The sequence below is a fragment of the Camellia sinensis genome, chromosome 11 (genome assembly GCF_055761805.1).
Source record: "Camellia sinensis isolate YWXY chromosome 11, ASM5576180v1, whole genome shotgun sequence".
Lineage (NCBI taxonomy): Eukaryota > Viridiplantae > Streptophyta > Magnoliopsida > Ericales > Theaceae > Camellia > Camellia sinensis.
Window position 1 is genome coordinate 13,281,638 of NC_138971.1, and position 72,089 is coordinate 13,353,726.

The 72,089-nt window shown below is 33.1% G+C and overlaps 2 protein-coding genes across 7 annotated transcripts; both read right to left on the reverse strand.

Moving 5' to 3' along the window:
- Positions 1-1,235: 1,235 nt before the first annotated feature.
- On the reverse strand, positions 1,236-19,403 carry LOC114316151 (ENHANCER OF AG-4 protein 2). Of its 3 annotated transcripts, none has more exons than XM_028262808.2 (4): positions 18,844-19,403; positions 8,355-8,399; positions 7,043-7,119; positions 1,236-1,800 (listed from the first exon to the last, which is right to left on the reverse strand). In XM_028262808.2, the coding sequence occupies exons 1-4, from the start codon at positions 18,952-18,954 to the stop codon at positions 1,683-1,685; spliced, it is 351 nt and encodes a 116-aa protein (XP_028118609.2). In that variant the 5' UTR covers positions 18,955-19,403; the 3' UTR covers positions 1,236-1,682. The 3 variants fall into 3 exon arrangements, with proteins under 3 accessions (XP_028118609.2, XP_028118610.2, XP_082749736.1); XM_082893610.1 differs by lacking the exon at positions 1,236-1,800 and adding an exon at positions 2,026-2,346 and having other exon boundaries at positions 18,844-19,373; XM_028262809.2 differs by lacking the exon at positions 8,355-8,399 and having other exon boundaries at positions 18,844-19,313.
- Positions 19,404-49,345: 29,942 nt separating this feature from the next.
- Positions 49,346-65,965, reverse strand: NCLPP7 (nuclear-encoded CLP protease P7). Of its 4 annotated transcripts, XR_014343583.1 has the most exons (5): positions 65,497-65,912; positions 62,315-62,747; positions 53,177-53,427; positions 51,462-51,637; positions 49,346-49,958 (listed from the first exon to the last, which is right to left on the reverse strand). XR_014343583.1 is itself a non-coding variant. In XM_028262804.2 (3 exons), the coding sequence occupies exons 1-2, from the start codon at positions 65,804-65,806 to the stop codon at positions 62,329-62,331; spliced, it is 729 nt and encodes a 242-aa protein (XP_028118605.1). In that variant the 5' UTR covers positions 65,807-65,965; the 3' UTR covers positions 51,235-51,637; positions 62,315-62,328. The 4 variants fall into 4 exon arrangements, 1 of the variants encoding a protein (XP_028118605.1); XR_014343582.1 differs by lacking the exon at positions 53,177-53,427 and having other exon boundaries at positions 65,497-65,915; XR_003648088.2 differs by lacking the exon at positions 49,346-49,958 and having other exon boundaries at positions 51,235-51,637.
- Positions 65,966-72,089: the final 6,124 nt, after the last annotated feature.

A 72,089-nucleotide genomic window follows, 5' to 3' on the forward strand; every position in this document is an offset into this window, starting at 1 on the left:
TTTTTGTGCAAGCCTTGGGCTTTATATGTATTGAGTTTAACTCACTTTTGTTGTACCCAAGCATTGACTTGGAAAGATGAAGCCATTAGGGCATAAACTTATATGTACTTCTTTTTGTTTCAATTCATTTACATATGTCACATGCTATAGATTTAGGATCTAAGATTTATGAATGTATATAGGCATATGTCATTTTTTGTACGGTAAGAGAATATTGATGAAAGGTTAAATATATATAATTTGCTGCTTTTCCATTGAATATAGTGAGGTGGTTTTGTTGTTATTATTTTGGAGCGTTACAAGAGTGACTGTCAAAACCAAGGGCATACAAGTGTCTCTTTAAATTTGATGGAGTAGGTAGTCATTGCTAGATTTCATGCTTGCTCTATGTAGCGTTTGAACTTGTTGGTATGTTTAAAATGAAAACTTTAATTAGTTTTGGAGCTTTCAAAAATAATTTTCTAACTTTCAATATGTATTTTTTGGTTTTTAGTGAATTTTTAAAATATTTAAAGTATTTTTTTTAGATACACTTAAAAGTACAAATTTTATGAAAAAAAACCCTTTAAAAATCGCTAAATAAAAAATATAGAAAATTAGTATATTTTGTATTTATTGAATTCTTTTTAGATTTTTTACAAATAATTTACTTTTTAATTATATTTAGTTTTGAAAATTCAAAACTTCTTTGATTATGAGTTTTCAAATTAGTTTTTGAGTTGTATATTTACAAAATAATTTTTTAGAAAATTGAATTTAAACTTGTTTAGTTATGAGTTTCAAAATTTCAATTTTGAGTTTTTTTGAGTCTTGTAGTAAAAAACTTTTTTGCAATATTATAGTCAAATTTGTTTACTTTTTTCATATATATAATCTAATTATGCTTTTTAGATACATTTAATTTAATCTATACGGTAAAATTCCACTCTGTATCTGATCTAACTATCAGATCTAACTGTACTCAAGCCACATGCATTTAAAGCGTTTCAAATTTATGAATTTTTTTTTTTATAAAATTACTGAATAATAAGAAATATACAAAAAAATATAAAATAAAATTCAACAAGTTTAAAAACTAATACAAGTTTAATGTTTTAAATGATTTATCTTAAAAAGGTGTTTCAAAACTAGGGTTTTGGGTGTCAAAACTTATTCGTGAAAACCCAAAACAAATAAGTTTTGGATTTTGGTTTTGGGTTTAGGAAAATAGATATGAAATATATGTTATGAAAACCAAATTGAACCAAACAGGCTCCTATATTCATTCATGTTAAGTATGATATTTCATCTATAAGATAGAGGTTTATAATACATCTTATAAGACAACAACGATAAATTTAGTGAGTGTATCTAGAAGTCCATTAAGCCTCTACATAAGAGTTAAATTTACAAAATTACCACTGTATATCATTAGCTTTGCCTGGCACACTTGGTTTTGTATCTTGGCAATCCATCACACTCTATCTCTGTGAGCAACGCTCCAACCCACTACTGTGATCACCCAGACCCCTAATCTCCGTTTCTCCATTTGCTCCATCTCTTCCATTTCCATCTTGTAAGTCAACTTCTACTGCATCATCTTCCACTCCATCAACAGATAGAGCCTCATCACTAAGAGCTGATCTATCAGTATCATCTCTTAAACCACTAGAATTTTTTTGTTGCAAGTCTTCGAATGCTTCTCAGATTTCCTTCACAGCTTGAGCGGAGTGTTTAACTGTTTTACCTTGGCATCGAGCTGACAATTTATTTTTCGCCTCACTAGTAAATGCCTGAATATCCACAGGGGCAACAAAAGCTCTGTAAAAGGCAAACCAAATTAAAATCTACAATCAGTAGAAATTTATAAGCAACAAAATACAAAGGGCAATGGGTAAATTTAAAAATAAAAATAAAAAGAAAAAGAAAAAGAAAAAAAACTGCAAACACACAAACTTGTTTCATGTAAATCTAACAAATTTTGAACTTACCATTAATATCCCAAAACACTGAAACAAATACATGACAGTTGTTTCAGATTCAGCAAAAATAAATAAATCGTCAATTTTATATAAAATGACCACAAGGAAATAAACTTCAGTTTCTCATATTTCAACTGAAACACGGAAATATATGCATTTGACCACAAATAATATGCCCACATTAACAATTAGGTCACGTTATCAAGTGCACACAGACGCAGTTGCTACTTTATCAGGGCAACTAGACAAGCATCAGCTGAAATTTAGATATCATCAAATAATCTTACAACCAGAAGTGAAAAGTTCCACAAAAATAATGCCATTATGCAGCTGTTTGAAAGCACAAGCATATCAATTAGCCAATCTCTTCAGTTGTGATACATGCCTGTTGACAAAGAATATATCCATTTAACTAATTAGAATAAAAAATAGCTAATCAAAGATATAGATCAACCTTCCTAATAACACAAAAGTTTACAAAGAACTTCAACATGGCACATTAAATGCTTGTAAATTTAGCAACAAAAAATAATAATAATGACAAAATCCATTTTACACTATGGACCCGGAGCACTTACAGCCCCACCACATTTAAGAATAGCCAATTTGCCCTAACACGGTTTTGGACTAAAGTGCTACCTTAACTCTATTAACATAAATATAAAAAGATGTTAATAGCCTTGTCGTCGTCATCGTCTTCTTTTTCTAATTCTTCATTGCCAAAAAAAAAAAAACAACAACATAGATTTGAATGCTGCATAGCCACCAGCAGGTGTGGCTTTAGAAAACCAGATTCTTCTTTTTGGACATTAAAACAAAGGAGAACATATTCATTACCCAAAATCCATAGCCTCTATCTCTTTCTAGAATTAACTCTTTGAACTAAAAATGAGATACATTAGTGGCAGCAGCCGATGGAGAATGCCCACAACAGAATGTACCACCAAGGACAAAGAAAGTGATGTCAAACAGCCAGCACAAGAAAATAAAAGTACAAGCAAATAAAGGTCACACCAAAAGAAAATGAAAGAAATCATAAAATTCTTTGATCTCAGTATCAAAACTCAACTCAATTTAATATCATGGTCAGAATAATTCTGTTACACAATGACCTATAATAAACATCCAAGAAAACCTTAATTAAAAGTTACCAAAAATAAAACAACACAACTTCTAATTCCTGATTAATATGATAATATTGGGCATATCCAAAAAATCCAACTTTCCAGATTTCTTCAATTCTCTCCTCATCCAAAACCGTTTCTTGTCCTCATCAGAAAGTATATGGAAAGTCCAAACTTTTGAGCTCTGAAGTTCTAGTCTTTACAAGTTCATGATTCCCAAACCCCCCAAAAATAGTAATTTTGGAAACAAACAGAAGTAGTGAATGGCTTCCCAAATAGGCTCCAATAAATCCAAAATTCCCAACAAAACTGCAATAAATGCAACTTGCAACATTTTATCAACAACAGAAAATCTGGGGAACTTTGTTAAGATGACCCCAATGTTTCACAACCTTCCTACACTAGTTACAGATGAACAACAAAAAGCAAATAGCCACCAACATTGGACAAAAGTATAATTAGGAGCGCCACCCATCTAGAGAGACAAACTCCTTCAAAGGACATGGACTATTTAGAAATAACATTCACCAATTTCATATATATGTGTGTTTAGTTACAAATTCGCTTTCAAATAAATCAAATATCGTCATAAGATTGACTGCAACAGTTAATAGAGAACTTTGATCTTATATTCACAAGGCAATATCCATGCATAGGCGTATCTGGTACATTTTAAGCTATGTTGCATGGTCTCGGAGGCAAGTGCATCCAAATGTCAAACCTTCATAAACCTAAAACTTAGGATATTAGGATATGTAGCCTAAAGTTGGATTATGGGTACAGGGACACATCATAAATACTTATAAACATTACATATTGTACAATATTCTTAGATAAGATGTTATTAACTAAGTAGAGATGTACTTGAAAAAATTTAGGGAAAATACAAGGTCTTCATCTCTCATCTATGTGAAGTGCTAGAAATGTTTCTTCACTAGCAAATGTGAGTTTCTTCTTCATCAAACATCATAACAAATTAGAGGATCCAAGTATCTAAATTGTGAACAAGTGTCAGATAGATACACCACACCCTTACCCTTGTCATATCCCATGGATACTAGTCCTTTGGGGTAAATAGAAGAGTCCATCCACGTAACACAAATTTAATATATGTTGTCCACTTTTTTTGCAAACTACCAGGTATTGAACATTAGGAGGACTCTGTATCAATCATAATTAGGTTACCAAACCTAGTTGACCCATCGACAGCATTTGAGCGGGACCTTTCTCATTCAAAGAGTTTATTATTACTATCTCAAGGAAAAGTGGATTTCATTCATCTTTTTACAGTGTGCTTCTGGAGACCAGGGCTAATTGAATGCAAGTTTTTCAGGAAACTCAAACTGCCATTAGAGGTGGCCAAAATAAAAGAAACGAATGAGATTATCCTACTAGGATTTCATTTCCAAAGTAAATAAATCAGTTACAAATTTTGATCAACTTGCTAAGCTAAACTTGACAATGAAAATTTTGTTTAGATTGTCATTTTACAGCTACTATGTAATAGCTATAAAAACCTTGAGAAGATTAAGTGGATTGCAAGGGAAGGTGATTAGCAAAGTAGTTTTTTTTTTTTATAAAAAAAATAGCTGATAAAATGAGAGAGAGAAAGAAAAGGGAGTGCTTCAAGCAGGAGTAGCGAGATAAGAGCCAAAGAAAGAAAGGAGGCCCGAAGGAGAGAGAAACCTAGTTACTGATTCTCAGGTAGTATAAAAATAAGCTAACACACCTAAACTAAAATTATTTATATTTACTATTACAATAAAAACCAAATACATGGATACATAAATATATAAGAATATCGCATATAGCTGGACCAGACAGCATAGAAGATACATTTTTAATTCTTCAAAAAAATGTACAATCTAAGACTGCCCCTCCACAGTCCCAAACCTAAATTACAAGAATACCATTAACTGTTTAACAAAGAAAAAATACCTAGCGTAGCCAGAAATTTGATTTAGTGGGGTCATTTAATAAGTCATTATCAATATCAATATCAATTTTTTAGTTTTACAAAACTTATTAATGTCAACCATGCTTCTCATGATACACTTTAATTTCATATATATTCCCAATAACATATTGTATTAGTATAATTATATTTTGTAATCACATACCAAAAGAGGAAAATGAAGCCTCGAGTATGAACTAAATTTTTTTTTTAAGACGTGTTTGAATCTTAGATTTGGGGAAAGATTTATGAAAAAAGAGGAGATATGAAAAAAAAAAAAAAAAATTGCTTATATCATTCATAGTTCCATTCTCTTTTATTTCCACGGCACTCCATAAATGCCTCTTTAAATTCAAAATTTAAACCGAAACTAAAAAAAATATCACAATTTTTTGTTTGTTTGGTTTGATTTTTCAAAAACTGTTTTTAGAGGAGTTTTCATTTATTTCTAGTGCATGTTTTTATGATTTAATCAATTTTTTGTACTTTTAAATGTACCTAATCAATATGCATCTAAAAAGTACAATAAATTAGCTAAAATATTAAAAAATATCAATAAAACTAACGAAAATTCAAACGAAAATTTGTGTGCAATTTTGTTCGGGATTTAGTTTGTTTTTAGTGAATTTTTTTTCATATTTTAGTTAAACTTTTTAACTTTTTAGATGCATCTAAAAAGTCCTTAAAAAAAATGACTAAAATATTTTTAAAAAAAAGTTCAGTAAAGACAAACGAAAATCCGTTTAAATATAGTTTCTGAAAATGTAAACATGAAATAAAACTTATGTAAAGTTCTTTTTTTTTCCAGTGGGCTCAATTGAACCCACTGACTTACATGCAGCCCCACCCCTGATTACAGTACTAGCAGCAGAACCGTCCAACACAAACACTGACCTACATTAGTCATTATCTTCATTAGGAAAAAGTCCAAATCAAACTATATACATAATCCTTAGGTTGCTTTGTTAACATGCTCCAGGTCATATCAATTGTGTTGGTGACATTCAAATACATAATCACTAAGTAGAACTAACTATTTTTCAAAACATATTGAAGGTATTTTTTAGAATTCTTACAAAAAACATTAAAATGAAATAAATTAAAAACTTGAAGAAGATCCCGTTGGGAAACCATTTCTCGTGGTTTTTCTCTTTTCTCAAAACATGTTCATGTCATTGTGCATAATGGGGAGAAACACTTTTGAGAGGATGTTTGGAGGGGTGATGTTCTTTTGCTCATTTATTCTGATTTTAAATCGATGGCATACATAACGCCTCCACTTTTGTGTCAAACCCACTAACAGCAACTCAAGGTCACAATCATGGCTCTCTACCGGTCCAGCAAAACTTGTTGCTCATGAACCAGCATATATTATTTTTTTTACCATGCTTACAACTTTGCAAAATCTTGTGCAATGTATTACAATTTATAGGCCTTAACATGGAACCCAAGAGAACTCTACCTCCATATTAGCCATAAATTACTGGAGCCACAGCTTAAAGTCCAACGCCTTGACAATTGCCTATTTCTCTAACTAAATCATAAGAAATAAAGAAATCATCTTGTGCATAAATTGGAAATATGTTAGCAATCCATTTTAATTTGAATTCAAGTTCCATCCACTATAAAATCTTAAGACTTCTTCACATAAAAAACAAAATGTCAATAACCTTTCCAATAAGTATGGCACTGTGAGAAACCAATTCATTTAATACCTTCATAATGCAACCCAAACTAATTTCCCATTTGTTCTTCTTCCCGTAAGTTTTGTTGTTTCTTGTTACCAAATACAAAAATACCAAAGTACTCTACCATAAGTTTTTCAATGAATGATGCGAGTAATACTCCCTTGCACCAATTTGTATTTTCTTCAATAAGAACTTAGATTCCAAGCTAGTCTACACTAAAATTTTATGTTACAACACAAGGATGCATATAGCAATTTAAATAGCTTACTCCACATGATCACATATGGAAAATTGGGGGGCAAAACAAACACTTACATTTCTGCTGTTCCAAAGAATTGAACAAAATACTTCTTGGGGTCAGGAACTCGCTTCCAATCTTCCGGCCTGCTAATCTGAAGAAAAAAAATTGATACCCAAAAAAAACGCCTCATAAACAAAACACTTAACTAAGCATCATAACCTATATTCCACATTACAAAATAGCAAATACATCAAATAAGGTAAATCCAAATGTGCGCAAAAACAACAAAGATGACACCAAATTCCAGCACACAAACAAATCAAAATTTTCATCATTACCTCATCCAACAAAAAGAACTTCCAAATCTACATCATCACATCAATCATTGACCAAACATGTTGCCACAACGAGTATCAAGAAACCAACTACCTCGCATATCTATGGAGCACTAAATATTCCCATTCCCACAAAATAAATATAGATGTTTGAAACTTCATCAACAATTTACAGGAACCTTTTTCTTGAAGAAGTGTAATTAATTTCATCCATTAAGACAGAAGCACATAGTTGAACAAAACTTCAAGCCTCCTTCCCCCAATGTCCCCCACCCAAAAGAAATAATAAAATAATCCCATGCCAACCCCCATCCAATTTCAAAAAATTTTTGGGCAACTGAGCAACTCTCAAGCTTAAAAAACAATGTTTCTCAGAGGGCCAACCTTTATTGGTAATTTCAATGTGTTTGTTTCAGGAAAACAAAAAGTCTTTTAAGACTTATTCTGCGTCAAAATTTAAATAAATTCAACAACCTAAGTACCTGAAAACAATGCAAATACTGTAGGAGCCAATCATGTTCTAAGCAAAAGCCAATGCTCATCACCAAACACCAAACCAAACCCCATCTTAATTCATCCAACAAGTTTGAAAAAAGTCAGAATAGACATACAAAAGAACATTCTCAAACCAAGTCCAGATATCAGTGACAAACAAAATCAAGCACAAGTAAATGATACCTTGGAAACTAACTAAATTGCGATAGAACCTGACCATGTTCAACATTATGAAGCAAGGTAGCAAGACTTTAATATTTAGATTGATAAAGAATCACAACAAAAACAAACAATCAGTAAATCATATTAAATTCAATTATTCAACATCCATAAAAAGCAACTCAATAACAAATTGAGTGAATTACTAATTTAACCATGCTACAAACAGCCAAGCAACATACGGCAGAAAGCACGTTGAATTACTAAAATCAAACAAAGACAGCATGAACTCCTCACAATGGTTCACCCAACAAGCCAATACGAATGTATTAAGGAGATAAACATAGAAATTCCTATAGGACCTAATCTATTCTATTAGATAAAGCATACAACTCACTTTGGAGTGAACAACTTTTTGAAGCTTTGTCGTGTTACACAAACTCTGCAAAATAAATCAAATATCCGTGTCGGACATCCGACACTTAGATAAGGGTGAGATGTGTCAGATACTTTTTCACTGGACACTTCTTATATATTTTATCTGTAACACTTTTATTATATATATACATATTGTCATATAATTATTATAAATGTCTTTTTGGCACTATGTTTTACATATAACAAACCAAACCAAGCCTTAAGTCCCATCAAATGGGGTCGGCTACCATCACAGAGAAAAAAGAGAAAGAAGATAACTGTCTCTCCTGCTGATTTGGTCGAAGACCCCACTCATGAGGTAACTGCCAAAGCAGTAGAGGAGGAACATTCCAAAGAAATAATTATTTTTCAAAGAGCTGAGAAAAGGCGACAGCAACAATTACTAAGAGATGAAGCAGCTGCCACTGATGCAACCCAAAGAGAAACAATGAGAAGGTAACACACTGCCGAGCATTATTCCCTCCATAATTCTCCTGTCATTGCCACCACCTCTGAAACCAGTAATTTCCTTTCATGTCTCCACTTTCTTTTCCCAAATTGTTGATATTGAGACTTAAAATTGTTTTGTATTTCTTCTTTTGCAGCAACAACTATTATGCCTATTCTCTCAATAAGGACTCCCTCTGGTTCGGTTGAAGTTAATCAATTGCAGCATGTGAAGTCTATTCAAATAATACTCCCACTTCCTAGGCCTATATTCTCCGTACCCTCCTTGAGGCCAAGTATTCCTGCTCCTTTCCCTTCTAGCTTAACTCCATATTTCCCTCATTTGTCTTTTGATCTTTCTCAATTTAATTCTCTTTCGAGCCTTGCTTTTCCTCACCTTTCCAAGGAAATTCCATCTAACACTTCATCTTTGATGGTAACTGGTTCCTGTAGAGAAGGTATTGGTCAGTGTGAAGAGACGCGAGCCAGAGACAAATAACGAATCAAGAGATTTGGATTGACTACAGGCAAGACGGAAAGGGCTGGAGATCAAAGGAAGACGGGAAGGGCTGGAGATGAAAAGTCTCCTACCTGTAATGTATAGGAAAGTATCTTACATTACTGGTAAGAGACTTTTCATCTCCAGCCCTTCCCGTCTTCCTTTGATCTCCAGCCCTTTCCGTCTTGCCTGTAGTCAATCCAAATCTCTTGATCCGTTATTTGTCTCTGGCTCGCGTCTCTTCACACTGACCAATCTAATGTATAGGAAATATCTTACCGGTAAGATAATTCTCTTATCGGTAAGATAATTTGCATTAAATACCCCCCCAAACCAAAACTACCGTTCAACCACCTCAGCCATGCAACCCCACTGAAAATCATGCCTAATGGGACAGAAGTATTTTGGTTTGTTTTTTCCATTGAATTTATTTGGGGAGTTATTTTATATTTGTTCTGTTTACTTATGTACATAATTGTTAATGAAATTTATTTTAACAATTCTACATCTCTTGTTGATGTTGAACTTAGCAGATCTCCACCACCAGTGGTTCAATCTTCCGTTCTTGGTTCATATTGCAGTTCTCAACCACCAGTGGCTCATTCTTCATCTTTTATTTCATATAATTTCGATGTTGAAGGCAGAATACTTGATCCTTGACTTGTTTTAGGTTTTTTTAGTTTATTTTTTGTAATTATTTTTTTTTTGAAAGGCTTGAATTTCAATTAAAATTAATGAACCTTATACTAACTGTTAAAATAAAAACAGTTTGTAAAATGTTCATTAATTATATGTATGAAAACCTTATTTTGTAAAAGATGATGTTCCAATTAAATTTCAACATCAACAAAAGATGTAGAATTGTTAAAATAAATTTCATTACCAATTATGTACATAAGTAAACAAAACAAACATAAAATAACTCCCCAAATAAATCCAATGAAAAAAACAAACCAAAATACTTCTCTCCCATTAGGCATGATTTTCAGCGGGCTTGCACGGCTGAGGTGGTTGAATGATAGTTTTGGTTTGGGGGGGTATTTAATGCAAATTATCTTGCCGGTAAGAGAATTATCTTACCGGTAATTAGCAACTCTATCTTCTATGATAGACATCCCTTTTAGAGTCCGGATGCGTTCGATCATTATCGAACAGAAATTTGTGCCGGCCTACGAGCTAATCGCTGCCATAGATGAAGAACAAGATGAGAATCCTTGGTATTACGACGTCTGGAACTTCTTGGAGAAGGAAGAGTATCCACCAGGGGCAAATGCCAAAGATAAGAGGGCAATTAGAAGAATGGTTGCTCAGTTCATCGTCTGCGGAGGTAAACTGTACAAGAGAGGTCATCTCGGGATGCATAAGCTGTGTGTTGATGCTGGAGAATCCAAGCGCCTCATGGAGGCCACCTAATGGGACAGAAGTATTTTGGTTTGTTTTTTTCATTGGATTATTTGAGGAGTTATTTTATGTTTGTTCTGTTTACTTATGTACATAATTGTTAATGAAATTTATTTTAACAATTCTACATCTTTTGTTGAGGTTGAACTTAGCAGATCTCCACCACCAGTGGTTCAATCATCCGTTCTTGGTTCATATTGCAGTTCTCCACCACCAGTCGCTCATTCTTCATCTTTTATTTCATATAATTTCGATGTTGAAGGCGGAATACTTGATCCTTAACTTGTTTTAGGTTTTTTTAGTTTATTTTTTGTAATTATTTTTTTGTGAAAGGCTTGAATTTCAATTAAAATTAATGAACCTTACACTAACTGTTAAAATAAAAACAATTTGTAAAATGTTCATTAATTATATGTATGAAAGCCTTAATTTGTAAAAGATGATGTTCCAATTAAAGTTCAACCTCAACAAGAGATGTATAATTGTTAAAATAAATTTCATTAACAATTATGTACACAAGTAAACAGAACAAACATAAAATAACTCCCCAAATAAATCCAATGGAAAAAACAAACCAAAATACTTCTGTCCCATTAGGCATGATTTTCAGCGGGGTTGCACGGCTGAGTTGGTTGAACGGTAGTTTTGGTTTGGGGGGTATTTAATGCAAATTATCTTACCGGTAAGAGAATTATCTTACCGATAATTAGCAACTCTATCTTCTATGATAGACATCTCTTTCAGAGTCCGGATGCGTCCGATCATCATCGAACAGAAATTTGTGCCGGCCTACGAGCTGATCGCTGCCATAGATGAAGAACAGGATGAGAATCCTTAGTATTACGACGTCTGGAACTTCTTGGAGAAGGAAGAGTATCCATCAGGGGCAAATGCCAAAGATAAAAGAGCAATTAAAAGAATAGTTGCTCAATTCATCGTCTGCGAAGGTAAACTGTACAAGAGAGGTCATCTCGGGATGCATAAGCTGTGTGTTGATGCTGGAGAATCCAAGCGCCTGATAGAGGCCACCTAATGGGACAGAAGTGTTTTGGTTTGTTTTTTCCATTGGATTTATTTGGAGAGTTATTTTATGTTTGTTCTGTTTACTTATGTACATAATTGTTAATGAAATTTATTTTAACAATTCTACATCTCTTGTTGAGGTTGAACTTAGCAGATCTCCACCACCGGTGGTTCAATCTTTCGTTCTTGGTTCATATTGCAGTTCTCCACCACCAGTGGCTCATTCTTCATCTTTTATTTCATATAATTTCGATGTTGAAGGCGGAATACTTGATCCTTGACTTGTTTTAGGGTTTTTTAGTTTACTTTTTGTAATTATTTTTTTTTGAAAGGCTTGAGTTTCAATTAAAATTAATGAACCTTATACTAACTGTTAAAATAAAAACAGTTTGTAAAATGTTCATTAATTATATGTATGAAAGCCTTATTTTGTAAAAGATGATGTTCCAATTAAAGTTCAACCTCAACAAGAGATGTAGAATTGTTAAAATAAATTTCATTAACAATTATGTACATAAGTAAACAGAACAAACATAAAATAACTCTCCAAATAAATCCAATGAAAAAAACAAACCAAAATACTTCTGTCCCATTAGGCATGATTTTCAGCGGGGTTGCACGGCTGAGGTGGTTGAATGGTAGTTTTGGTTTGGGGGGGTATTTAATGCAAATTATCTTACCGGTAAGAGAATTATCTTACCGATAATTAGCAACTCTATCTTCTATGATAGACATCCCTTTCAGAGTCCGGATGCGTCCGATCATCATCGAACAGAAATTTGTGCCGGCCTACGAGCTAATCGCTGCCATAGATGAAGAACAAGATGAGAATCCTTGGTATTACGACGTCTGGAACTTCTTGGAGAAGGAAGAGTATCCATCAGGGGCAAATGCCAAAGATAAGAGGGCAATTAGAAGAATGGTTGCTCAGTTCATCGTCTGCGGAGGTAAAATGTACAAAAGAGGTCATCTCGGGATGCATAAGCTGTGTGTTGATGCTGGAGAATCCAAGCGCCTGATGAAGGCCACCTAATGGGACAGAAGTATTTTGGTTTGTTTTTTCCATTGGATTTATTTGGGGAGTTATTTTATGTTTGTTCTGTTTACTTATGTATATAATTGTTAATGAAATTTATTTTAACAATTCTACATCTCTTGTTGAGGTTGAACTTAGCAGATCTCCACCACCAGTGGTTCAATCATCCGTTTTTGGTTCATATTGCAGTTCTCCACCACCAGTGGCTCATTCTTCATCTTTTATTTCATATAATTTCGATGTTGAAGGCGGAATACTTGATCCTTGACTTGTTTTAGGCTTTTTTAGTTTATTTTTTGTAATTTTTTTTTTTTTGAAAGGCTTGAATTTCAATTAAAATTAATGAACCTTATACTAACTGTTAAAATAAAAACAATTTGTAAAATGTTCATTAATTATATGTATGAAAGCCTTATTTTGTAAAAGATGATGTTCCAATTAAAGTTCAACCTCAACAAGAGATGTAGAATTGTTAAAATAAATTTCATTAACAATTATGTACATAAGTAAACAGAACAAACATAAAATAACTCTCCAAATAAATCCAATGAAAAAAGCAAACCAAAATACTTCTGTTCCATTAAGCATGATTTTCAGCGGGGTTGCACGGCTGAGGTGGTTGAACGGTAGTTTTGGTTTGGGGGGTATTTAATGCAAATTATCTTATCGGTAATTAGCAACTCTATCTTCTATGATAGACATCCCTTTCAGAGTCCGGATGCGTCCGATCATCATCGAACAGAAATTTGTGCCGGCTTACGAGCTGATCGCTGCCATAGATGAAGAACAAGATGAGAATCCTTGGTATTACGACGTCTGAAACTTCTTGGAGAAGGAAGAGTATCCACTAGGGGCAAATGCCAAAGACAAGAGGGCAATTAGAAGAATGGTTGCTCAGTTCATCGTCTGCGGAGGTAAACTGTACAAGAGAGGTCATCTCGGGATGCATAAGCTGTGTGTTGATGCTGGAGAATCCAAGCGCCTCATGGAGGCCACCTAATGGGACAGAAGTATTTTGGTTTGTTTTTTTCATTGGATTATTTGAGGAGTTATTTTATGTTTGTTCTGTTTACTTATGTACATAATTGTTAATGAAATTTATTTTAACAATTCTACATCTTTTGTTGAGGTTGAACTTAGCAGATCTCCACCACCAGTGGTTCAATCATCCGTTCTTGGTTCATATTGCAGTTCTCCACCACCAGTCGCTCATTCTTCATCTTTTATTTCATATAATTTCGATGTTGAAGGCGGAATACTTGATCCTTGACTTGTTTTAGGTTTTTTTAGTTTATTTTTTGTAATTATTTTTTTGTGAAAGGCTTGAATTTCAGTTAAAATTAATGAACCTTACACTAACTGTTAAAATAAAAACAATTTGTAAAATGTTCATTAATTATATGTATGAAAGCCTTATTTTGTAAAAGATGATGTTCCAATTAAAGTTCAACCTCAACAAGAGATGTATAATTGTTAAAATAAATTTCATTAACAATTATGTACACAAGTAAACAGAACAAACATAAAATAACTCCCCAAATAAATCCAATGGAAAAAACAAACCAAAATACTTCTGTCCCATTAGGCATGATTTTCAGCGGGGTTGCACGGCTGAGTTGGTTGAACGGTAGTTTTGGTTTGGGGGGTATTTAATGCAAATTATCTTACCGGTAAGAGAATTATCTTACCGATAATTAGCAACTCTATCTTCTATGATAGACATCCCTTTCAGAGTCCGGATGCGTCCGATCATCATCGAACAGAAATTTGTGCCGGCCTACGAGCTGATCGCTGCCATAGATGAAGAACAGGATGAGAATCCTTAGTATTACGACGTCTGGAACTTCTTGGAGAAGGAAGAGTATCCATCAGGGGCAAATGCCAAAGATAAAAGGGCAATTAAAAGAATAGTTGCTCAATTCATCGTCTGCGAAGGTAAACTGTACAAGAGAGGTCATCTCGGGATGCATAAGCTGTGTGTTGATGCTGGAGAATCCAAGCGCCTGATAGAGGCCACCTAATGGGACAGAAGTGTTTTGGTTTGTTTTTTTCCATTGGATTTATTTGGAGAGTTATTCTATGTTTGTTCTGTTTACTTATGTACATAATTGTTAATGAAATTTATTTTAACAATTCTACATCTCTTGTTGAGGTTGAACTTAGCAGATCTCCACCACCGGTGGTTCAATCTTTCGTTCTTGGTTCATATTGCAGTTCTCCACCACCAGTGGCTCATTCTTCATCTTTTATTTCATATAATTTCGATGTTGAAGGCGGAATACTTGATCCTTGACTTGTTTTAGGGTTTTTTAGTTTACTTTTTGTAATTATTTTTTTTTGAAAGGCTTGAGTTTCAATTAAAATTAATGAACCTTATACTAACTGTTAAAATAAAAACAGTTTGTAAAATGTTCATTAATTATATGTATGAAAGCCTTATTTTGTAAAAGATGATGTTCCAATTAAAGTTCAACCTCAACAAGAGATGTAGAATTGTTAAAATAAATTTCATTAACAATTATGTACATAAGTAAACAGAACAAACATAAAATAACTCTCCAAATAAATCCAATGAAAAAAACAAACCAAAATACTTCTGTCCCATTAGGCATGATTTTCAGCGGGGTTGCACGGCTGAGGTGGTTGAATGGTAGTTTTGGTTTGGGGGGTATTTAATGCAAATTATCTTACCGGTAAGAGAATTATCTTACCGATAATTAGCAACTCTATCTTCTATGATAGACATCCCTTTCAGAGTCTGGATGCGTCCGATCATCATCGAACAGAAATTTGTGCCGGCCTACGAGCTAATCGCTGCCATAGATGAAGAACAAGATGAGAATCCTTGGTATTACGACGTCTGGAACTTCTTGGAGAAGGAAGAGTATCCATCAGGGGCAAATGCCAAAGATAAGAGGGCAATTAGAAGAATGGTTGCTCAGTTCATCGTCTGCGGAGGTAAAATGTACAAGAGAGGTCATCTCGAGATGCATAAGCTGTGTGTTGATGTTGGAGAATCCAAGCGCCTGATGGAGGCCGCCTAATGGGACAGAAGTATTTTGGTTTGTTTTTTCCATTAGATTTATTTGGGGAGTTATTTTATGTTTGTTTTGTTTACTTATGTACATAATTGTTAATGAAATTTATTTTAACAATTTTACATCTCATGTTGAGGTTGAACTTAGTAGATCTCCACCACCAGTGGTTCAATCTTCCGTTCTTGGTTCATATTGCAGTTCTCCACCACCAGTGGCTCATTCTTCACCTTTTATTTCATATAATTTCGATGTTGAAGGCGGAATACTTGATCCTTGACTTGTTTTAGGTTTTTTTAGTTTATTTTTTGTAATTATTTTTTTTTTTAAAGGCTTGAGTTTCAATTAAAATTAATGAACCTTATACTAACTGTTAAAATAAAAACAGTTTGTAAAATGTTCATTAATTATATGTATGAAAGCCTTATTTTGTAAAAGATGATGTTTCAATTAGGCCAAGTTTGGCATATCCAAAATAATTCTTCTTTTTATCTTTTTTTATCACATCACCCATCTACTTTTCTGCACATCTTTTTCGTAAAAAGATAAAAAGTGCACTTATTTAGGTCATCCCAAACAACCCCTTAATTTTGATGAACTTAAAAAAAAAAATCAATGACAAGTTTATTTAAATGATGTGTGAAAATATCATTTTGTATTAAATTACTGATATACATTATTATTTTACAGTCAATTTTGTAATTAATCTTTTATTTTTGTCTTTTTAATATTAATTATTATAATCATCTTATTTAATAAATTTAAGCATTGGAAATTATATATATGCAAAATACAAAATTATACACAAATAATTTTCACACAAAAATAATTTAGACCGATTGCTTCATTCCACTATCAAAATAAAAATTTACAAATTCGGACCAACTGCTCCATTCCGTTATCAAAATAAAAATTTCAAATTCGGACCATCTGCTTCATTCCACTATCAAAATAAAAATTACAAAATACTAAACAATTCCTATTTCTACCAACTTTTGCCTATTATTTTCCCCATTGACACAAAAAATAATCACATCAATAACTTTCCATAATGCTTATATCCATTATTTTGTATTTTCTGCAGAAAAAAAACCACATCAATAACTTCTCATAATGCCTCCACAACAATAGTTTCCCATAATGCCTGTTTATAGGATTTGTAATCAATTAATATTATTATTATATTTTTTTAAAAATAATACTAATAATAAATTTAAATGTGTAAAAAATATATATATAGAAAAAATTAAATTGAATTGTGTAAAACATATATAGAAAAAATAAAGAGGTAATAAGTGTTTAGTTTCAATTTTATGATAAAAATTTTTGAATTATCAATTAAAAATTTATCTGACAAAAAATATATAAAAAATGTTTTTGATCATCAATTTTCAATTATTAAACCAACTACAAATGATGAGTTATAAATCATAATATTTAAAAATGAAAAAAAGATTGGGAGCTCTAAATTAAAAATTTTAATAATTTTAATTGGTGGGTGAGTCCTATGTGATATAGTGTTTTGGTTTTAATTTTTTTTTTAATTTTTTACATCACTAGTACTCTTTTAAAATTTTCAAATGTCTCATTTTTATTTAAAAATTCAATTGAAACATATAAATAATATAATAAATATTTATCAAATCTTAAAAATTACATTGATTCAAATTAAAAATTATCTAAGAATTTAATCTCTAATTTTGAATATTTGTGCCGATTATCTTCCGGGTAAAGATAGAGGGCTAACATAACAATAAATTGACATGGGAAAAAATTGGAACATAATATTATTATTTTAAATTAATTTTGTCAAACCTATTATGAAATAACAACTATTTATCTGACAAATCATTAAATTTATGTTATTTTTGAAAAAAAAAACTATTATTTTGGGAAAAATAAAAACTGTAATAAAGGACTAATATTTTGAAACGAAAAAGTAGCAATTTTATTAGTGTGTCTAATATTTTTACACATCATATTCGAATTAAAAATTTAACTAACAAAAAATATATGAAAAATGTTTTATGCCATCAATTTTAAATTATTAAACCAACTAGAGATAATCGATTATTAAAGTGTAAAGCTAGAGATACTAAATAATTTACTAAATGTTTTACGAAATTTTTCATATGGGTGTGGGATCTACACACATGTGAGTTTGTGTAAATTCTACAATCATATGAAAGATTTCGTAAAATATTTGACACATAATTTGAGGTCCCTAATATTTTCTATTGTCAAATCATATTATTTAAAAATTCAAGTGAAAGATTAAAATTATCTAATATTTATTAGACAAAAATTATCTAATAAATATTAGTCATGTGAATAAAAATTAGATCTAAATTATTATAAATTATTTAATATATATCTCAGTCGAATTTTATGGCCAGAAGATCAACCGATACGACAATTGTGGACGCGACCAGTGCACTGCCCAAGAAATATTATCTTACCGGTAAGATATACTATTTTACCGGTAAGATATATAACTTTTTTGTTGCCAAGTCCGTGTACCTTAAATTTAAGATTTGATGTGTCAGAGACCTCTAGATACATCACCCGTCACACAATTTTAATTTCCAAAAACGTCCATAGAATTGATAGCTGAATGAATAAGAATGCTGCATTTAGTAAACAACTGCTAATCGGTTTACGAAATCAAGGCATAATTCCCATTTAGCAAAGCACCCAAAATTTATATATAAAATTGCCCGCGCAGGGCGTGTGAACCTGCAATCTAAACATATCACCTTACTATATATCCCAAAGTACAAAATTAATTGCTCCACAATCAAGATAAGTTCAGACAGTAAGAATAAAAAATAAAAGCACAAAATATTTGTACTAAAATCGACCCAATAAACCAGCAAAACAAACAAAACCCTAATTTCCAGTCAAACGATTGTAATAAAAAAAAATCAAAAAACACTAAAAATTACAACATGAGCTGAAACACAGACATATACAAAATCAAATTGAATTCAAGAAATGAGAGAAATATCCGAACGAAGTAAAAGCACACCTTAGCAGGCCATGCAGGGAAGCCCTTGACCTTGGCGAGAACCAGATCACCGAGACGCAACTTACTCTTCCCCTTCGGTCCTTTCGCTCCACGTTTACGCGTCGGAGCCATCGACGCTACAAAACCCTAGCGGGCACCACCAACCACGTCGTAATCGTCTTCTTCTTCGTCTTGAGGAGAGCGATCAGAATCGCTATCGTACCGAACCAAAAACCCTAGAGAAAACTCGCAAACGCAACCAACCACGCCAGAAAAGCGGTTCGCGAGAGTCTCTCCGGCGAACAAAGCTATCAGAGCATCGGAATCGGAGGCACTGTGCAGAGAGGCTAAGAGCTCCGATACGGGTTCCGCATTCGGATTGTAGAGAGAGAGAGGGACAGGGAGAATTGGGGGGATTGAGGCGGGTGATGAGAGAGAAACAGACAGAGAGATAGAATGAAATAGGTGTATAATAATTTTTTCCAAAAAATTTATACCAACTAATATAATTATATAGTTTAGGGGAAATGTGAAAAAAATTGCAAGAATGTAAAAGAAAATGTAACAATAGATGATAGTATGCAATTTGATGGTAGAAAAAGAAAGTAGTAATAATATGAATGGAAGTTTGTAAAATAATTGTACCGCCGACCCCGCATTGACACCAATTCCAATCTTTCATCATGATTAGATTATGCCTCCAATGACTCGCGGCGGCTAAATTGTAATTGTCAGTGACTAAATCGTTACACCCAACTCTTTCCCTTTCTCGGATTTTGATTTTAGGTTTTTAATTTTGGGGTAGGGTAGCATATGGTAAAGGATGGGCCGCTAGCGATTCGGTAGTGCAAATGAGGGATGATTGTGGTAACGACATGGAAGGAATGCAGAATGATTGATAAGAGAGGATATGGTAGTCGAAGAGTGAGAATGCAACTAAAGATGGCAGGAAGGACTGGCTCATATCGGTGGTGGTGATCAATGTCGTAAAAGAAAAGGAAAATGATAAATGAAGGGTATTTATGTCTTATTAATTTACATTACCATCTTTTTGTAATTAATTTTAAGAATAACATATCTTTTGAAATTTTGGAAAACATTTCATTGATTTGCACACAAAAATTTGCCCATTCCATTTTTCTACAAGGACTTGCATGGCCTCCAGTTGGACTAGCCAATTGGAGAGTCCAGTTCGACCCATTGTGTGCCCATTTTGGATTCATTTCGACGATCTAAATCGTTAAGTATGTAGAATTTGTCGAGTACTCAATTCCAATAAAAAACACAACAATCGGATATCAATAGCCACTTGATCAAATCACATTTGCGTGAATAATTTATTTTTAAAATCATAATTGTCGCTGGCATAAATTTGATCTAATTAAGTGGTTATTGATATCTAATCAATGTGATTTTTTGTAGGGATGAAGTACTCGACAAGCTCTACATATTGAATGGTTTGGATTATCGATATATGCTCCATAGTGGGCTTACAGAGGCCAACAACACGCTCCGGTCCGAGTCTAAACTAGAAAGAAGCCACTGCCTTTCTAATTAAGTGGCTACCCTTTTATGGGGGGATAATTACACTTTAGTATAATTTTTAAAAAATAATTACATAGCATTAATAAAAAAATTAAAATTAATATTATTAATATTTTACAATTTTTTTCATTGATTTGTAATTATGTTTTTAAAAATTTTATTCATGATTTGATATTTCTCTTTTTTTTTTTTTAACACTTAATTTGGTTCAGGATACAAGTACAAAATTTATTACTCTCTGACTAGTTTGGTTAATAAAAACAAAAAATTCAAAATTTATTACTTTGTAATAAAAAAACATTTATACAAATTATTAATTTTGTCACGCCCCACTTTTTATTACTCGAAATCATTACCAAATTCATTACTTTAATTCAAGTTCAGAGATTACATGCGTAAATAAACTCAAATATTCGACTAGTAGAAATGAATACCCATTCTCTTATTCGTATGCAAATTGAATACTACATGAGCATACGAAATAAATTGCCCTTGGGCTTACATCATTAAAGAGTCAAGAAGAAGGGTATAACCCTTTTTCATAAATGGCATTCCGCCAACACAAAAGAGGCCCCGTGGCCAACAAATATGAAGATCCAAAATCTTGTAGCACATCTTGATTATCACCTGAAAAAGATTTAATAACATGGGATGAACATATAGTCCAGTAGGGATCTCAACATGGTCCTCAACAATAACAACTTACAGATAGCTATGATTATGAATGCTCAATCTCATATTAGAATAGTAATGTGGCAGTTTATACAAGATATACATAAGTATGAACTTTTCTAAAAAACAGCCATTTCATTCAACGCTATAAGCGGTTCATCTTTCTTTCCTTTTCATTACCCCTTTTTCCCAAACTTTCATGACAATAACAATTCTAGAAAACAATTTCGCCAAGCCCATTACTTTCCTCTCATTTTCCGTATTTACAACAGGTTTGCCCTTTCTAAACATGTTCACAAAAACCCAATTTCCTTCACACTTTCCAAAATCTCAAAATAGCATTTAGGTTTGTTTTCAACACATTCATATCTATCCATGCATACCTTTAGTAAAAAGGGAAATAATAAATCATCAACATGTATATAATCAACAACTGAGGCAACTCGGCCTTTTCAAAACTGTAACCATCGTAACCCATAACATTCTCAGATATATTGAGATAGTGATGATAAAAGCTCTACTCTACCTGCCATAAGCACGGTAAGTTAAGGATACACCATACAACAAATGACTAGCCAAATTCTCCAGACACAAGCTGAAAGATAATGGTACCTAGTCCACATTCTCCAGACACAGGCTGGAAGGTAATGATACCTAGTCCAAGTTCTCCAAGCGCTAGCTGGAAGGCACTGGTACCCCTCATTCTAAGCGCGATATATAACACCAACCATCTCAATATAACAAAGCACAACCAATAAGTGTATTACATACACAATGATTCAACACAACAATGTCATCCTCCACTGATGACTAAGGACAAAACCTCTAGATGCATGTATTCAGTACACCTATTAAAAGAGACTCAACTCTCAAGCAATCTTAAGCCCAACAACGACACTAGTGCGATAGTTAAAGATAAAACCCTCAAATGTGTGTATTCAACACTCATGATACAATAGTTCAATACTCATATTCATTTTCTGAGACTCACATAGAGTTAACATTTCACTTCCCATTTTCAAGATCAACCCTCATAATTTCCCAAGTAGACATGTTCCACCACTTATTCCCAAAACACTTTTCTCATTTCACAAAACCAAATCCATTCTTTTCATTTCATAAAACCAATTTCATGGATAATAAAGCCATAACCCATCTTAGTTCAATACGTTCATTTCAAAATAACCCCGATGCCATAGTTAATCCCTTAGTCATCAATACTTTTACACAACTCATATTAACAATAGTGATTTACAAATATTGTTCAATCATCCTCCCTCTTTAATTTACCAAATCAAAATATAATTTAGGGCTTTCTCTTCTATCAACAATATCATGCTAGATTACCTCCCAAATAGCCCAAATAACAATCAATGTTAACAAATTCATTCTCAAACAACCAACCCTAGGTTTCCCCTTCATGATTTTCAAACAAATCCAACATGGATATGATTTTCATGCAATACAAAACTACCACATGTCTATCTATAAACGAGGCATTGAAAAAGAGCAAGGAAATCCCTACCTAAAATGGAGAACCCAAGGAGAAGAAGAGAGAAACTCGAAAGTGCTCCAAACCCAACCTTTCTCAGATCAAAACGAAGGCCACGCCAAACTCCACCTTTCTTACAAAGGAACTAGGCTAGAAACACACTAAAGCTAGATGGATTTTATAGAGAAGTTGTAGTCTAGAGTGAGAAGCTCTCAAATTATTCATTCAATGAACTCCATTAAATAGATTAGTGTATCTCATACATTCACGATACATAATGCATCTTCTATATTAATGAATTCATTAGATAGATTAATATATCTTACATATTCATAATAGATACATAATGCATCTCTAAGATTCATTCATAATAAATCCATCACATTCAATGTATTAGTATTAGTCTTCTATACATTGTATATAGAGGTGCATTCATCAATAATTAGTCACCTTCTAATATATGTACATGTATCTTACTTAATGAGATGAATCTAGTATAATCATGCATAAGCTTTGAAAAGTTAGAGAGAGAGATTGGCCCGAAAAAATGATCCAAAAGTTGTTTTTCGGACTAATATACAAACAGGTCCGCTTAAGCGTCAAAAGCCCCGCTTGAGCGTGAAGCCCAAAATCTGGACATCAACCCTTGGTTTCCAAACACAACCAACCTATTTCAAACTTGCCCAACACGACCCAAGACTCATATACAAAGAGTAAAGGAAGGAAACAGGAATAAGACAACAGCACATCCACGGAACCGAGTCCGGAATACAATTAAACAATGAAGGAAAAACCGGGATCGCTATAAATTTTTATAATATTATTTCTATTTTTGTGAAAATCGTACGGTAACTCTCCCAAAAAAATCAAAATTGATTAATTTGTAATAAAATAGAGCTTTTTATTGATAAATCCATTTAGAAGTGTTTTAACCCAAGAAGTCTATGAGAAATTTTTTTAACCCACTTAGTCCCATGTATTTATACTTTTATTCCATAAAGTCATTTTTCTTGATTTATATTATTTTCTTAGACTCTTATACCCTTATATTTAATATTGATATTTAATGTTGATATTTAATGTTGGGGGAGGAGAGAGAAGGGAAAGGACCAATGCATACGAAATTTCATACACAAATTAAATAATTTTGATGTTATTATTTTATATTATTATTATTTTAATTGACAACACATTAAAAATAATGTGAACATTCTTTCTCATCTGATATGAACGTTTACAACACATTTTCGAAAAATTCTCTCTCATCTAATGTAGTGATGTGAACGTTCACAACATATGAACCTTCTTATTTTTAATTTACAACACATTAAAATAACATTCATTATATTTTTAATTGACAACACATCCTTATTCACAACATGTAGTGATGTGAACATTCACAACATTTGAACATTCTCTCTCATCTAACATAGTGATATGAACGTTCACATTCACATTCGTGTGTTTTATTATGAATATTCATATCACGTAATTAACAACACAATAACAAAAATTCATTTCAAATTAATGTGAATATTCATTTCAACTACATGATGTGAATATTCACATCATGTAATTGACAACACAATGACAAAAATTCATTTCAAATTAATATGAATATAATGATAGTCAACATCTTGATGCATGGGAACTACCAAAACATAATGATAATCAACATTAAATATCAACATTAATAGGGGGTAGGAGAGATTGAGGGTGTTTTGGTCTTCTTACATCAAATAGGACCTAATGGAATAGTCAAAAACAATATGGGTTTGATGGAATAAAAGTCCTAGAAAGAGAATTTATCAAAAAAGCTCCCAAAAAATATTACTTTTATTGTTGTGAAAATCATATGGTAACTTCCCCAAAAAATTCAAAATTGATTAATTTGTAATAAAAAATATTTATACAAATTATGAATTTTTATAATATTACTTCTATTTTTGGGAAAGTCATATGGTAACTTCCCCAAAAAATTCAAAATTTATTAATTTGCAATAAAAAATATTTATACAAATTATTAATTTTTATAATATTACTTCTATTTTTGTGAAAATCATATGGTAACTTCCCCAAAAAATTTCAAAATTGATTAATTTATACAAATTACTAATTTTTATAATATTACTTCTATTTTCTGAAAGTCATATATGATAACTTCCCCAAAAAAATCAAAATTGATTAATTTGTAATAAAAAATATTTATACAAATTATTAATTTTTATAATATTACTTCTATTTTTGGGAAAGTCAAATGTAACTTCCCTAATCCACATTTCTTAATGCCCCACTTATTATTTTGGATCCTTCATTTTTTTTAAGAGTGATTCTATTTATACCATTAGTTTACCTCTTTACACCTTCCATCACATTACACCATTAAAAAAAATATATGATTCTCATTACACCCATTATACTACCAAAACTAACTTCAAATTAAAAACTCTTCAAAGCCCTTTCAGTTTTGTATCTACTGATTGCTTTTGTAATGCCCTGACTTTTATTACTTGGATAATGTTACATTTTTTTTCTTTAAATCAGTCAATTTCAATAATAATAAACATCAAAGGTATTTAGCAAAGAATAAATTATAAATGTCCTCTCTCGTATACATGTAATGAAATACAATACACGCCCATAGGTGTTACGTCATCAATTACAAAATAGCAAAATATATAAAAGGGATTAACCATTTTTTACAACACATCGGCATTCTGCTTGCATTTAAAAGGCCATGTGACCAACAATTAACAGACTTCACATCTCAAGCAACTCTTTACTCCATACTTGAAAAATGATTAGCAACGTGGGATGAATACAAAGGTCCAGTAAGAATCCTAATAATCTTAAATAATAGCAACATATAGATAGCTATGATCATGAATGCTCTACGTATATATATAGGATATATGACATTTTATACTTAAAATATACTTACATAAATACAATTTTTCAAAAGATAATTTTTAACATAACAAGAAACAAAGACCAGATGTTACCTTTCAAAACTTTTCATTTGTATTTAAAGAAATCTCAACCATTCATCACATTATCACGATCTCCTAAGATCGATCTAAACAATATACTCTTCTATATATTCCAACTAATTACAGCTACAAGTATAATTACTATATATTATAGCCTTAAGCACAAGTGTAAAATGAACGTTCACAAATACATACGTATATATATATATATATAAGTAACAATAAACATGTCAACGCCCATTACCATATTTTACCGGTCACAAGTGCGGAAAGCCAATAATGCATCCCTTCTCATCACAACACAAGTATGAAGATACAATAAGCATAATTAACATATAACGTACCCCGACTTCGTCAAGTCATAGCCACTACAACCCACTTTACTAGGCGCAGGCCAGAGGGGAGAGGAACTTATTTCAAAGCGCTAAACTTTACTGGTCCTTGAGCTGGAGGGGAAATGAACCCGTTCACACTTTACTGGGTGTGAAATGGAGGGAAGAGAAACCCATATCAAAGTGTCAAACTTTACCGAGTGCAAATTCAAAGGTTAGAGAAACCCATATCAATGCGCACCTTCATTTAACTCAATAATTGACACATTATTCCAAGTTTCACAAATTATCCAACAACATCAATACCATCTCATATCGATGGCCAAGGACACAGCCTCATAAACGACAAGAACCAAGTTCATGAATTCAATTTCATCCTCTTGATTTAGATTTTATCAACATTTATACGTTACATGACTTTCATCTTTCAACTCCAATTAATTCAACTTCCAATTTACATCGTTTTCAAAACTCATAATTAAAGTCTCTTCAATCACTACCATCCTATCTTTATGATTCAATTCAAAATATTCAAATTTGGTTCAACAAGTAATGATTCGTCATGAATACAATTATTCACTTATTTTAAAGAAAAATCGTTAACTCCTCTTACTTCTTATTTCACAAAAGTATATAAATTGATTCCCAAAATTTATTTTCCATTCTCTTCAAACGCCCAATACCTACAACAAATCGCCGCACCTTTCTTATTAATTATTAAAACTCAACTAATAATTTATTTTTATAATCCAGCACATATGTAACATAAATTAATCCTATCACTCAAACAAACAAATAACCAAAGGATTTGGAAATTTTCATTACAACCTTCATAAACGAGATTAACCAATCCACAAATCTTTCAATACACATAACATTTGCCAATACCCTTTTTATTTCTCCGAAATTCTGATTTTTCGACAATTATTACAACTTAACAATTATAAAATAATACATAACAATTAACACAAATTAAATTCATGATGGCTTTCTTTATTATCTTGCATACCCATTTTCACGTTTTTAATACACAATAACCCATATGGTTCAAATAGCATCAAATCATCAATTATCCCCTCTTTTTCATAACCCATAAACAATTAATTAAGACTTTTTACATTAATCCTTTTAAACATGTTCCTCAAACATTGCAATCTCATATATCCACAACAAAACACAATATTTAACTCTAGCTAATAAAATCCTAACCATCATCACATGCTTTTCAAAAATACCTAACAAATCAAGTTTTTAATGCAATAAAAGCTACTACATGTTTATCTATAATGAGGTATTAAAAATGAGCAAAGAAATCCCTACCTCAAAGAGAGAAGATGAGAAAACTCTAAAAATCAACTTCGCCAGAATTTGATCTCCACGGTTAACACCTAGCCCTCAAGACGCTCGTCATTTTTGTATAAGGAACTAGTATCAAAATCTCGCTTGATCTTTGTAGATCAAATAAAATGTGAATTTGGTGAGAGTTTAGAAAGAAGGGAGAGAAAAGAGAAGTTAGAGAGAGAGAGTGTATGTGAGTGATGAGAAATGGTCACACAGAGAGAGAGAGAGAGAGATATCTGGTTTGATTGAAAAGAGCACATAAATCGATGTTCGGATACGCTCGTGCTGATCAAGTCAGGAAAAAAATGGTTTTCTCGCGAAATCTGCTTGTGTCGAATTCAAATTTTCGCTCATGCGGATTTGACCAGGTAGCTTTTACTAGGTGACTTCAAACAAGCATATCTTCTCGTTCAGAAACAGAATGTGGTTAATTTTGTGTCTAAATTGAATCCCCGAAAATAAGCTTTCCAATGGTTCCAGCCTCACATCAAGATTCAAAATGTAGAGAAAGAAAAAGGCAAAAAATTGAACCTTACTCAAAACAAATATTTGAATCTAGCATTCTTGGTCTAATCTTACCCAACCAACAAGTTAACTCATCAATTAAGGCTTCAAACAAAGAGGATAAGGTCTCAATTATAATAACTAAAAGGTTAAATGCAACCCATAACTTTTCAAAAGTCCAAAAAAAATGTAAGTATAGAGTAACAGTTACCACTTAACATAAACAAGTTGGGATTAAGACCCGGGACACTGCAGCTCTTGGTAATACAATGCTAAATAATTTGAATTACTCCAGTACCGTATTACCAAACAAACAAATTTTTCTAGTCATGCGTTGCCGTTCGATTGAATGATTTTACTTTACGTAACAAGAAATTAATTGGAAGAAGTGACTATTCAGTGACACATTACTATACAAATTAGAATTGGAATTACTCCTTGAACTAAAATAAATTTGTCCAACCACCTGTTGCTATGCATTTACAAATTACTCTAGTGTCATGTTACTGAACTAAAATAAATTTGTCCAGCCACTTATCGCTTTACGTACGTTGTAGATTGTCTTCATTATTGTCGCATTAAAGGCATCCCTTCATTTCAAAAGGCGAGAACATCTTGATCAAAAGCTCCACTGTTTTGAGTAGTGAGAAAGACTTTTCAAAATTCGATCAAATCAAGTAATCAATATCTTTTGTGGTCGCACCATACTCTTTGACATGTTAACTAACAAGGATATTTCCTCCTCAGATAATCTACCAACAAATGGGTAACCTTCAAGATGTTCAATAGCTGGATGATTGTATTTGTATTGCTGCAATGAGTAGAAGCACAATCCTTCCAAGCAAAAAAAATATAAAATATATTTAAAAAAAAATGAAATTAAAAATGCACGATAACAAATAATTGAACAAATTAAAAATGCTCAGCCTTAGGTAACCAGAAATGTATCTTTTATTCAACAGTTTGTTATTGGACATATTTTTTTGTTCGGCAATGTCATTCTGGATGATTTTATTTTGTTCAATTTTGACACACCGAACAAAAGTCGAAGAACTCTCTCAAAAAATGAAACAAACACCTACCAAACAAATAAAAAAAATCACCATTTCACTTTTTTTATGGTTCTTCACCACCGTTTCTTCATCCATTGTTTTCTTCTATGATAAAAACACTATGATTCTCATATTTTGAAAAGAGATGTGTAACAGAGAAGAAAAACTAAGAAGAGAAAAAGAGCAGTAGGGATTGAAAAACAATGGATGTAAGGAAATAATGAAATATATTTAATTTTAATCTTTTGTCCTTAAAGGTAATTTCACACAAGGGTAAAATTGGAAAAAAAGAAAAGAAAAAGAAGAGTAATTCTACTTACACAATTAGTTTACTTCTGTACACCCTCCATCTCATTACACCACTAAAAGAAAATGTGATTCTCATTACACCCATTATACTACCAAAACTAACCCTAAACTAAAAACTCTTCAAAACCCTTTCAGTTTTGTCTTTTACACTGATTGTTTTTGGTAATACAATGCTAAAGAATTTAAATTATTCCAGTGCCGTGCTACCAGATAAACTAATTTTTTCCAGCCATTTTTTGCCATTCGGTTGGATGATTTTACTTTACTTTAACAAGAAATTAGTTGTAGCTGATTTGTGAATTTCTTGTTCGGTGATACATTGCTATACAAATTAGATTACTCCAGTGTCATATTGCCAAACTAAAATCAATTTGTCTACCCACTTGTCGCTTTACATGCGTTGTAGATTGTTTTCATTGTTGTCGCATTAAAGGCATCCCTTCGTTTTAATGTAATCAATATCTCTTTTGGTCGCACCATACCGTTTGACATGTCAACTAACAAGGATGTTTCATCCTCAGATAATCTACTAGCAAATGAGTGTCCTTCAAGATATTCACCAGCCAGATGATTGTACTTGTTGCTGCAATGAACAGAAGCATAATCCTTCCAAGCAAAAAAAATGAAACTGGAAATGCACGGTAATGAGTAACCTAACAAATTAAAAATGTTCGGCCTTGGGTTATCAAAAATGTAGCTTTTATTTGGTAGTGGATTACCAAACTTATATTTGTTGTTCAACAATATGATTCCAGACTATTTTATTTTATTCGATTTTGACACGCGGAACAAAAGTTGAAGAACTCTCTAAAAAAGAAACAAAAACCTACCAAACAAATAAAAAAAACTCACCATTTCGCTTTTTTGATGATTCTTCACTACCGTTTCTTCATCCATTGCTTTCTTCTATGATCAAAGCACTGTGATTCTCACTTTTTGAAAAGAGATATGTAGCAGAGAATAAAAACTGAGAAGGGAAGAAGAGTATTAGGGATTGAAGAGCAATGAGTGCAAGAAGATAATAAAATATACTTAATTTTAGTCTTTTGTCCTTATAAGTAATTTTACACATGTGTAAAATTGGGGGCGGGGGGGAAATCTCATATGAAGGGTGTAAAAAGGTAAACTAGTGGTATAAGTAGAATCACTCAAAAAAAAAAGAGAGAAGAAAACCATCTGATATAAAGGGTGTAAAAAGGTAAACTAGTGGTGTAAGTAGAATTAGTTTTTTTATTTTATTTTTTTATTACAACAATAACCTCAAATGAAATTACTTAGGATGACATCAATTATTTGGGACACCCATCTCACAATTAATCTCACACACTCACTAAATCATAAGTTAGGATTTATGGGAACACCCATCTTCATCACTACCCCATACACTTCAAAACCTTCAAAACTTACCCACCCTCAAACCTTGAGAACTCTCCAGCAGCAATCTTCCGACGACAACGGTGGTAACCGTCTGATTATACATAGAAAGAGAACGGAACAAAAAGAGAGAAATCTAACCCAAAAAAAAAAACATTTTTGCAAAATCTCAACTTTATGATCACCAAACAAAATCCAAAAACAAATACCACAGAATCAAAAAAATGAAGTCCCAAACGATAAACCATTTGTATAATCTACCAAACATTGTCAAGCAAAACAAAAATCCTAGGCCAATGGTGAATAAACAAACAACAAACACAATCACCCTGGAGAACTCAAAGAACTGAATCAGTTTCGCAACATTGAATGGAAAAAAAAAATAACAAAAAAATTAGAGATTGAAACAAGAATTTAATTACATGAAAATAATTGTAATTTATTTCATTTTTAAATAATAAAAGTAAAAGAGATTGAGTATCTGAAGAGTGAATTGCAGAGGTCCTAGGGGGTGATCAAAATCCAAAAAGAGAGTGAGAAATGTGATCGATGGGGTTTTGGGAGATTTCTGTCTTAACTTTTAGGGTTTTGGGACATGAATGGGTGTTAGGGAGTGTGTTGAGGGATGTGCATTTTAGTGGGTGTAAAGTTTTAAAAAGATAATTTTGATATTATTTGAGGAGATGAGAGAAATTTAAAGGGTTTTGAAATTTATAAGTGGTCCAAAGAAATAGAGGGTCCAAAGTAATAAGTGGAGTATTAATAGCAACATCTACAACCATTTAAAAAATTAAAATTTTATTTCATCTTTTTACATCCTTCAATATCTCAATCATACCCTTTTTCTTAACCTTACATTTATTTCCACGCTTACATTTTCTTATCGCCTTCTATTTTTTCTCTCTCTTTATTTTTCAAGCAATGTGGGTGTTCCATAGTAGAGTTAGTGGCTAGGAGTTTCTTCTTTTTCTCTCCATCTTTCTTTTTTTCTTTTTCTTCCTTTCAGTTCTAGGATTTTGAAGTGTAAATCTTAGGGTTTTGCTATAACAGTTCTGGTTTAGATGTGACCCTTGTCGTCCTCTTAGATCCTGGATTCCGTACCTTTAATTATTGTTTATGCCCTTTATCATCTTGTTGATAGTTGAGTTGAGTTGAGTTGTTGGTTGTGTTTAAAATAGGTTAGGAGTTAGTTTTGCAATAGAGTTGCTATTTGTTTCACTTTTGGTTCGCTCGAGCAATGCTTTAGTCACTCGAGCGGTCTTTAAGATCTCTCAGTATTTTTGCAAATTTGTAAAACTTCTGGGAATGGGTAATCTTCGCTCTAGCTGTCTTTTCTTCACTTGAGTAGTCTTTTGCAGGTCTAAATTTCTAGGAGGGGGTCATTGTGTACTCAAGCGGTATTTTTGGTCGCTCGAGCGGTGTCACTTATTGTGTCTGATATTGGAGCAGTGGTTTGGTCGCTCGAGCAGTCTGTGCGTATATCAGTTCGGGAGAAAGGGATTTTTATCACTTTTTCACATCCTCTCTCTCTAAAACACTCCAAACCCTAATCTCTTCACACTCGCTCTCTAGTTCATGCCCTAAAATCCCAAATACTCCATAGTCCACTAATTTCTTCACCATAGTTACTTGGAGAAAAATGAAGAGCTCGTCGAAAATTTCGTTTTAATAAGAAACTATCTCATTTTTGGCCTTGTCAAACTTCCACCCTTGCTCTCTTCCTCTTCTACACTTACGGTAGAGATTTCTTCAATCTTTGGTATGATTCTTAGCTTAGTTATTTGCTGTTTGAAAAGGTTTAGTGATTTGGGGATTTTGGGTTAAACATAGGATTTAATTTTGAAATATAAACAAGGGATTTTTCAAATAAATTCTTGAAAAAGGTTGTAGGAGTGTATACAATGTTAGACTGTGTTGAAATGTTGAAATTTCGTTACTTAAATGTGATTTTGGAAATAAGGGAGGTTTTGTTTGAAAATCATTGATGTTTGATCTATGAAAGAAAATTAAAGGATGTTGGGTTGAAAAGATAAGAGGAATCTACCTGTTGATGATAAGAGTGGAGTTGGATATATATATGTATTTATATTATCGCTCTCATTTTTTGAAATTATGAGATTATATTTGTTGTTGAAAAATTATCTGTTGAGTAGAAATATCTATTTTGGGTTATCAGTGAAGGGTAACTTTGATTATTGTAAACATTGCATGAGGATTAGGTTAATTGAAACTAATTACTCATACATTTTGCATTAAGCATTGTTTTATACTTAAACATTGAAAATGTATTGTTTTTGAGAAAATTGGGTGTATACCTTGGTGAATCTGGTTAAGGGTGTGGTTGAGGTTATTATGTTGGCTTGTGGTCCTTGGTGAAAGTCTAGAAACCCACGTAGTTAGGTGTTGATCTTTCTAGTTAGTACCGGTAAAATGACTTTGGTGGTATTTGTATAGGCTACTGGTAGATACATATCTAGAGATTCTCAATGTTTTGTATTCATTACTTTGTTTTATGATATAAAAGTGTATTTTTTATGAATTGATATATAATACTGGCATTGCATTGTTTTGAGATGGAAAAGTATAATGTTTGGCAAATGGCATGCATGTGCATTCACCTTATGACTTTGTTAAGTTCATATATTGTGTTAAAGTATTTCTACTGGGCTTTAGCTCACCTTATGACTTTATAAACTGTTCTGTACGTCCTTTTGTTTCAATTCATTTACAAATGACATATGCTATAGATTCAAGATTTAGAATTTATGAATGTATACATGCATATGTCATCTTTTGTATGATGAAGGAGTATCAATGAAATATTAAATATATGGCAAGTTATACATTTTACGGAATATCATACTATGGGTTGTTGTTATTATTTCAGGGTGTTACATTTGCAGAGGGGAAGGAGATGAAAGAATTTGTGAGGTGGAGAAGATGATGAGTGATTTCGAAGTTGTCTAATATAGTGTAAATAAGAATATGGGTCTGTGGTTGTATGATTTATATTGTCCAAATTATAAAATTACAATTTACCCATTAGGTTAGGTTACAACCATTATTGATTTGGATGGACCATCTTCAATTGAATCACATAAATTGAAATCACAAATTTTAGGAACTAAATAGATAAAATTGATAGGTTAGAGATGAAACATAAAAAATAACAATAACTTATGGGATAAAAATGAAATTAACCCTAATGTTTTTTATTTTGTAAGAAACACTTGTACAAGTGATTGTACTAAGATTTTTGATAAGTGTATTTGACAAAATTGCAGCTTCTATTTACGTATCCCAATTTTTTCATGACATCTCTTATTCTCACATGCATAGACAAATGTATGCTTAATAACAAGCATGACATCATGAGCTGACATGTGCAAAAGACTCATATCGATAGATCAAGGAAGGTGTTGATTTTTCTTTTTAAATCAAGGTCTTATTCAAAAGAACCAGAGTTAGCCAAGTACCTCGAGCATGAACGAAAAGCTCAAAAGAGGAAAATGAGGCATTAACGTCCATCTTTAAGCTTCTTATTGTGGGGCCCATCATAAATAAATTAGGAATTTTTTTAAAAAAAAAATGATGAGTAAGAAATATAATTGCAAAGTGATGAAAGTACAAATCTTATTTGCACAACCCAATGCATGAATCACTTATACATTTATTACTTCGCAATTATTTTTCTCACAATTTTTGTTTTTTGATATTCTTCTAAAAAATTATAGTCTTACATTGTACTTTTTGGGCAATTTTCTAGTTACATTTTATGAGTCTGTAAACTTATTGTTGATCGACAAGGAACAATATTTCTAATGCATAAGGAGATTACAAAGTTAAATTTAATGTGTAGCTAGAAGTCTCTTAAGCATCTACATAAGAGTTAAATTTACCAAATTACCTCTGCATAAATCCAAGATGAAATAACAAAATATAAAAAAAGTAGTGTGATTGTCAAAATTAATAGCGAAGTGGCTCTTTAAATTGATGTAGTTGGCAAATAAATCCAAGATATAATAATTAAATTCAAATAAAGTGAAGTGGCCTTCATATCTAAGAGAAGACAAGTGGCTCTTTAAATTTGATACAGTCGGTGGCCATTACTTGATTTCATGCTTTTCTGTAAGTAATTTTTAGACTTGTTGGGATGTTTAAATTGAAAGCCCATTATTTCAAAATGGTTGAACTAGATATATGTAAATACCTTTGCTTTTTTGGTTTCATTTGATTGCATATATACAACTAAAAAAATCAATTTTTTTTTATTGATTTTTTTTATTTATAATTATGTCAAAATATTTTACATTTTGGTTCCGTCTTGTGTAGATGAATCTTAAAATTGAAAAGAAAATTCAAAAAATGCAAAAAAAAATTTACTCTCTATATATATATATAAACTTAAACCAAAATAAGCCAAAAAAGAGTCAAGTGGTTTTTGGCTTATTTTCTAGATTTTTTTTTCAAGTTGTTAAAAAAAATTACTTTTTCAATTTATGTAGTCAAGTAAAACCTAAAATTCTGAAGTTTTTAAAACTAAAAAAAAAAAAATCACCAAAAACATAAAAATGCCATTAAAAAAGTCAACCCCAAACATTGATTTTGTGTGATTTTTTTTTTAAAATTAATTAACAAATGCTGACAATGATATACTATTAATTTAGGAACGGGCCCATAATTTTTATCATAAGGGGGCGAATATACATATAGATAGATCACTTACAAGTTTTAAAAAATGTACAAACTATAACATAATTTTCTAACGGCAAAAAAGTGAAGAAAAGTACAAAAAATGTAAAGATAAGCACTTTTATCTTTTCATGTTGAGCTCTAAAAAATAGTAAATGTAATTTATTTATCAACTAAAGTGAGTCATCTCAAGTTGTGCTAATCGCTCTTTCATATTATTAAAAACATCTATAATACAATAGTAAAATTCTGAGTAATATTTTTCAATGAAAGTAACATGAAAACTATCCTCATATCATATTCAGTATAATAATTTTGATAATTTATGAAATTAAAAACACATATTCCGTTATAACCGTTCAATAAGAGGACAATTTGTTGATTTTCCTTATATGTTCAAGTTTTTTAATTTACTCTTTGACCAATATATTTCCTAGATTTAGAGAAGGTGAGCACTTAATTATTTTAAAAAATTCCTAGGGCACGCAAACATGTAATTTTCTTCTAAAAACCTAAGGGTGGGTAGGGTAACAAGCCTGTATAGTTTGTAGAAAGTTAGGCCACCTTCGGGAATTTTATTTTTTGGCTAAAAAAATTCAAAAAGTAAGAAAAATGACAAATTACACCAATAGTCCCTACATGTTGCTTCTTGTGTCATTTTAGCTCATACAATTTCAATTAACTCAATTTTGACCCTTAATTTTAGATTTTGTGTCAATTTCGTCTAATTGATAACGCCGTTAATGTTTTTGGTGGAAAATTATTATTGAATTCGTTGCAGTTAGCTCACTAAGTTGAACAAATTTATAATTTTACTTTGAAAAGCATGACATATGTCACTTATGTGCATATTTTTCATTAAGAAAATACTAATAATTGTAAGTAATTAGACTAAATTGAGACAAAATCATAAATTCAGGATCAAAATCGAGTCAATTGAAATTATAGAGACCAAAATAACCCAAAAACGAAAATAGAGGGACCATTAGCATAATTTACCCTAAAAACATAAAAAGCCAAAAAACTAAAAAGTCACACAGTCCACAGGACAATGTAATAATCTCAATCCACAAGTTGTTAAGTATGACATTTTATCCATAAGATATAAGTTCATAATTTAGCTTATGAGACAACAAAAACAAATTTAGTGAGTGTATCTAGAAGTCCTTGAAGCCTCTACATAGGAGTTAAATTTACAAAATTACTACTGCATAATTTCAAGATTCAATGACAAAATACAAACAGTAGAGTTAGAACGATTCCGGTTTAGACTCGACCCTTTTCATGTTCTTAGTTCTGAGATCTGATACTTTTATTATTGTCTATAATCCTTTTTATCTTGTTGTTATTCGGATTTAGTTGTTTGGAGTTGTTGGCTATGTTTGAAACAGGTTAGGAGTTAGTTTTTCCAATGAATTACTGTTTGTTTCTTTTCTTGTTCGCTCGAGCGGTGGTTTGGTCGCTCGAGCGGTCTTTAAGATCTCTCAGTATTTTTGCAGGTATGCAAAACTTCTGGGAGTAGGGTGATCTTCGCTCAGCAGTCCCTTCTTCGCTCAAGCAGTCTTTTGCAATCTGCAAAACTTCTGCGAGGGAGTCATTGTGCACTCGAGTGGTATTTTGGTTGCTCGAGCGGTGTCACTTATTTGTGTCTGATGCTCGAGCGGTGGTTTAGCCGCTTGAGCGGTTTGTGCGTATATCAAATTGGGGACAAACACTTTTTAGTTACTTTTTCATTCCTCTCTCTCTCTCTAAAACATTTCTAAACCTAATTTCTTCTCTCTCTCTCTCTCTCTAGTTCTTGCCTAAACACCTCAAATACACCCAAATCCATTGATTTCTCCACCATAGTTCCTTGGAGAAAAGGGTAGAGCTCGTTGAACGCTTTGTTTAATCGGAGAAGATTTTGTTTTCAGCTTCGTCAAACATCTACTCTTTCCCTCTTCTTCTTCTAAACTCGAGGTGGTGATTTCTTTAACCTTTTGTATGATTCTTAGCTTGGTTATTTGTTCCTTAAAAAGGTCTAGAGATTTGGGGGTTATGGGTTTGAATCTAGGGTTTTGATTTAGGGTTTGATTTTGAAATGTAAAAGAAAGGTTTTTCAAATGGGTTCTTGGAAAATTTGTGGGAGTGGAAATATTGTTGAGTTGTGTTGAAATGCTAAAAGTCCCTTCTTTAAATGTGGTTGTGAAAGAAAATGATGTTTTATTATAAAATCATTGATGTTTGATTTATAAAAGAAGAGGAAAAGATGTTGAGTTTGAAAAGATAAGATGACGGTATCTGTTGATGATGAGAATGGAGTTCGATATATATATATTATTACTTTCATTTTGAAATTTATGAGATTATACCGTTTGTTGGAAATTTATTTGATGAGTAGAGATATATGTTTTGGGTTATTGGTGGAGGATAACTTTAATTGTTGTAGAAATTGCATGAGGATTAGTTCAATTGAAATTAATTACTCATATATCTTGCATTAAGCATTGTTTCATACTTAAACATTGAAATATATATATTGTTTTAAGAAAAAACATATATGTCTTGGTGAATCTGGTTAGGGGGTGTAGTTATGGTTTATATTATTGGCTTGTGTGTCCTTCGTGACCAAAAACTCGCGTGGTTAGGTGTCGATCCTTCCGGTTAGTACTGATAAAATGGTTTTGGTAGTGCTTGTATAGCCTACTTACAAACACGTACCTAGAGATTCCCAGTGTTTTGTATCCACTGCCCTATTTTCTAATTTAAAAAGTGTTGTTTTATGAATTGATATACATATAACTGAGACATTGCATTGTTTTGAAAGAGGAAGTATAATGTTTGGAAAATGGCATGCATATGCATACATCATATGACTTTGTTAAGCTTTATACATTGTGTTCAAATATCTTTACTAGGTTTTAGCTCACTTTATGTGGAAAATAAATTTCAGGTGCTGATGATATGCCTCCACCAAGAACGTAGCTTGGAAGGACTTGGAGCTAAGAGCTTGTTTTGTTTCTTTTGTGTTATTTTTTTTGTGTGTAAGCCTTGGGCTTTGTATGTATTGAGTTTAACTTACTTTTGTTGTACCCAAGCATTGACTTGGAAAGATGAAGCCATTAGGGCATAAACTTATCTGTACTTCTTTTTGTTTCAATTCATTTACATGTGTCACATGCTATAGATTCAGGATCTAAAATTTATGAATGTATATAGGCATAAGTCATTTTTTGTATGGTAAGAGAATATTGATGAAAGGTTAAATATGTATAATTTGCTTCTTTTCCATTGAATATAGTGAGGTGGTTTTGTTGTTATTATTTTGGGGCGTTACAAGAGTGACTGTCAAAACCAAGAGCATACAAGTGTCTCTTTAAATTTGATGGGGTAGGTAGTCATTGCTAGATTTCATGCTTTCTCTATGTGGCGTTTGAACTTGTTGGTATGTTTAAAATGAAAACTTTAATTAGTTTTGGAGCTTTCAAAAATAATTTTCTAACTTTCAATATGTGTTTTTTGGTTTTTAGTGAATTTTTCAAATATTTAAACTATTTTTTTTAGATACACTTAAAAGTACAAATTTTATGAAAAAAAACCCTTTAAAAATCACTAAATAAAAAATACAAAAAATTAGTATATTTTGTATTTATTGAATTCTTTTTAGATTTGTTACAAATAATTTACTTTTTAATTATATTTAGTTTTGAAAATTCAAAACTTGTTTGATTATGAGTTTTCAAATTAGTTTTTGAGTTGTATATTTTCAAAATAGTTTTTTAGAAAATTGAATTCAAAAGTTGTTTAGTTATGAGTTTTCAAAACTCAATTTTGAGTTTTTTTGGGAGTAAAAAACTTTTTTGCATTATTATAGTCAAATTTGTTAACTTCTTTCATATATATAATCTAACTATACTTTTTAGATACATCTAATTTAATCTATATGGAAAAATTTCACTATGTATCTAATCTAACTGTACTCAAGCCACATGCATTTAAAGCGTTTTAAATTTATGATTTTTTTTTTTATAAAATTATTGAATAATAAAAAATATACAAAAAAATATAAAATAAAATTCACCAAGTTTAAAACTAATACAAGTTTAATGTTTTAAATGATTTATGTTAAAAAGGTGTTTCAAAACTAGGGTTTTGGGTGTCAAAACTTATTCGTGAAAACCCAAAACAAATAAGTTTTGGATTTTGGGTTTTGGAAATTAGATTTGAAATATATGTTATGAAAATCGAAAACGAAACAAGTTTTGAGTTTTGGGTTTTAAAAAATGGATTTGAAAATTGAACCAAACAGGCTCCTATATTCATTCATGTTAAGTATGATATTTCATCCATAAGATAGAGGTTTATAATTCATCTTATAAGACAACAATGATAAATTTAGTGAGTGTATCTAGAAGTCCCTCAAGCCTATACATAGGAGTTAAATTTACAAAATTACCACAGTATAAATCCCAGATTCAATAACTAAATACAAACAGTAGAGTGGCTGTCAAAACCAAGAGCAAACAAGTGTCTCTTTAAATTTGATATAGTAGGTAGTCATTTCTAGATTTCATGCTTTCTCTGTGTGGCGTTCGAACTTGTTGGTATGTTTAAAATGAAAACTTTAATTGTGATGTCTGGATGCTTAACCTGTATTTTTCCCTTTTAATCATGTTTATCTTCTCATGTTTGGGATGTCAGAAAGCCAATTCGAGGCCTCGTCGGCCACTTCATTATGTCATCCTTGAAATTTTTCTCGAATTTACGTCCTCATTTTTGTTTATGGAGTTGAGTTTTATTGTTTCAAGAGCGTAGTTGGAGTTGGGATTGTTAGGAACCATCTTGAACATGCAAAAAATTGGGTTGTAGTAAAACTGCGCATGCGGGAGAGGTGCCGCAAGTGCAGCAATGAAGAGTTCCTGGTGATTGGAGATTAAAATAATTGCACGAGCAGAGGGCATGTACCAGAGAGTGAGCCACATGCACGGTGAAGTGGAATTTTCTAGGCATTGTCACTAAAATAACCGCACGTGCGGTAGAGGTACACTCCGCACGTGCGGAAAAAGGTGCACATGTATGAGAGAGCGTTATATCCGAATTTACTTTCTTTTCTTTCTCCTTGGGCTGAGTTTGTTTCCATTTCTCTCATCTCTCTCTCTCTAAAACTTATTTTCTCCATCTTCTTTTTACAAACACCCAACAACCACATTAAACTCTTGATTTTTTCAAATCTATTAAAGATTTGACGCAACCTCCTTCATTAATATTGGAGAGTTCATCAAGGGCTATCTTTTGTGCGGTGGAGATTGAGTTTTGACACCATTGATTTTGGGGCTTTTCTCATTTTTCCTCATCAATCTTGAGGTAGAGAGTTTCTTCGAGTTATGTATGTTTTTTTAGCATGTCTAGCTTATTTTGTTATGTTTTTAAGTGGATGGTTTGAGGTTTGGAGTGTTGGGTCTTGGAAAGTGTTTAAAGATGATTTTCATATTTTTTGGTTCAAATTAAATTGTTTTATGAACTTATGAGCCTTTTGGAAGTATATAGAAGGGAAATGTCTTGAAAATGAAGAAAAACCCTCTTTTGATTAAACCCTAGATTTTTTGAAAAATTGGGGAAAAATTGGATTTTGTGAGACAATAATGAAATTATTGGAGATTACTTTAAGGAAATGATAAAATTATCACATGTGGTCATGTTGTTTGAGATATTCATGAGATGGATAAATGTTATTTGGAAATTTTGGATAGCATAAGTTTATATATATGCTTGGGATATGAAATGAAAATGAACTTTGATTGTGGATATGAAATGGTGTCATATGTCACATGGATATGATTTTTGGTTATAAGGTTGAGAATTGTTGAAATGGTACAACGAAGAGGCACATATTTAATTGGGTTTCATTCTATACATTTGCATAGTTTTGAATTGTTTATTATAGCAATGTTTTGAAGATTGACTCATCATTTTGAGAAAACAATTGTTGACATTGAAATGTTTTGGGATAAATATGTTGGTAAGTCCGGATAGGGAGTGTAGTTGATAATGTTTAAGTTGGCCTGAGTGTGTAGGGTAAAAAACCGAAAACACACGCGGAGGAGGTACTACGTGCCTTTCGGATAAGAGCCAATAAAGTAGTGATTTGGTAGTGCTTGTTATGCCGACTTGCAGACACTAGCTTAAGAATTACTTGAGTCATAGTTACCACCTTGTATTTAAATTTTGGAATTTATTGAGATGATGAAATTTCTTTAAAAGATCATTGCATATGATTTTTCAACAGAATAAAACTTGTGATTTTTAGTGCATGACATGGCATGGCATTTGCATTTATATGTATATGAGACTGCTAAGCATATATACTTTGTTAAGATCTCTTTACTGGTCTTTGTGCTCACCCCTAGTGGATTTGTGTAGGAAAGGAGGATGCTGCCTAACTAAAGGCGTGGAAAAATATTTGTAGAGAACGAGGCTCTTTTATTTTGTTAATTATTTTGTGACAAGCCAAGGGCTTTACTTGTATGGATTTGATAACCATTTTTGTGTAACCGGGCTTAAACCTTTGAATTTGTAACCTCTAGGGCATTTATTTTTGTTTATTTCTTTTGTTTTCATCATCACACATGCAATGGATTCACCCTTTAAGAAGTTTGAATATGTATTGCATGTAGACTCTTTTTGTAAATCTCTTACATGAATAGAATACAAATATAGAGATTTGACCCCTTGATTTGATTAGTGTGATTGAATGAATTAATTAGACTTATCATTATGTTATTTATTTGGGGGCGTTACAACTTGATATCAGAGTTACCGGGTTTGAATAATTGGGACTCACGGGAAGTGGTCTTACCACAATGGATTCATTTCACTAATTAGGAGATATGCCATGTTTTAAGTGTTGTGTGATAACATATTTATGTGACTAAATGGATATGGGATTGAACTTTTTGGATGTTACTTGCACCGATTAAATTCCTAGAAATTTTATTAGAAGGGCACTTGATCAATGCTCATTCCAATAGGAATTCTCAATATTTTGTGGGACAAATACATCTTGAAGGTGTAATTTGTATGTGTTTATGTGATTATGTGGTTATGTGGAGTGGAATCAAGTGTTTGTGTGAGCGGAAACTTTGTAAATATTGTGATGGGACATGTGAGATTCGGTTGCAAGCGCATATGTAATTATGTGCTAAATTGTTCGTTATTGTCCTTAAATTAGGATATCAGGATGAGGTCTGGCTCGCGGTGGAAAAGGTGGGGTAAGCCTCGCCGAGGTGTTCACAAGATGCTAGTTCACAAAATTTTGGTACATGAAAAGGGGTTCGGCCAAACCAATGTAGCCGACCAAGCAACCCAAGCTAATGTGGCCGAGCAAGTAGGGCAAGCTAGAGCCCTGGAACAAACGGGTCAAGCCGCTATGGGTGCCTTAGCTTGAGAAATGACATGGGCTTTGAGAGAGTCAACGAACATCTTGAAGGCAAAGAATCAAGCCCTAGAGAACGCTATAGAGACGAGGGCAGGTTTCCTTATTCGAGAGTTCTTGCGAGCTAAATCGGACGAGTTTTATAGTGGTCCGGAGCCCAAGAAGGTAGATGAATGGCTTGAAAAAACCGTGAAGACATTTGTGATGCTTCACATTAATGACAGTAAGCTGAAAGTAACTTTGGTGAGTTACTATCTGAAGGGGGATGCGGGCCAATGGTGGAAATACACCAAAGGCCGACTTGGAAAGCGTTTGTTATCGCTTTCCATGACAAGTACCTATTGGAATTATGGTTTTTATAGGATTATTTTGGGCCAACTTTGAGCCCAAATTTAAGTGGGTCCCACACGTCTTTTGGGGTGGGTCCAAAGAGATGACGTGTTCCTTGCTGCATGGTAAGTCACACGGTGAAGACGGTTCGTCAAAACCATTTATGAGTGAATGAGAAGTTGACGTCATTTTCGGGTTCGTGGAATGGACAATCAAAGAAGTAAAATGTAAGTTTCCTTGAAATGGATTGTCCCACATTGAAACTTGAAGAGAGCTTATGTGAGTATATAAGCTTTAGGTGGACTAACTTGGGTTAGGCCACAAGGGGCACCCCAAGTTTGTAGAAGGGAGGAGTTATGGACGAAGTGAGCTTTGGCTCAAACCACCACACGCGCGCGCATGCGTTGCCGTCCGTCCAGGTGCGAGGTTGTTGGTTTGGTCCTAACATTAATTTTTTGGACAAAATTTATTTGAATTTTTTTCAAAAATTCTTACGAAAAAATTATTTTTCTGAATGAAATTAATTCAATTTTGTGCCAAACTTGAATTCAATTTTCTATCCAAAACAGTGCCCCTCCGGTCCAATTTCCCGACAGATTCAAATAGGTACGGATTTAATTTCCAACAGGTTCAAATAGTTTGCACCTGTCTTATTCTTCATCAGACCTATTCGATTCAAACTGTATCTGTTTAGGTTGATTGCACCTGTTTATTTCAAAATCATATCTATTGGATCTGTCTAATGGTCACAAATTTTTCTATAGATAGAAGACCTTTTCAGTAGATTTTCACATCCAGAAAATTCATTTCTCTTCCTGGTTTTGCTCCCTCTTTACATTATTCTTCATACTAGTTTTTTAGAGAAAATTCTGAGAGTCTAGAACACAGGTTTTAGTTCGCCGTAAAGATTGTTTGGAGTGCTACTACAATCTGTGTAGATCATTGTATCTTGGGAGATAGACGCCATTTATCCGTAAGCATCAAAACGAGGTGAATCTGTCTTAAGGATAGAGTGTCGCACACTCAATTTGATCAATTTTGTACTTATTCATTTCGGTAAATAAATTTTGTAAGTAATTTATTTATTTTTTTATTTGTGTGATTTGGTTTCACGTTATTTATTTTACACAGAAGATTGTTCCAACAGTACCTACCGCCCACTACTAGGGAGAGATTGAGGCAAGAGAATGTGACCTTTTAATTATTTTTTTAAAAAAAATATCAAAGGTGACCATGTAACTTTCTTGTAAAAACATTGGGGTGACAAGCCTATAGTCTACATAAATTTAGGTCTCTAAGAGGGAGGTTATGGGTTCAACTCTCCCTAAAGGGAGTTAAATTATAAGGCGAGCACCTTGTACTTTGTAAAGGTGAGAAAATCAACTTTCATAGGTGTTAATCTAATTATTAATAATTAACTTTTACCGATAAAATAAAAAAAGTACAAGATTTTATCCCTAGGGTACAAGGTCACGAGACTACAAAGATAAAAGTCGGGAGCTTCTATTTACACACACATAACTCTCTCTATGCACATCATTCTCAGTACACACACATAAAAAAATTAAACTTAATTTGTTTTACTCACTGCACACACCTATTTTCCAAATATACCCTCAAAGCCAAATTGTGGACACACACACACACATTGTGCACACACACATAGACATTGCAGCGGCTCCTCATTTCGTCTCTCTCACACACACCCATCTCTCACTCTCACAGTGTGTACCGTACGTCCCCCACCTCCATTGAAGACCTCCTCATTGAAGAAGTGCCATTGAAGAGCAGTGAAGAAAACTCTCTGTTCATTACTGTCCCTCACATTTGGAGATTTAGGTTAGTTTATTGATCTTAAAATCCTCATTTGTATGTCATTTGTACTTTGGGGTTTGTTTGAACCATTTTCCGATCGAAGAAATAGCCCACTGTCATGGATGATTTTGTGCTTCATTCGGAACTGGTTTTCCGAAATGTATTGTTTTTGCCAGAAATCAAGCTTCGAAATATGCCCAATAAATCGACAGTCAACTGCCGAAATTTTGAAGTTCATTCGGCATACAACTTCCGAACAGTCAACTGCCGAAATTTTGAAGTTCATTCGGCATACAACTTCCGAAATATGTTAACTAGTTCGACCCTGGATTTCCGAACGACGCTGGGGAAAAAAATGGAGCAAAACTCACATTTCCTTGGTTACCTTTCTCATAAACAGTTAGCTGCTTCTCAAAATCTGAATTTTCAGAAGGTAAATCTTCCATAACAATGAGTGAGGATGAGATTTAGTGTGTAAACTAATGAAAAATGGAATGAAGAATGAGGAAGGAAGAATGAGGAAGACAGCTTGTGGAAGGAGTGTGGAGCTTGTGCAAGGCGTGTACACTAATGAAGAATGGAGTAACTTTGGAGCTCTGGTATGGAGTAACGTGTGTGTGTGGATCATTTAGCAAAATGAGGAAGCAGAGGCATTGCAACGTGTGTGTGTGTATTAAGAGGATGTGTGTTTATTTGAATTGTGTGAGATGTCTATAATGGTAATTTTATTTAGGGATAAAATTGTAATAAAAATAAAATTCATTAAGTGTGTGCAAAGAGTGGAATTGGTGTGTGCAAATAGAGGCTCCCATAAAAGTCTCTTAAGCGGAGTTAAATTTACCAAATTAACCCAGACATGTGCCTCTTTGAATTTGGTACAGATTTTGTCCGTATGGCATAAGGTCATGTGACTACAAAGATAAATTGAGTGAAGCTGTAAATGTGAAGCAAAAGCCCCTTAAGCCTCCGCATAGGAGTTAAATTTACCAAATTATCCCTATATAAATCTAAGATTCAATAATTAAGTACAAAATGTAAAGTTGTTGTCAAAACCAAGAGCAGACATGTGCGTCTTTGAATTTGATACAGTTGGTGGCCATTGCTTGAATTCATGCTTTCTTTGGGTGGCTTATGTTTAAAGTGAAAATTTTGTTTGGTCTTGGAGATTTCAAAAATAATTTTCAAGTTTTCAATTCTTATTTTTTGGTTTTTAGAGATTTTTTTTATAAAAAAATATTTTAATCATTTTTAAAAAAATTTTAGATCTACTTAATCTAAATACACTTCAAATGTACAATTTGCCGAATTTATTTTATCAAACAATTCACTAAATACAACGACAACAACAACAACAAATACTTAGCATATTTTCATAATTTTTTGAATTTATTCAATTATTTTTAAATTTTTCACAAAAAGCTTACTTTTTAAGTACATTTAAATTAGGAGTATCTAAAAAATAAAATAATAAATAAAATAAAATATATAAAAAAATTCACTAATTACGACAAAACATGAAAAATAAAAAAATTCAAAAATTATTTTAAAAAACTCAAAACCAAACCGATTTGAGTTTTTGGTCCAACAATCTGGTTTAATGTTAATTTTTGAAAATTTGCTAACAGATTGACAATGATATATTTACTATGAGGGATAGACCCAGAATTTTTTCTTAATACTAATTAAATTTTTTTTTTTAAATGTATGAACTATAATATAATTTTCTATTAACATAAAAAGTGGAGAAAAAATTAAAAAAAGAAGCAAAAATAATCTTCTTTTTTTTCATGTTGAGTTATAAAAAATAATAAGTGTAATCTATTTTTCTATTAAAGTGAAGTCATATTAAGTTGTTATAATTGCTTTTTCATATTTTAAAACCATCTATGATATAACAAGCACTAAAATCCCGAGTAATGTTTTTTCAATTCAAGGAACATCAAAATTATTCTCCATCCTATTTCATAATTTTTTAAATTGCAAATGCACATTTTGTTGTAACCTTTAAAAGTTATAAAGTCAATACAAGATGAAATAATCTATCAATAAAAACATAAATTGATGATTTCCTATATTGTTCGAGTTTTTAATTTACACTTTGACCCATATATATCTACTAGATTTAGAGAAGGAAACATCTTAATTCTTTTTTTAAAAAAATACTAGGGGAGTTGACCATGTAATTTTCTTTTAAAAATGTAGGGGTGACAAGCCTATATACTTTGTACAAATTTAGGGCTCGTTTACGAAATTTATTTTTTGGTTAAAAAATTTAAAAGTTTTTTCAAAAAAAAAAAAGCCAAAAAATTAAAAAGAAATTTTATAATATGGGGTGTTTACTGTATGCCCTAGTTATGACATTTGTCGTCTTTGATTATTATTTATTGTGGTGCTAGTCATAACTTGATTTTGACTCATTGTGGTATTAATTATGACTCATTGTAATACTGGTTAAGACATTATTTTAGTTAGACTTTATGTCGTGTTTGGTTATGATTCAATTTTTTTCAATTATGACTAAAAATGATTTATTTATGACATTTATAGTAATTAATACCACAAATATCATAATTTGTATTAGTACACACCTACCACAACATGACCCAAAACTAAAATGTGACATATAGTCCATAAGGCACTGTAATAATCTCAATCCACAAGTTGTGCTTTCTAAATATATTCACCAAACATCTACATTCATTCATGTTAAGTATGAGATTTTATCCATAGATACAAGGTTTATAATGCATCTCATGAGACTACAAAGATAAATTTAGGTGTATCTAGAAGCCCCTCAAGCCTCTACATAGGAGTTAAGTTTACAAAATCATCACTTTGTAAATCTAAGATTCAATAACTAAATACAGAAAGTAGAGCGGCTGTCAAAACTAAGAACAGACAAGTACCTCTTTAAATGTGATATAGATGGTAGTCATTGCTTGATTTCATGATAATTTCAATCCACAATTTGCTGTGCCTTTTAAATGTTTTCACCAAATATATACCTTCAATTGTTGTGCCTTCTAAATGTATTCACCAAATATATCCCTTCTTTCATGTTAAGTATGACATTTTTTCTATAAGTTACAAGATTTATTATGCATCTCATGAGATTGCAAAGATAAATTTAGTGAGTGTACCTAGAAGTCCCTTTAGCCTCTACATAGGAGTTAAATTTACCAAATTACCTTTTCATAAATCCAAGATTCAATAATTAAATATAAAATGTAGAGTAGTCAAAACTAAGCGCAGACAAGTGCCTCTTTAAATTTGAGACAATTGCCGCTAATTGTTTGATTTTATGCTTTCTTTGGGTAATTTTTTTGTCCAGTGGTATGTTTAAAGTGAAATTTTTGTTCATTTTGAATTTTCAATCTGTATTTTTTTATTTTAATAATTTAATCAATTTTTAAAATTTTTTAGATCTACTTAATTTAGATAAACTTAAAAGGTATAATTTTTGTAGAATTTTTTTTAAAAAAAAATTAACTACATACAAAAAAATACGAAAAATTTGTAACATGAAAATTATCCTCCATCCTATTCTATAGTTTGGTTTTCATAATTTTCGAAATTGAAAACATACTTTCCTTTGTAACTTTTAAAAGCGATGAAGCCAATACAAGACAAATTAATCTATCAATAAGAGAACAAATTGTTGATTTCCTATATTGTTCAATTTTTAATTTACACTTTGACACATATATTTCCTAGATTTAGAGAAGGTGACTTCTTAATTAGAGGCATTAAACAAACAAAGCGACTTAAGCTTGAATCTTATTTGACTCATTAAAAGCTCGATCGAGATCGACTTATTATGTAAACAAGTCAAAATTAAATACAATTTTAAACTCGACAAGGTTTCAAGTTAAATTTGAACAATCTACTACTCGGCTACCTACATACACTAGAAAAAAATCAACTTAACAATGACTCGTGTTCGGCTTGTTAAAAACTCGTTTAAGGTTAGTTCGTTATGTAAACAAATTAAGTTTAAATATAATTTAAACTCAAAAATATCAAACCAAACTTGAAAAATTCAAGACTTGGCTTTTTTTCAACCTTACTCTAAAAAAAACAAAAACTAGGATTGGCAAGCCTGTATATATAGTTTGTAGAAATTTAGGCGTTGTTTCAGATTCCAATGATGGAAGGAGATTTTGAGGGAGAACTATATTTTAGATATGCAATTTTTTTTTCATGTCCTACATATGTTTCCACAGTGGCTCCTTTGTGTCATTTACTTTTGTAATTAATGATAGTTAGTTTTTTTAAATAAAATAAATAGTGTTTAATGCACCATATTAGAAACAAATTTAATTTTCAATATTACCTAGAAAGTATCTATCGTCATATAAAATAAAATAGACTTCACTTGAGTGTTACAAAATTTGATGACCTGTTAAAATAAACCATATATTTGATTTCCTCTCCTTGTTGCACAGCCACCCGAAAAGAAGAGAAAAACTTAAAACTGTGTTTAGATTATAGATTTGAGTAGAGATTTAAAAAGAAAATAAAAAATTAAAAAAAATGTGAATAAAATATAATTATATTTCATCTATATATTTTATTCACATTTTTTATTTCTCCTTCTAAATTCCAATACAAATTTATAATCCAAACAAAACCTAAAAAGCAAACACAACATGAGGCAGAAAAAAGCAAACGATGAACACAACATTAATTAAGCAAATTGGTACTAAAAAATATTCATCAGCTTCTGAGGATCGATGAGGCAGATTTTGCTACAGTGATACGTAGGCAACATCACATTGCATTCTTATTATTGAGATCCACCCATCAATAAGCCTGTCTCCGGTCCATAAAAGGGATTGGCAATGAACGGTGCTGTTGGACCCATGAAGTTCACTACGGATTTTATTTTGATAATTTAAACCGTTCAATGTATAAAATTTATCAATTATTTTATTCCTATAAAAAATCACATTGATCGGATATCAATAGTTAATTGATCTAATCAGATTTTTGACAACAATTTATTTTAAAAATTATATTTACCGTTGACAGAAATATAGTCCGATCAAGTAACTATGAATATTTGATCAATGCAATTTTTTATAGAGATAAAATACTCGACGAGTTCTACACATTAGCAGTTCAAATTATCTAAATATTATTTGTGATAAACCCTCATAAGTCGAATAACACGTTCCAGTCCGATCACGAACTAAAGAGAAGTCTGATCCCTTTTTTTTGTCCTGTTTTGGGTGTGTTCTCAGCCATTCACAGTGGGGAATTTATACCAAAAATAACCTGTGCAACAAGAATATTTTTTGAATTAATGAAACTATAAAAATGATATTTATATACAATTTAAGATAAAAATGGTGTGATAATATATATAATTTTTTTTTTTTTTTTTTGGCAATGATGAACCATGATGATGACATTTTAATTTTCAATGGATGTAAGTTACAAAATACAAAATAAATGGATATACTACTACAATGACGATGTTATTACATTTTATATATCATCAACTAATGTGTACATATATAGTAAACAAAATATGACAGATGATGATTATAGTATTATTATTGAGCATTAACCTATCCAAAATTTTGAAGAGCATTGTTATAACTTATAAGAACATTTTTTCAATTTTAAAATTTGACGATCATACTCCGATGAAAAAATGTTTTCTTAAAAAAAAAATAAAAAAAAAAATAAAAACTAGCAAAAATACAAATAACATTGACTTTGTTTGGTATAATTTATTATAAGTTAAAACTTAAAAGCTAATAATCAAAAAGTAGAAGCTAAAAGCACACACCCTCCCCCAACTTCCAGACAACCAGTTCTTCATATTATGTAAATTATTTTTACCTAATAAACTGTAAGTAGAAACTACACCAGGCAGTCTGACACAAGATTTTCAAATTAAAATGATCTATAACAAACACCCCCAATAAAAGTAAGAGAAGGCTTGCCAAAATTTGGCAATTTGTCAAATCTTGTGCTATTTTTAGCATAAAAGAAAACCAAAATTTAGCAACTCAAATGGCAATTGTACTGAAGCTCTCTTTTTTGCCCAAGCTGCCATATATATAGTAATGACAAATGCATTGAAGACGCTCATAGCAACATCTGCTGATGAGCAAGTCCAAGAATTGATCGCAAGGTAGTTATGAAATATCATATGACATTGTTCATATGGTACTTCTAACCAATAAAAAAAATCACAAAACACACTAGGTAGACATTTCGTCTCCCAATTACTTAACAAAGGCAGGTCAACATTGTCCCACCTGTAAACATATTCGCTGCATTATATGAAAAACATCACGTGATACTCCAGGATTACAGACACACGCAAAGATCAAAACAATTCCAAAAGACATTCCCATGTTATGGTTCAAAGCTTTCAAGCAAAACTACATTCTATCAGGTAAACAATCAGAAGGTCTTAGATTCGAGTTCGCATTATGATATATGAGTCAGATTTTATGCCGAGTCTCACCATTGGTGGCATTAGGGGATTCCTTGTTATTAAAAAAAAAAAAAAAAAAAAAAAAAAGAGAAAATCCTATAAAACGAACCACGGAACTGCAGTGTCCCCGCAAATGGCATCAAAATATAGCATGTACAAAACAAGAGAACAAATCTTTGGACAACACAAATGCCGAAACAGAAAATTTCATGGACCATGCTAAGTCCATGTCTGCTCATACAATCGCCAACAAATTGATCAACATGTCCAGTTCATAGACCTTGCTGTGAATCATAACAAAGGAGATGAACAGAAAGACAACTTACTAAGCTTCTTGCTAATGCAATCTTTGTCTCAAAAAAATGACCATTAGACTAATAAACTTCAAAATGGAAGCAACTGATCACTTATATAATCCAACAAATCAACAGTGTTAGCTCAGGTACTAGAAAACAAACACCCCGTAAAGGACAGAGATGCTGACCAGGAACCATCTAACTAACTGCACCAAAATCAAAAGACAAAAAAGTAAGTGTCCAACAATTAGTTCTCCAAGCAAAATAATAATAATAATAAAAAATCAGGCTACTATTTTAAAATTAATGAAGTGCAGAATGTATGAGTGGTCAAACATGAACATTTTCTCAGGTCAGAAAATATGTCCATAACAACAGAAAGTAACCCTGGAAACAACATCATGACATTTTATTCTCTCTCTCTCTCTCTCTATATATATATATATATATATTATTAGCCTCCCAAAAAATGCACTGTCAACATTATGAGGGCAACTTGGAACCAATACATGAAGCACCATTGATAAAGATGTAATGTAATTCCTACGCAAATTGTTAGGCTCCAAAAAATACGTCAACAATTAACAGCACCGCACACATGAAGGGGCATCAATCAGCTTGATTTAATGATTTTAGTATTTAACTCCTATCAGTTCCCTCTAATGGTGGAACATAGAAAGCTTTTAAAAATTTAAAAAGTCAGTTTAGTTCGTCACCATTAGCAATAAATTATCATCACTACCATTATTTTTGTCCTGATAATAAAGTCAGCACAAATTACAGGGAAATATTAGAAATAGATGGTTAAAGGCCAAAACTCTCTTTTAGTGTACATTGTAAGTTAAAAAAAAAAAAAGAAAGATAAAATTTATTCAGAAAGAGACCACAAAAGCGGCTCAAACCAGTACACTAGACGTATACAGAAAACAAAACAGGACATATTAAATTGTATTGAACAGGACTTATTAAAATGCAAGGCCTATTCTTCTTCTCCAACAGAAACTATCCGTAAGTCAAGGTCTTCTGATCAAAGTAGAAGGATGAATTGTCCACTTGCCTAAATAGGCGGTGAATTTGAGCCAAATCAAAGGCAGGAATTACCCAGAAGAGAAGAAAACAGGGAATTGGTAAGAAAGGCATATAAAAGGGATAGTCCCGGTGCACAAGGCTCCTGCTATCCTGGGGTGTGAAGAGAATTAGATGTACGCAGTCTTAACCATCCATGTAGTGACACTGTTTATGTGGTTTGAACCATGATGCCTATGTCGCAATGGTAAGATAGCTGTGTGTAAATCAAGAAAAGAAAAAAAGAGAAAAAAGGAAAATACAAAACCCTAGGCAGTAGACTGGTGAAGCAAACTTCTGTAGCCAACTATGAACGTTTGGGATGAGATGTATGTATGATCAGGCACACAAATTGAGACTAAAAGGACATGACAAAAAACTACAGATGGATAGGATCTTTGATTGTTGAAGAAGAAAGGATACATGTACTCCACCAAAAGCAACACATTTTCCCCAGCAACACCAACACCAACACCAACACCACCACACCCATGCACAAAGTACAACTATTTAATGCACCAAGTGATTGTACTCTGCCATGTCAACAGCCACTATTGCTCTCTAGCAATAGGGCTGTCCAGAAAAGAGGAGGAAAAGAGGAAAAAAGGACAGATATTCAAGGAAAGAAAGAAACTGTTGGCAGCTAGTATCCTTTGCCCTTCAAAAGAGGGAAGACGTACCAACTATATAAAACTGCCACTTCTTTTCCACCAGCAAGAAGTCCATGCATCTCTGTACAAATCTTCGATAACTCTTCCCTGCTGATTCTCATTACACCAAAGCTGCTGACACCCCGTTCACTCTAGCAACCTCCATTAATGTCACAACGACCACAGCACACCACCACAAATGACCACCTCCACACAACAATCCCATTTGAAAAGGCAAGCACCTCATCTTGTAAAACTTATCATACTTTTCCTTCCACAGCCTGGAGACATGATACTATGATAGTGTTATTTATATGCCTAGTATGGACCAATACTCAAAAATATAAAAACAAAAACAATAGGGTAAAGCAATGTACGAAGCTCCCACTAAAGCAGCTGGGTATGATGAGGGCAATACATACACAACCTTATCCCTATTTCTACAGAGGTAGTTTTCGTCAATCAAATCCGCACCATCAAGAACCACTAGGCAAAGCAGCCCCTTTAATACTAAAAAATATAAGATTAATAAAATTTCATTTGCAATCATGCAATATTCGCAACAGTACAAATCCTTGATTGACCCTATAAAATTGTTTCTTAAAGTCAGGATTTACCCTTTGACCTAGAACTAAGAGTATCACAATGCAAGTGTCAATGTAGTTACATTATTAGTTCTCTGCTCTAACGAATTTAGATAATGAAAGGATGGAAAAAACTTGGGTGTTAATTTGGAGACATGAACACATGAACAGAGACAACGGGGTGTTTTGGCAACATGATTTTTAGTCACTTTTTTAAGTTTGTAGTAAAAGTTAAAAACTGGCTTTTTTCTCATTTTTTTCATTTGGGAAGTTGATTTTTAACCAATAGTGAAATTACAATTCTACCCCTTATGGGTTAAAACGTGTTACATGGGTGAAGTTGTAAATATTTTAAATAAATAAGGGTAGTTTAGTCATTTTATTGTGATTTGACATCATAAACAAATATTAATCAAAAAAGTCAAAAGTAACTTTTTACCAACTTTCCAAATCATTTGTCTAAAAAAGCCAAAAGCTTGGTTAAAAGCCAAAAAGTCACTTTTTACCATCTTCCCAAAATAAGCCAACATAATTAAAGAGGAGTTAAGGTGAGGCATTCACTTGTAAAAGAAGAGTTTGTCTCAATTTCTAACTTTGTAGCAGATATATTCGTGGTTGGAATATTGCTTGCTTCTGTTAAAACAGAGGGTAATTGCAGCATCTTTGGAACAATGTAGTAGTGATATAGGATGGAGCCCAATAGAGGCTACCCTACAATCAGGTACGGCAGGTTCAGTCTTCAACTTTTGGGGTTTATGGTTAAAAAGGTAAGATTGGGTTCAAGAATGGATCTGAGATTGAATTGCCTGAGGTTTAAGGCTCATTTAGTATGAAATCGAATAATCATGCTTTTTCAATTTTCTGTTTTTGAGGCTAGAATGGTACTTCAAAAAAGGAATAGGGTTTCGAGATTAAAGGTCTAGAATTTATTATTATTTTATTTCCAGTTGTGCGCCTCAATCAACCCTTCTGAAATTTAAGAACATGAAGAAACCTTAGGACCTTTCTAGATTTTATTTTTCCTTCCTACTTTCATTTTTCAGAAAACACAAAATTTGTTTGGAGAACTGTTTCAGAAATTTTTTTAAACAACCCACTTTTTAGGAAAAACCATTTATATTTTCTTTAAATGAAAAAGATATTGAAAACTACGGGTGCTTTCAAACTTTTCATTTTTCCCTAAAACAAGAAAAATGAAGATGACGAAAACAAAAATGATACCAAACAGGCCCATAATGTCTCCGAACCCCTCTAGACATCTCGCTGTAAAAATAAAAATATTATAGGAAAAAAAAAATGATGAAGTCCCAAAAAAAAACTTTATTACTTAACTAGGGAATAAACCTTTAGAAGTCTATGATTAGAAAAGGAGAAAGAAGAAAGGCAGCCTTGTCAGCCCCACCAATGGACCAATGGGTACCCACAGTTGGTGGATGAAACCAAAATGGCTTTAATAGCTATTCATCAGGTAAATGAGATTTACTTCAGCAACCAGGAACATTTATACAAATTTCTATATGGGACAATTTGGTAATTTTTTTGTTCTTCAAGATAAGTATCTGGATTAATTAGTAGTTAGGTTTTGAGTTTAACAGTACACTGGTGATACTGGAGAATATTCTGGAGAAAAGGCTTCTGAATTGTATATTGGTGAAGCTGGCGTGTACTCTGTAGAAGCTGGTGTGTACTCCGAAGAAGCTAGCGTGTACTCCGAAGAAGCTAGCGTATACTCTTAGGAGTTAGGTATACAAAAAGGAGATGCGATACAAATACAATCGCCTTCTCTAACTTTTGAACAAACCTCATGTTCATCTTCATCTTCATCTTCATCTTCGTCTTCGTCTTCGTCATCATCACTCAAAACAATGATGGTTAGCCAAGAGGTCAAAGTAAATTTTTCCTCCCTCCTCTTATCAAAGTACATCTCTAATGTGACTGGGACAAGGGGACACTGTTCTAATTGTTCACCAGATGAATAAAGCATCACATGAAGAAACCAATTTCTCTCATTTTTCCTTCTCTGGGTCATTCTTTCTTTTTCTCTTACTTATTTTAGCCTTTCTCTGTTTATTGGAAACTTTTGGTTTTTGCTTGGAAATTTTTGGTCCTTATTGTGCTGTAGAAGCAACCACATTTCCAGCTTTCACAGTGGCATCTTGCTTTTTCCTCATGCTTTTCGACTGATAAACGACCCATTCACCTTCATTATCATTGTCGATAGTGATTGGGTTAGCAGATGCTTTCTCTTGAGAAGGGAGCTCAATAATCTTAAGAGTCCAGAAGTTCCTGAATTTTATCTTTCAAAATAAGGCATCCTTCATCAGATGACTAATCAAACGATGGTATGGACAATACTTTGGATCGTTCGTTTTTCCCACCTTATGTGGTCTTTTCACCTTAGGGAGAGCAATCAACTTTTGCTCCAACAGATCTCCAAATAAATCCTTAACCAGATCATCTGTGAACAAATATTTTTGCTCCAACCTTTCTTTCATAGTCACCTTTTTAAATTCCTTGGGCTTTTTAGCCCCAACTACAACAAGACCCTTCTTTCTGGTTTCAACTGTAGTTGCGGTTAAGGACTCAACCCTTTCAACTGCCCTAGACCTCCTTCGTTTAGCTAGATGTAACTCCATATCATGAGCTTTAGTGCATAAATCGTTGAATCCTTCAAAAGTTTGAGCCATAGAGAGCTCATGTCGGAAGTTATTAAGGCACATCCAAATTAACTCTAATTGCGTGAACTTTTGAGGCAGGCAAATGTCAAAACTCGCCACCTTGCAATGAAATTTGTAACAGGCTCATTGTCATGTTGCTTGGTTTCAATCAGTTTTGGTACTCCAACTCGGCTTTGCGTGTTACAAAATTGTTTAAGGAACTCCTTCACCATAAAATCCCAATTTGGGATTGATCCCTCAGGAAGGTTACATTATTATGTAAATGCAGAACTTTCAAGTGATTGGACAAAAAGTTGTAGACAAAGGACCTCATTCAGGGCAATTGGCCCGCATCTTAAGAGAAAGTGAGCCACATGATGTCTTGGATCCCCTGTCTCATCAAACATTTAAAATCTGGTTGGGAAAAACCAAAAGGAAATGGAATAGTTTCTACCCATGCTAGGTAAGGCTTTATAATTACTCGAAAGTTCTCACCATCTTTTTCTTTGACTTTCTTGTTTCCTTGCCATATCATCAATCATGGCCATGAGCATTGGATTCATACCACCACTGGTTAGATTAGAGTAACGAGGACCATTGCCCCCTAGGACTAGTGTGCTTTGTACACCTACAAATGTCTCCACTACAAGTTGTGCCATTTGTTTGGGTGCACTTCCTGTTTCTATCATTTAGGCATGTAACTGTTGCATTTGCTCTAACATAGCAGCCATTTCCCGTTCTCTTCTTTCAAGTTGTTCTTATAGAGCACCACTTTTTTCTTGAGACCCTGTTGGTCCTGTTGGACTTGCAAATTTTCGCCTTCCTTTTCAACATCAGTCATCATAATTGCAACGGTTTTGTTAACATCTCTCAAATCATCGTTTTCAATATTCGTTGAAACAAATGAGTTAGATGAAACAAAATCATCTTGTTCGTATAAAAGATTATCAATCCCCACAGCATTACTTACATTTGAAGCATCTAACTATGATACTTTGTTCTGAGTCTCACGGGTCATAGACCTTGTTACAGGCCTTTTTCTTATTCCCTCACGAGTCCGATTCCATAGTTCTTCCTAGTGTGAAGATAGAACTTTCAATTTGTTTTTGGCATTCATCTCTCTCGAGAACCTTTTCAATAGCTCCTATAACATTTGTCGCCACTATCCTTCATTCCAGTTTTCTTAAGCCCTTATTCTTCCTTTGCCTTTGTCTTTTCGAAACTGGACCATCTGATGACATATCAGGCCGAGCACCTAAGGGCATAGAAGGAGTCGTTTGTGTTTTTGCAAATTCCTCATGGATTTTCAAAACAGTCCCTTGATTTTTTGGAACAGGGAGGTTTTTTTATAGCCTATAACTGGGACCAGTTGATGTTGATTCGAACCTCATCAGGGCAACGGATGCTCCTTTTTTTTTTATTTGGCCCCTCAGAAATGATTGGATTCTAAATAGGCAAACTTTGTGCCTTGAACAAAACTATCGGTTCGTAGGCCGCAGTTGTTTTTTTTATCAACAAAGGCGGTTGTTTTTCCATCAACAGGAGTTTAGGTCATTACCCTCCTTCCAAATGGCCCTGATGATGGCCATGTTTTCAGTAGAGGCTCTTGCATTCCAGATTGTTAATTACACACTTTATTTAAATGAAACCTCCTATTAATGAAAAACAAGAAAATTAACAAAAAATAATATAAGGAATGGAAATATTTTTTTGTAGTTGTTGTGGGTTTTAAACTGTTAAATACAAAGTACATTTCTTGGGCTTAGAACCCTTTACCTGTTTATCGTCATTATGCGTTTGTAGCGTAAACTCTTGAGTTCTTTGGGTTTCTCCTCTTTTTTCTTGTGAAGACTTCTTTAACACCTGATTTCTCTCTCTCTCTCTCTCTCTCTCTAGCCTTTGACTCTCTGACTTTTGATTTTCGATCCCCCCTCGTGTCATGGTCCTCATATAATATTTATAGAGGATCATCCATGTGATAAGAGTGCCTCATATTCCATTTGAATTTCAAATTGAATGGTAACGCTATTCGAATTTCAAATCGAATGATAACGCTCTATGATGCACGGACATGGACACGGGACACGACACGGATACGTAAATACGCAAATTTTCAAAAAATAGGGAACACGACACGTTGGGGACACGTTTAATATATATAATTTTATTTATTTATTTTATATCTAAAATTTAAAAAAATATTAATTCTTATAAAATTACAATAATAATAAAATTAATAAATATATTATCTAAATTTTTTTTAATAAAAATTGATTTTTTTTAAAAAAATAAAAATAATTTATTTTATAAATTTGAATAAAAATATGGATATAAATAATAAAACAAACGGAAAAAAAAGAAAGAGAGAATAAAAAGAAAAGGGTGGAGTGGAGAGAGACATGAAATCAGATGAAGGGAAGAGAAGAAAGAGAGAGAAAGAAGGAGAGACGAAAGAAGATAGAAGATAGAAGACGGAAGACGAAGACAAAGGAAGAGGAAGACGATGCGAAGACGAGAAGACGATGCGAAGACGAAGCGACGAAGACGAAGCAGCGAAGACGAAGGCAGAAGAACAGAGAAGCAGAAGAGAGAAGAAGAACAGGTTAGGGCTTGTTCTCTCTGTCCTCGATCTGTCTCTCTCTTCTCTCGATCTATCTCCCTGTCTCTCCTCTCGATCTGTCTCTGGATCTGGCTCTCTCTCTTTCTCCTCTCCAACAGTTCTAGGGCTTCTTCGATCCACTTGCATGTCTGAATCGTGTCCTCGCGTGTCCAACCTCGTGTCCGACTCTGAAAAATTCTGAAAAAAAGGGGACACGTAGGGGAGAGTGTCAGACACGTGTCCACAGCGTGTCGTACGCGTGTCCATGTCCGACACTCATACGCAAGCCTCAGGGACGTGTCCGTGCTTCATAGATAACGCTATTTGAATTTCAAATCGAATGATAACACCATTTGAATTTAGGCGTAACCATATCTGATTAATCGTATTAATTCTTTGGATTTTATCCTGTGTGGTGTCCTTGTTGTAAGCTCTACAAATGTCATCTTTCATAGGCTCCACATGCCATTTAGGTATCTTGAATAACATACATTGTTTTATTTATGCACTTCAACGGATCGAATTGATTCTTTTAGGAAGTGATTACCTACGATAATCCTATCATAGACTCTATGGGTGTCATTAACTAATTGACCGTATTTGAAATTTGAACATAAATTTAGTTGAAATTTACGTGCCAACATGAAGTCTCAAAAAAAAAAAAACTTTATTACTTAACTAGGGAATAAACCTTTAGAAGTCTATGACTGGAAAAGGAGCAAGAAGAAAGGCAGCCCTGTCAGCCCCACTAATGGACCAACCGGTACCCACGGTGGATGAAACCAAAATGGCTTCAATAGCTATTCATATGATAAATGAGATTTACTTCAGCAACCAGGAACATTTATACAAATTTCTATATGGGACAATTTGGTAATTTTTGTTCTTGTTAAGTATAGTATCAGGATTATTTAGTTGTCAGGTTATGAGTTTAATTAAGTGCTACATTTGTTATAGAATTAGTCGAGTCTCTAAAGGGAGAAGGTTTACAAGTCAAAAGAAAGATGTAGAGGATTCCTCAACTTGGATCTAAGACGTTCAATGTCCTTAGCCATCAAGATGTTTGTTGGTGACTAGGTAGAGCTATGCAGCTATCTCTCACTCTGCTTGGGTATGAAGTCTCATGGCTGGCTCAGAAATGTATCCGAGCTTCGAAAGGCAAAAAGGCAAAGACGTTGGGCTGTTGAAGAGCACAAATGGCGAAACAGAAAATTTCATGGGACGTCCATGTTGGCTCATAAAATCACCAACAAATTGACCAGACATGCCTGGATCATAGACTGTATTGTGTATTGTAACAAAGGAGATGATCAAAAGATAAGTACTATGCTTCCAATGGATAAGGTGGATAAGGGTAAGAAAAGGCATATGGTGTGTGTAAATCAAGGTAAAAAGGATAATGCGAAAACCTAGGTAGTAGAAACAAACTTCTATTTTGTTTTTTGATCAGCAAAAAAAAGGTCTTTATTAATGAACTCAACAAAAATTACATTAATAAAAACCAAATAAGTGCAAAGGATGGATCATATCATAGCACACCTGACTCATCCCAGCTAGGTTGGCACAAGAAGAGCCTGCACAAATCATATGCATCACACTTCCAATCCAAGGAGCACATGCTGACAAGAAATCAACCCAAGCCCAAGGGAAAGGAGCAAGGAAAGAAAATAAACCAACCCAAACCCACAAAAACAACACAGCCACCTCTACCCCTATTCCCAAAAACAGCAGCTGTAAAAGAGGACCAGATAGAGCAGAATCTAATCTCCATCAATGGCCATCCAATCAATTCCTAAGTCAAGGCACCTACAAGCAACTCATCACATCAACCACCATTGAAGACACCCACCTTCAAAGAGCAGATCTGATCTGTTGGAAGTGGAACACAAAATCATTCACCGAAATATCTTTAAACTTTGATTTGGATTCAACCCAAAAGGCAACCCTTGCCATAATCAGGTCTGGAAGGAGATCCCAATGTGGTTGAATCTTATTGAACAATAACTCATTCCTCATAATCCAGATATAGACCAAAAAATGGCAAACGGAAAGGAATCCCAGATTAATCTCTCTTTCTTCCTAACTGTAAAATCCTGCCACCAAGAGAGTAAGGAGGAAACAGAACACAGGGTTGCCCACTTCACACCCCACCAATTAATACAGGCAGACCAGACTCTCCACGACCTCACAGTGAATGGTTGGGATGAGATATATGGATGATCAGGCTCACAAATTGATCCCCCCGTACACTTCTAGCAACCTCCATCAAACTATCACAACCACCACAACACCAATCTCATTTGAAAAGGCAAGCACCTCATTTTGTAAAATTTATCGTACTTTTCCTTTGACAACCTAGAGAAATGATAGTGTTACTCCTATGCCTAGTATTGAGCAAAACTCCAAAACATTAAAAAAAACAAAAGGGCAACCCAATGTATGACTGCTAAAGCAGGGTATGGGACGAGTAAGATGTATGCAACCTTACCTCCATTTCTAGAGAGCCTGTTTCCATGACTCGAACCCATGCCATTAGGAACGCAAACAGTAAACCTTACCATAGGGCCACACAGCCCTTTTAATACTAAAAAATATAAGAATGGAACAAAATTTATTTACAATCATGCAATATTTGTGATGGTACAAATCCTAGAGTGCCCTAACATGATCTTATAGTCCATCCCCTTCAAAATTATTCCCCAAGGTCAGGTTTTATCCCTTCCTTTGAACTAGAACTACAACGCAAGTATTAATGCAATTACATTATTAGTTCTCTGCTGTTATGAATTTGGATAATGAAAAGGATGGAGGAACTTGAGTATTAATTTGGAGACATGAAAGAAGACAACATAATTAAAGAGTTAAGGCTAAGCATTCACTTATAAAATAGAAGTTTGGCTAAGCATTAACCCATTTATCCCATAGTATAACTTATCCCCCATAATCCTATCTATAATTCCATAGTATTCGATCCCGCTAAAATAATCTGACAAATAAATTTAACCAATAGGTGTAGCTTGAAAGCAATGGAAAATGGGCCTCAATATACTTGCAAGAGAGAAAAATCATATAGCACACAGCAAAATTCTCTAACCTGTGCTACATTAAAAAATTATAATCTTCAAAATTTGGGTGTCTCTATTGGATAAAATAACAATTGAAGAAGGGAAGAGGAAAAAAAAGGAAAAGGAAACACCTACATCAAATATATTAAATTAGGAAACAATTATGAGACAAAAGACATAATCTCAGCTTCATTACAAAAAACTTCGAGATCTGCAAATCTTTTCAACTAAATGCAAATGAGACAGTGAGAGAGAGATGGGACCTTATCCTCAAATACTAATTTGAGCCTTTATCTTTGGCCTTATCCCCAACAGCATCCGTAACTAGAGCCATTGGTCTCTGATCAATAACATCATCAATTATCCCAAATTCCTTTGCCTCTTCTGCAGTCATAAAATAATCCCGATCCATATTCTTCTCAATTGTTTCTATGGGCTGTCCCGTATGCTTTGTATATAATGCATTCAATACATCCCACACCCGTACAATTTGCTTTGTGTGAATGGTCAGATCTTTAGCCTGCCCGCTGTACCCACCCGAAGGCTGATGAATCATTATTGTTGCATTAGGGAGAGACCGCCGCTCACCCTTTGCCCCAGCAGCCAAAAGGAGAGAAGCCATGGATGCAGCTTGACCCAAACAAATAGTACTGATGGGAGATCGAATGTACTGCATTGTATCATAAATTGCAAGACCTATATAAAAGAGTACAAAACAGAAGGATTATACTAAAATGTCAATGATATACCACACATCATCATTGGTGTATCCTACCAAAGTTATCTGAATAATTAACAAAATAAAATATTAGGATTTAATATATGATTTCAGTTGTAGTAGTTTTTATCTAACAGACACAAACTCGTGAAAGTTGCCTATCAATCAAAGCATTATCAGTAAATGGAAAAGAATACATGAAAGAACAATGAGATAGTAATTATAATAGTGTGGATGACTTCTATAGCCAAATCGTATCAGCATGTTCCATCATAGTGAGCTTTACTTAAAAGATACAAACATAAATTCACATACACACATACATACACATATATATAAACACATATGTTTGACATTAGAATTTTTAGTTTCAAACAGAACTGAGTAAAGGTCTGAATTTAGTTGACACAAACCCAAAGAAAATACAAGTTGAAATTGCAATCATCATTGATAGGAATGTGAGACTTCCACAAAAGGATTGAACCAAGGGATTTCAATAATGTTTCTGAATACAACTAGTGTAAATAAGTGGAAAATTTCCATCAAGTTCTATGAATGAATTCATATCATACTAGTAATTGTAGTCACCACAAACCCCAAGCCAGTACAATTGAAACTGCTCAGTTTGTTGGGTGCAGAACATTACCTGGAATTTGGAAACAATTTTCTTATTTCGTGTTTTAGTATGACCACAAAAGAGGAATTTTTTTTGAAGTAAATGTTTTTATGCCAAGCAGAAGAAAATGACATACAGAAATCAACTCCATTAGTTATTTCCCAAGCCCATGTTGCCCATGTCTAACCACTGCTGAATGAACGACTGGGGACTAGCCATTTCGATGATAGTGCCCAGACTGATTAATATAATCACTCTCTCAATTTTATTATATAAAGCACACAACTCGTAATTTTATTTTATTTTTTTGAAGCTTTCACACCCAATTTTGATTTCAAAAAATACATATAAAAATGTTAGTTGAATAAATAAACAACTCGGATCCATTAAAAGAATGATAATTATCCTTTTAAACCAACCCATATTTATCATTTAGCAAACTGCTCAAAAATTTAGATATAAAATTGATAGGCGTGTGCAATTGTCGCTAGTATTTATGAATGTAATAGATATATAATATGCCCAGTTGGTTTCTTCAGTTTTCAACATTCAATTCAAGTCCCAAACTCCCTAGTTACTAAAAAAAACAAAAAATCAAGTCCCAAACTCCCATATAAGACCTCTTTCCTGCAACCACCCTCCCTTCTCTAACCTTTAGCAAATTCAATAGTGTCCTTGCTAGTGTTCTAGATCTCATTTTGTATGCCCATCAATTGTCTGACAATATGTTTTTGAAAAAACATTAAAGCTATGTTTTGATCATAGATTTCGAGAGGAATTTGGAATGCAAAAGGAAAAGACTAGAGAAATGTGTTTTCCTTTCCAAATTCCTATCCAAACACATCCAAACGCCCAAAAATGGGAGAAAATAATTATTTCATCTGACATAATTTTTTCAAAAGGAAACATTTTGCAAAGTGAACTATTTAACTCTGTACCAAAAGTAGCATGAGTTCAATCAATATCTGTAAAAAAACACAATTTTCACAAGCATTTGAATCAAGAACCCCACCAATTGCAAATTAACACTCCATTAGTTTGGGCGGAAACAATTTTCAGAAAATATTTTCCATATTTTTTGGTGTTTGGTATAATGAAAAATGAAAGTCAACGAAAAACAAATCTATTTCAACAAAAAATGTTATCCAATTTTATTTATTTATTTATTTTTATAAATAAAATGTTTTCCACTTTTAACAGGCGGAAAATGTTTTCTAAACTCAAGTTTTATCAATGTCACCACACTACCACCACCACACCACCATCACTATGGCTACCGCTACCGCCACCATCACCATCACCCCACCCCACCGCCATGCCACCACCTCCACCTCCACCTCCACCTCCACCTCCACCTTCATCCCACCACTACTACCACCAAAGATAGAAAAATATTTTCCGCCCAAACAAACGAAGTTTAAATTAAAAAATCAAGTGAAAAATGTAATCTAATGAAACAAGAGTAAAGCGCCAAAATTAGCCTGAATTCAAGCAATATCAGTAAAATAGCACGATTCCCACAATCGTTTGAATCAGGAACCTCATCATATGCCAATTCATTTGGATCAGAGATTCGGGTAGTGTTTGAAAATGGAAAACAAAAAGATTAGGGAAATGTGAAAGAATAAAAGCTAAATTTTTTCTTCATTATCCTTTCCCTTTCCAAATTCCTATCCAAATCCATAATCCAAACACAACCTAAACACCCAAATATGGGGGAAAACAATTAATTCATCTGAAAAAAATTTCAAAAGGAAATATCTTGCAGAGTGAACTATTCAAAAGTGTCAAGAGTTCAATCAATATCAGTAAAATTACACAATTTGCACAAGTATTTGAACCAACAACCCCACCAATTGCAAATCAAATTAAAAATAAAAAATATAAAAAAGCAAAAAGGCAAAAGATGTAATGTAATGTAACGAAATGAAATGAAACAAGAGTAAAGCATCAAAATCAGCATGAATTCAAGCAATATCAGTAAAACTGCACAATTTCCACAACCGTTTGAATTAAAAACCTAACCATAAATGCCAATTAAATTTGAAAAAATCCAAATCAAAATATGTAATTGTAATGAAATGAAACGAGAGTAGATTGAAAGGATGAACCTGCAGTGACGGCGCCGCCGGGGGAGTTGAGGTACATGTTGATGGGTTTGGAAGGGTTCTCGGACTCAAGGTAGAGAAGCTGAGCGACGACGACATGAGCAGTGTCGTCGGAGATAGGGCCGTTGATACAGACGATTCGCTCCTTGAGGAGGCGAGAGAAGATGTCGTAGGCTCTCTCACCTCTGGAGGAGTGCTCGATCACCATTGGTATCAGACTGTACCCCCTTCGACTCGCCGGAGATGGACTCAATGGGCTGCTCATTCCACGGCGGACCTTACTGATTATACTCCCGGAGATTAGGTTCCGCATGGCTGCGACTACTACTACAACGGACAGAGAGAGAGACTGTTTTAGAGAGAGAGAGAGAGAGAGAGAGAGAGAGGTTGGGGCTCATTTTGATATACGATACAAATTTATTAAAATCAAATTACGATAAGCAGAGGATAAGAAAAATAAAAAAAATCGATTGAATCGAGTTAAATTAGCTGTATTGTGTTTGTTTTTTTAATAAGTATTGATCAAATAATTTTTAAATTTTATTTTTTTAAAATTTTAGTTTAGTATCGATTTAAGTATTTTGTGTATCGATTTAACCCAAAATCGATCATTTCAACATATATTGTATTTATATAATATATATAAATATAATCTAATAATATAATGATATTAATAAGTATAATAAATTAGTAATCTTAATTGATTAACCTTATCATCTTTATAATTTAAGTTTGTAAATTCTTATTATATATAATCTTAACTCTAATTTATTATTCTTGAAACTTTAATATTTTTGAACTTTTTTTTGTTTTTATTTTTATTAATTTAGGAATTGAAAAATATGTATTAAATAGATGGATTAGATATGTTTGAAATGGTAGACAAATAACTAATTTAATATTTTTATATAGATTAATGATTATATTTAAAAGTGATTTAAGTTTGAAAAATTCTAAACCGATTAAATTGTACCAAACTGAACCATTTTAATCAATTGGATATAATTTTTTATCGAAATGCCGATCGTACCGAACCGATTATATCCCTAACGATAAGTACAAGGGCAAACTGTGCTTTACTCCAGTGATTTGAGTAACTGTAATTTACCTTTGGTGTTTAGAAAATCATTAGGGTTATTGGATTGAAATATATAGTTAATATTGTTTACGATAGAAATAGAAAGAGTATTTTCTCTCTCTCTCTATATATATATATAATCTTTATTTATCATTTTTCATTCAATAATTATGCATATAATCTTTATTTATCATTTTTCATTCAATAATTATGCATTTGAGAAGTCTAAGAGTTGTCTAGAGAAAACTTACGTTTTGACATGTGAAATTATGATTTTAATTTAACAAATTAATTTAAATAATATAATTTTCATAAAAAAATTAATTAGTTAAATCACAAATTATCATTATTTTTCTAATTATTTATTCAATTCCTAACTTTTCCACTTAATTTAAATTTAATTATATTTTCAGAACAAAATATATATGTATGTATATATATTTTATACAAACATATACACATATATATATATATATATATATATCATTATATATATTTCTAGAATCAACATCATGTTTTTGGAATCGTAAAATTATTTTGGATTCATCAATATCATCATCCGAAACATTGAAATCATATTTCTATGTAACAAACTAAAGTCATATTTCTAGGTAACAAAGAGGATTGTGGCGATTATTTTATGTTTGGAAAATTTTCTAGGAAAGGAAGCAATTAAATACAAATCCAAGTGGTTTTTGCGACTTTGAGAGTTTTTTATTTTTGATTAGCATTAGTTAGTTTTGAATGACAATAATGGCGAAATCTTCACACTATAGGTGAATCCAAGGGAGTGGTGAGGCCACTTCACTGAAGCTCTAATGGTCAACAATGCATTCCTTCACCCTCTATCTAATCTTAAATTTCTCTTCTTTTTTTATTTTTATTTTTAAGAAATCTATGAACTTTCATTCTTACCCCATAAAACTTTTCTTTTCATAAGAAAATTTTATGGATTTCCTAGATTGGGACAGCAAAGCGACCCAGCGAACTGCAAAACGAAAAAAGAAAATAAAGCTCAATGAAGGAAATGTGAGAGCTCTGGCTGTCGTCCAATGTTTGTTCTTCTTCCATCGTTTTCTACGATGATTTTTGATCTAGGTATTGATGATGAAGATGAGGGTAGACTTTGAAAATTGATGTTGAAGATGAGGGTGTTTTAGTTATTTAATTCGAAGGAAAAATCATTTTTTCATGCTCATTTGTACATTAGACGCGTGTTATACATGAGTTGTTATGTTTAATAGAAATTCTAACTGTGCACTTCAATCCAGTAATCACGTGGGAGTTATGTGATGATTTCCAAACGTCAGAGGGGTAAACCGTACGCGGCCCAAACATAAAGAGGTAAAGTAAAATTTGCTCTAAATATAATTTTGGCTTGTTTTGAGAAGTGGTTAAAAGTTGATATTTTGGTTTATTTAATTTTTTTTAATGTGTAAAAACGTACAGAGATAATGTGACTTTAAAAAGTCAAAAAGTCAAAAAAATAATTTTTAGTCGAGTTGTCAAAACAAGCCTTTATTTATTTATTTTAATTTTGTGATTTAATTATGTATGAATAAAGTTATACGCACCCATTAATACATTAATTATTGTACTAACGAATGACGTGACATTTTTATTGGCTTTGAATCTATGGCCTTGTTTGAGAAGTTTTTGGCTATTTTAGCGTGGCTATAAAAGTTGTGTTTAGGAAGTTTTTTTATTTTTATTTTTATTTTTTATTTTGTATTTGATTTGATGGTTGTAAAATAAAAAGTGAAATGATTATAGGTTGAATGTAATATCTTAGTTTGTACAATAGGTGGGGTCCATAATTTTAAAATTGTAATGTTATAACATTGTACGAGCACAGAATAATTGTCTCGTATAATCCTGCTGACGAAGTTTGCGTTCCTCTAAACGTCGTCGCTTTGCTACCTGAAAACACAAACGTGAGTTACCCGACGGGTGTGTGCCAGAAACCCCTCCGATGCCTAAGTTAGCAAGTAGACAATAAACAATAAGCTTTGTGTATTTAAGAATAAAAATTGCAATACCTGTGCATAGGCCCTGTCATGAGCTTTTACAAATTCCGCTTGGCACAATCCTAAAATGACTCTAATTCTCTTTAGCAGAGTCCTCCTAAGAATCACACTCCCAAAGATAATGTTAATCTTGATAACACCTTACTCATTGCCAACTAAGTGCGATGGCTTTAACTCTTTTAGCTTGGCTGGTACGCCAATCAACCGAGATAACACGGCCAATTACTGCTCTAGGCGTTACCGAGTTAACCCTCACTGCAAGACGGTGCCCTGCAGAGCTACACTTAGCACTGCCTTCTTTCCTACTAATACCCCGGTCCATCACAGGGCGTAGTTTTAAACAGCTAGGTCAAGGTCCTGGCGTTATCTCTCGTAGCTCGGTGTATAGATGGCCTATAACTGGTCTATTTACACCTACAACCTCGGCCTAATTTATTCACATAAATTACTGTCTCAATTGTCCCTTAATTCCATCTGCACAACATGTTTGGGATTATCCAGTCTCGACCGAACTGTTAGAATATATACCAATCAAACCCCAAACCACTCAGCTTAACTGAGCTGAAATACTCAAACTAACCGAGCTCAAATCTAGCTTGATTTCCAATCATTACGCTGGTCGTAAAGCCCATCTTTTCACGTTTTTGACATTGTGTCCTCATTGGGACACCTGACATGCGTTAATTGCCCCCTTTCACTATGATAACTGTCACACACTGCCTAAAAATTCAAACGGTCCCACCTTGTCACCTTATGCACATATACAACCTTTACACACTCCCTTTCACATCCACTGTTCATTGTTATTCCTCTGCACACTCTGAATTGCACATTACCCATTGTTCATAGTTATTTCACCTTCATACTCTGAGATTTAGTCCCTTTTTCGTGCTTTGCCATCAACGTTAGATCGCTCCTACAGATCAAAATCAGTCTCCTCGCTCGAATCCGTAAGTTTTCCTGATTTTTCTTATATATATATTTTTTACGAAAATGTCCAAGCTATTCTTCAAGTTCTTGATGCATGATTAATGAACCCAATCATCCGCACAATGAAAATGAGGTCTACGTAGCTAAAAAATGGCTACAGCACCCCAAAACCCCATGCTTTAGGAAGACCCAACAGGAATTGAAATCAGATCAGAACATTTATTTTGATCGAAATGAAACAGTGACTGAACTAAGACCTTGTTTGTGCTCTACCCAAGAAATGAGGATCGAGCTATGGCTTGTTGTCCCTAACCGAGCTAAAAAATGTGTGCCTAGGCAAAACCAGGAAAAAACCTTGCCCACTTGTGAGCCGAACAAAACTTTGGTAGCCCTGCCAATCACTGGGGTGTAACACTCTTATTTCTCACTTTGCAAACTAGGTTAGCCAGGCACACCTACCTCACACCACCTGGCGGTGCTATTTAACCGAGCTATCGGCCTTGCTAGTTCAATCAAACTACGCCTTAAGTTATTTCTGATAAACCAACTCCCATGGGCAAGTACCGCTTCTTGGTGAGTTTGCCCAACGCCATAACCGAGTTCTGAAAGGACTACAGCATCCCCGACGACGTACAATTTCGAACTAGCCGAGCTAGATACCACATTTTGGGGCAAACTGAACTTTGTCCCTTTTACCCTTATATCTATCGTTGAAGCTGGGCTTCGGTTTCCAGTCCAACCTCTTATCTGTGAATTTCTTAGGCAAACCAAATTGTGCTCTACCTAATTATCCAAAAAAACGTACAGAATAATAAATGGAATTGCCGAGCTAAACCATCAGCTCGATCTCAACCTTGGTTTAGCCGAGCTATTTCACCAATATTTGCTTAGCCAAAATAACGATGGTTGGATTCATTACTTTCGAATCAAAAAGGGTCGAGAAAAATGGTCAAGGGCACACCAAACAAGGATCTAAACGACGATGATTTTCTCTGGGTCTCTGGCAATTTCGAAGACCAGGAGGCCCAAATATCGAGCTACAATATCAACTGGAATAAAGGAGTCCCTGGTGAGCATAGTTCGGTTTGGACTTAGAAAATTATTGTAACCGTCCTAATACTTGGTTCTTCTTGCAGATCTGAATCGGTTGAAGGCAAACTATGCTTATGCCAACCAAGCCGCACTATGAGCTGCCTTATGATACCGCCACCGCGACTAGATCGAGCTATTAGGAGTAATACCATCCTACCTATAGCGATCCCGGTTTTCTCTCATTTGGTTGTTGTATTTCGGACTTAGGTTCCGTGGTGTTGGTTGTTGTATGTACCTTGTTTCCATCCTTCAATTCCTTATATTTGAGTTTTAGGATGTGTTGGGCAGGTTTGTAACAGGTTGGTTGTGATCGGGAACAAATGGTTGCTGCTCAGATTTTTGTGTCTTCGCTCGAGCGAGACTTTTTTCGCTCGAGCAAGCCCTGTGTTTTAGTTCCTTCGCTCGAGCCAGGGTTCCTTCGCTCGAGCGAGAGTTGGGTGATGTGTCTGGTGGCTCGAGCGAAAAGTCTTGTGCTCGAGCTTGCATTTGCGTCTGGTTCTATACCTGAGAGTTGCATTTCTTGGCTCGAGCGAGCGAGTTGTATGTTTTGGGTTTCTTCGCTCGAGCGTACTTCTGGGTTGCAGACCTGAAGCTTCGAATTGTTGGTTCGAGCGAGGCTTTTTACACTCGAGCGAGGTTTCTTTGTGTCTGGTCGCTCGAGTGACCACTTCTTCGCTCGAGCGAGCCTCATATATTTCAGTTCGCAGCAGCTTCTCCTTCTTCACTTTTTCTCCATCTCTTTTGGTTCACACCCTAGATCAGGCTTCCTTTCTCTCTACACACACCTTCTCTCCAGGGTTTCATCTACTTCTAGGGTGTTTCTACCCTAATCTCTTCGTAAGAAAGATAGAGGGTCACGAGGGCTTCACTTTAATCTGAAAAGTTGTGGATTTGAAGCACTTTGAGTTTCACCTCTCTCCTCCTTTGAGCTCCGAAAATTAAAGTAGGGATAGCCTACTCTAATCTATGAGTCTTGACATAAATTTTAGTCATTTTGATTAGTTGGTGTTGTTTGGTAATTTTGGAAAAGTTAGGGTTTGATTTGTAATTTATAAAAGAGGGGTTCTTCATGTTTGAGTCAAACATGTGTTAAAGACTTGAAATTGGGAGTTGTTTATGAATTATGAGCCTTGGGGGCAATCTTGTGAATAAGGGAAAAATGCCCTTATTACGTTGAATAATTAATTTGAATAATTAATTTAGGGAAATGTGAAATTGAGTTGAGGATAATGAAATTGGGAAATTGTGGGAGTAAATGGTGTAGTTGGATAATTTAATCACTCACCTATGAAAATGTTGATATTTTATCTGTTGATAAATTTATTATCTGTTTAGAGATAACTGCTTTGGGCTATCGGTAGAGGATAGTCTTGATTGTTGTAAACACTGTAGGTTGATTAGGGAAAACTGAAACTAATCAAACGTGTTATGCCATTGAATATGACGGTTGGAATAATACAGCAAATGTG

What these genes read in the sequence shown, in the direction of transcription:
- LOC114316151 (XM_028262808.2), bottom strand. Translation starts at nt 18,954, where the DNA reads ATGGCTCCGACGCGTAAACGTGGAGCGAAAGGACCGAAGGGGAAGAGT. An exon ending in TCCCTGCATGGCCTGCTAAG is followed by an intron (nt 8,400 to 18,843) that starts GTGTGCTTTTAC and finishes TTTATTTTGCAG; the next exon opens with AGTTTGTGTAACACGACAAA. An exon ending in AAAAAGTTGTTCACTCCAAA is followed by an intron (nt 7,120 to 8,354) that starts GTGAGTTGTATG and finishes TTTTTTCTTCAG; the next exon opens with ATTAGCAGGCCGGAAGATTG.
- NCLPP7 (XM_028262804.2), bottom strand. Translation starts at nt 65,806, where the DNA reads ATGCGGAACCTAATCTCCGGGAGTATAATCAGTAAGGTCCGCCGTGGA. An exon ending in CGGCGGCGCCGTCACTGCAG is followed by an intron (nt 62,748 to 65,496) that starts GTTCATCCTTTC and finishes TCTTTTATATAG; the next exon opens with GTCTTGCAATTTATGATACA.